This window comes from Podarcis raffonei, chromosome 6, assembly GCF_027172205.1.
Source record: "Podarcis raffonei isolate rPodRaf1 chromosome 6, rPodRaf1.pri, whole genome shotgun sequence".
Lineage (NCBI taxonomy): Eukaryota > Metazoa > Chordata > Lepidosauria > Squamata > Lacertidae > Podarcis > Podarcis raffonei.
The window spans coordinates 450,338-520,795 of NC_070607.1; the positions used below are offsets into that span (position 1 = coordinate 450,338).

Sequence of the window (70,458 nt, forward strand, 5' to 3'; positions counted from 1 at the left end):
ACTGGAAGCACATTCTCAAGGTGCTGGACGGCAAACCGAACTTATGGGTGATGTTGCACAAGTGCAGACTAGACAGCATCATTTTTAGTCTTGGGTGCCTTGGGTTAGCAAAGCCAACGTTGTCTAACATATTTCCATTCACTTAATTATCGTCTACATCTCTGTCAGTGCTGGAGTATGTGTTCCTACATATCAGGAATGAGAGAACACTTTTCCTCAAGGACAAGCTTCTGGGAGCCACATGTCTGCAATGGGTGGGGAGAGAGTGAAAAGTACACAGAGAAATGGAAGTGACATGACTCCAACATGTCACTTTCTCAATGCCCTCCAGCCTTCATGCTCCTTAATATTGTTGATAAAAGGTAAAGCTACCCCTGCCCGTACGGGCCAGTCTTGACAGACTCTAGGGTTGTGCGCCCATCTCACTCAAGAGGCTGGGGGCCAGCGCTGTCCGGAGACACTTCCGGGTCACGTGGCCAGCGAGACATCGCTGCTCTGGCGAGCCAGAGCCAGCGCACGGAAACGCCGTTTACCTTCCCGCTAGTAAGCGGTCCCTATTTATCTACTTGCACCCGGGGGTGCTTTCAAACTGCTAGGTTGGCAGGCGCTGGGATCGAGCAACGGGAGCGCACCCCGCCGCGGGGATTCGAACTGCCGACCTTTCGATCGGCAAGCCCTAGGCACTGAGGCTTTTACCCACAGCACCACCCGCGTCCCAATATTGTTGATAAGTCCTATTATTATTATTATTGTTGATAAGTCCTATTATTTAAAGCCAGCAGTATGATGGAAAGCTCTGAAAACATAGAAGGAACAGTTTTAACAGCACAATCCTAACCATGTCTACTCAGAATTTAATATTGTTGATAAGTCCTATTAAATTCTGAGTAGACATGGTTAGGATTGTGCTGTTAAAACTGTTCCTTCTATGTTTTCAGAGCTTTCCATCATACTGCTGGCTTTAAAAAATATCAAGAAATTTGTGAAGAGACAGGATTTTAAAATTCATGTTCTAGGCCCTTTACCTCAAAAGGAAACTTGAAATAATCACAGATCAATAATAGACAAATCTCTCAGATTATTTACTTGTATCCAATGGTACAAACTGCTCGCCTATTTAAAACTAGTGAGGGCCCTTATTTTACTACTACTGTAGCTGCACAAAACAATGTGTAAGCTTTCAATGAATATATTTTTATGCCTAGAAACAGAAACATTAAGGGAGCTTGATATATGGAGTTGTTTTTTTAAAAAATCAACAAATATTATGCTGTCTACATTTTTCAGTCCAACATGAAACAGATTTATTTCTTCATTCAACTGGATAGAAAATATATTTCAGTGAAGCACAAATCACTGCAGATTTGAAAAAACACGTGTCCATGCATAACTTTACAAAATATTTCAGAATGTTAAACACCCAATTATTGGTTCCAAGGCTGTATCCCAAGGGGTTTGTGCACTTATATAAAAATGGACACTAGCAATAAACTATGTCTGTGATACCAAAACTGCACATTTTCCATTTGGAGCCACAAAATTAAGTTTATATATATTAAAGCACTGATTATAGACTTTATATTAATTGAGGCAGTCTTTTGGGCAGAGGTAGAAGTTACTTCCTGGCTTTTAATCCAAACTTCTGGCTTTTAATCCAAACTTCTGGCTTTCCCCCAAAACCCATTTATTGACTTTGGAAACAGTAATCATGACTACTGTGGTATTTTTTTTCAAGCTAAGAATTTACTGCACTCTTAATATGTGTCCCTAAATATAGGCTGATTAGGTTCCTAAACTCTACACAAATAAAACGAAGGCATCAACTTCCTTCATTTTTCACTGCGAAGCAAAGGAAACTCACACTATGCCTAGAACACAATTTGCAAATTATGAAGATGATCCAAGGATGCTTCCAGATGCACAGCTCCTAGACCTACCCAATCACTGCTTTACATAGTGTTAGTTATGAGCAGACTTGCAATAGATTTTCCACACTGCAGGGATTATTGTGCCTTTTCCACATAAACATTCCACTAAGCTATGTTCACACTCACACCAGTGGAGAAGAGTACAATTCATATCCAGGCAACTGTTCATTAATAATTCCTCAATGGGATTTTTTAAAGCAGTTTCAATGCATTATAATGCTTTTTAAAGAGCAACTGTCTTATTACTTAGATGCCCTTTAAGGAACTTTTAAAAACAACCCTGCTTTTTTTTTTCAACAACCCTAGCAACGGGAGAACAAACAAACAGTAGCAGCAATGACCTTTCAAATATTTACTCAGAAGGAAATCCCACTGAGTTTAAATGGAGTTTATTCCCGTTGTTAGCATTGTTGGGATTCAGGGGCATATGTGTTGGGATAAATCTTTGTAAGTTTCTGCGGTGAAAGAAGAGTGGTCAGGTAACAAATGACCTTGAACTTGCCTAATTCAACCTATGCCTGATGTAAATCCCAAAGCAGTCACTTTAAATTTATTTGATTACTTCTTCAAATTGTTTCATTCTCTCTCATCAGGTGCTTCAGGAAATAGTTACTTATTGTTTATTTTTAATCTGTTAAATTTCACCACAGTGCATTAGCACCAATTTAAAAATAGCCACTACACATCTCAAAATGGAAGAGAAGTGCTAGGCCATCTGCACCTGTGGAACTAGCATTGTTCTTTCTTCTTTTAAAGTCAGACTTTATGCAGCATGGGGAAATATGAAATAACCACAGTGAAAGCACAGCAAAAACTTAATGATACTGTAAAGTGAGTAAATAAGAGTAACAGTTCTGGAGTATAAACAGCTAGTATGGAAACACCCCAGAAAAAGAAGTTCCACTTTTTGGTGACTCAACCAAAATGAACACAAAATCATTAAAAATAGAAGTGAACTACTTATTTACTTTGATTGTAAAACATTTGATTTACAGAGCTATGCTTAAAAAAAATTCAAGACAGAATAGCCACATATCAGTCTATTGTACAGTAGAGTGGGTAACATAATGCTTAATGATAAACCTCATTGTTAGTTCAAAAAGTTGCCTTTCTGAGCTAAATTGCATAAGGCTTTTCTGGTACCAAATTGTCAAAAGTTGTCTTTGTCAAAGTCATAGCAGTCACTTGCTTATTTTTTTCCGTGGTTGTTCTCCGAATCCAGAAGTGCTGAGCGAATTCCTAATTTCTTAAGCTCCTCCACTAGGTCCCCGCTTTGATGCATCTGAAGTAGTATATCACAGCCCCCTACAAATTCACCATTCAGGAACACCTGGGGAATAGTAGGCCAGTTGGAATAGTTTTTTATTCCTGAATCAAAACAGAAAGACAAATTAAACCAAATACATTAGACAACTTATAACAGTGTTTTTGAACTGGCAAGGCAGTTAAGACTATACGGGAGAAAAGAAAGGAAGCACACAACCCATAGCCTTTTAGCAAATCTTATTGGCTTTAAGTCTGTATCACCTTCTCTCTTCTCCTCCTTGACTTGCTACTGTGTAAAACACAATTTAAGCTGACAAAACTGACTAATTAAAGACCTGAGGTTTCCAAGCATGGAATTATGGAATAGAATCAGTTCATTCAAATTTAAAAAATGCTGCAGAGCCAATTATTTCAGATTAGAGACAGAAGTACCAAGGAGAAACACAAAACTATACAAGGGCATTTTGGAGCCAGGCAAGTGGAAAGCAGTAGTATATTGTTTAAGCTATATGGGGAACAGAGCAGCATTTCATTCCAACAACCCCATAGATTAAGCTTGTCCATTGCAATTTGAAATGGGGTTTCCCCACAATCAAATCCAGTACTGTACTTTAGCTACTTATAGAAAACTAGTGTGGTGCTGTAAACAGATAGAATCATAGAGTTGGAAGGGATCCTAAGGGTCATCTAGTACACACAGCAAGTTTCCAAGATTGGTGTTAGGGTATGGAGGATCCAGGATAATCTCATAACATTTGAGAAACACTGGCCTGAGGAATCATCAGTTCAGTTTGATTAATTCCCACAATTTTAAAAAATTGCTATCTAGATTTTTTTTAAAATATTACAATACAGGCAACAACCATTTTGTGTGTGGTTTATGTTCCTGACCCCTGCGCACATCAGTGGAGTGTGCATCAGCCCACTCTGCCCCCCCAGTCCACCCTCTTTTCTGCTGCATATTAATTAGGCGTGTATAAATCAATCATTGCCTGCAAAACACATGCTGCAGTTTATCCTTCCTCCAAAAAGTAGAGACCCTAGTTCCAGATTCTATCCAGCCACTTTCCCCCAAAGCAAAAGATTCTGCTCTCACTGCCCCATTTTTCCTTTCAATTGTCTCACTGCATTCTTATCTTTACTATTACATTTATATCCCACATTTCCTTTCAAGGAGCTCAAGGTAAAGCACATCATTCACCTCCACATTTTATTTTCACAACCAACCTGTGAGGAAGGTTCAGCCAAGCCTGATTCACACAAGGTCACCTTCATGAGTGAGTAGAAATGTTAAACCTGGTCTCCCAGGTCCTAGGCTAACACTCAAAACACTGCATTGGCTCTTGTTTCCTCCCTTAAGACTTTTCTTCTTGCAACTCATTCAAGATTCAAATTCTAGCCCTGATCCCTGGCCAACAGATTCACAGAAACTACATGAAGACTTTCCTAATGCATTAAACAGAAATTTTTGAACAAAGATATAGCACTTCTTGGACCTAACCTTAAATGTATTTGCATATTAAAAAAAAATATTAGGATATTAGGATATTTTACTGCTTTTCAACACCTATTTGCTCTGTTTGGCAAATACAAATTCTTTATCTCTGTCCAAATTCTTTATCTATTCCCGACAGACATTTGGAGTTGAGGGAGTGGTGCAAGCTCTTGTGTATATTCTAGAAGTGCTCTGAAAAATGACACAATCTCATAACTCTTTAGAAGCCAGGCAAAAACGTTCCTCTTCAACCAGGCCTTTGGGTGATTTATATTCTACAGCCTTTTTAAACTTTTTTAACCTCTGTTTTTTCTTCTTCTTTTCTTTTCTCTTTCTTTTTTCTTTTCTTTTTTGTCTTCTTTTGTACTCTTTTTTGAAAATTTTAATAAACATTTTAAAAAAATAAAAATATATTCTACAGCCTTTTAAATGTGTTTGTGGGAGGGGGTGTTATTGTTTTGCTTTGTTTTCAAGTATTTATTTTGTGCTTTTATCCTGTATTTTTATCTTCTGAACCACCCTGAGATCTTCGGATGAAGGGCAGTATATAAATTTAATAAATAATTAAGAACAACTTATGCAAACCCCAAACTGGAAATCTCAATTTGGTCGCAGGGCCCTCCTGAGTTGCAAAAAGAGACTGGCGATCCTACAAGGATCATCCGAGCACTTGCACGGACATCTCCATCCAGCTCCCAAGTTGCGGGGAAGGCAGGACCAAAGAGCAACCGCTTCCCCTCACATTACTCGAGAGCAGGAAAGGCCGGTGGAGAGAAGCGCTGGAGGCTACGGCAGCCTGGATGGGTCCGTGTCTACACGCAACACTTCACACGCAGCCTTTCGGGAAACATCAGATTGAAGGGGAGAGGGGAGGGTTGTGCACTTCTGCCGAAAGAGGCTCAGGGCGCCTGCAGGCAGTGGCACCCAGCAGCACCCACTTTCCCCGTTCTTCTCCTCGGGAAAGACTGGGCGAGGGGTGGCGGGGAGCGAGAACTGGACCCCACGCCCGGCCACACAGTCGTAACCCGCAGCCACGCTTCCCACCCGCCAGGCCACGGCACAGAAACTTAATGAGGAAGACTCTGTGGAACCACAGCAGGCCCTTCTAAGGAAAGAGGGGCGGGGGGGGGGACCCACTGCTCAGGCCTTGGCAAATGCAGGCGGGCAGCAGCAGCAACGAGGTTTCCCTGCCGCCCCGCAAGCCCGCCTCAGCCCGCCTTCCCCTCAGAGGGGCAGCCCAGGCAGCCTCGCAGGGTGTCGCGGGCGCAGAGGCCCCTCCGCCGAGCCCGCCTACCTTGGCGCAGGCCGGGGTCCTGCAGGACGTCGTAGGCGCGGTAGTCGCTGACGCCGTGCAGGCGCAGGATCTGCACCACCGCGTTGCTGAAGCCGCACTGGGGCTGCGCGGGGCTGCCCTTCATGAACACCACCACCGGGTGAGCGCGCACCAGGCGCCCCACCGCCTCCTTCGACCCGGCGGCCGAAGCGACGCCCTCGCCGCCCTCCGCTCCGCCGCCTCCGGGGCCGGCCTGGCTCAGCGGCCGCGCCAAGAGTGTCGTGGGCCGCGCGCCGCGCCACCGCCGCAGGGCTGCGGGCAGCCGGCAGAAGGACCCGCTCATGGCTGCGGGCTCGCCGGAGGCTCCCTCAGGCGACCTCGCGGCCTAGCCAAAGGGACGCAGGCCACGGTTCCGCTTCTGTCACTCACGCTCGGGCTACCAATAATGTTTAAGCGGGGCTGCCTGCGCTTCCTTAGCACCGCCCCGTACGCGCCGCGAAGGAAAGGCAGGCATTACTGTCAGTCGAACTCAAGCTACCAATGACTATTGAGGCCAGGCCGGCCGGCCGCTTCCTATTCGTCCCCAGTGGCCAATCGTACCGCACGGGGTCCTTTGAATAAAATCTCTCCTGCAGTAGAGGAGCTGTTGCTGCGTCCTATGACTGCGCAAAGGAAGTACTGCGACGCGCTGTGCTGTGATTGATGGGGCTTTCTGTCACTTTCCCATGGGAGGCGGGGAAAGTTGGAGTCTTGAAGAAACGAGATTTGCGGCGGCGGCACTTCCGCTTCCGGCGTGGTGGTGGTGTGTTTGTTTTCTGTTTTCCGGCCTCCGAAGCTAAAGGGCTTCAAGGCTAAGCGTCTAGCTGCCTCAGACCCGCCGCCGCCCGCCCGATCCGGCCCCTCGGCGGTTCTCGGGAAGAGCACAGCGAAGAGCAGCCCGGCCCGCGGATCCTTCGTGGGATCCGCCTCGCTTAGCCGTGCGCCGGGCGAAGAGGCCTGGGGTCCGTCCGAACCCCTCCGCCCCACCCATTGGAAGTCCGAGCAGCCCGAGGTCGGCCGAGATGGGGCCTGTGGGACCAAGGAAACAGCAAGAGATACCTTGTGCAGCGCTATCTGTTTAAGGTGCTTCCCGCCCGTCATCCAACCCCGTATTCGTCTACGGCAGCCCACAAGGTTCGTAGGGACATCAGGAGCTGCCTGCTACCGACTCAGACCTTTGGGCCTTTCACCTTCCTCAGTCTGCAAAAAATGTTAGGAATCAAAGGGTAGTAAATGTGCAGAAATAACTACGCTCATTTCCTACTTACTGGCGATCTGTATTCTAGACTTCAAAGGGGCAGCCTCAAGGAATTATAAGCTCCTTATCAATGTAACTATCGGCCCTGCATGAGCATTAAAATTTGGGGGTAAAGATGAATGACTATATAGTATGTGGGACTGCTTGGGGACTCGCCCTCCTTCAAAAACTCAGCGAAAATCCAAGAGGTGACATGGAAGGCAATTTTTGGGTGGTGGTGTGCCCATTAGACTTTATCAGAGTGACCCATCTTTGTCTCTGATATGATGGATGGGATGTGGGGAAAGATTTGTCTTTCATATGTGGTGGTGTTGCAGATAAATTGGACACTTCTAGATCCAGGTTTTCACCACTCTTGCTGACATCACAGGTTAATCTCTCCATCCAGAACCAGGTCTTGCTTTACTGTCATATGAACCCCTTGGTACAATTCAACAGCATGTGCTTAATTTGCTCTTTGTCAGAAGTGTGTAGTGCTTTCTGAACATCTAAGGTAAAGGGACCCCGACCATTAGGTTCAGTCATAACCGACTCTGGAGTTGCGGCGCTCATCTCGCTTTATTGGCCAAGGGAGCCGGCGTACAGCTTCCGGTCATGTGGCCAGCATGACTAAGCTGCCTCTGGCGAACCAGAGCAGCACACGGAAACGCTGTTTATCATCCCGCCGGAGCGGTACCTATTTATCTACTTGTACTTTTTGGTGTGCTTTCGAACTGCTAGGTTGGCAGGAGCAGGGACCGAGCGATGGGAACTCACCCCGTTGCGGGGATTCGAACCACCGACCTTCTGATCAGCAAGCCCTAGGCTCTGTGGTTGAACCCACAGCGCCACCCATTTGCCATGCTAGGGTTGTTCAAAGTACCTACAGTATGGTACTCATTCTTATGCTTTGTAAATAAGCAGATGTAAATTTGTCCTCTGGTCACTTAGGTTATCTCCCTGGAGAGGACTAATCTTCTCAAGAAATAACATGAGTTAAAACAGTTTGTTTACATATGTACGTACAGTGGTACCTCGGCCTACAGACGCTTCAGGTTACAGACTCCACTAACCCAGAAATAGTACCTTGGGTTAAGAACTTTGCTTCAGGATGAGAACAGAAATCGTGCGGCGGCGGGAGGCCCCGTTAGCTAAAGTGGTATCTCAGGTTAAGAACAGTTTGAGGTTAAGAACAGAATGAATTAAGTTCGTAACCTGAGGTACCACTGTATGGGGTATTTTTTATTTTCTGTGTGTATTTGACTGATAAACCAATAAAAATTACCTAACTGGTAATTAGTTTCAAACTGCCATTTTCCATTGAAGTTCCTTGCTCAAGAGATTACTACATCTAGGTCAATAATATAGTGATCTTGTCAGCTAAAAAGGTAAAGGTATCACTGACCGTTAGCTCCAGTCGCAGACGACTCTGGGGTTGCGCACTCATCTCGCTCTATAGGCCAAGGGAGCCGGCGTTTGTTCGCAGACAGCTTCTAGGTCATGTGGCCAGCATGACTATAAGCCACTTCTGGGGAACCAGAGCAGCGCATGGAAACGCCGTTTACCTTCCCACCAGAGCAGTACCTATTTATCTACTTGCACTTGACGTATTTTTGAACTGCTAGGTGGGCAGGAGCTGGGACCGAACAACAGGAGCTCACCCTGTCGTGGGGATTCAAACTGCCAACCTTCCGATCAGCAAGCCCTAGGCTCAGTGGCTGTTGACTATTATAGTTTGTCGTTGTCGTTGTTTGTGTTGCTCATGGATGCTCCATGACTGCTGGGAGGAGTACAGAGAGAAGAAATACCATGGTGTATCTGCAGCAGCGCAACGGACGCCTTCATCTGCCCCAACTGTAACAAAACTTGTCTCTGTCACATCTGACCTTTAAAGCCCTAAACGGCCTCGGTCCACTATACCTGAAGGAGCGTCTCCACCCCCATCATTCTGCCCGGACACTGAGGTCCTGTGCCAAGGGCCTTCTGGCTGTTCCCTCCCTGTGAGAAGTGAGGTTACAGGGAACTCAGGCAGAGGGCCTTCTCGGTTGTGGCGCCCTCCCTGTGGAACTCCCTCCCATCAGATGTCAAAGAGAAAAACAACTACCAGACTCTTAGAAGACATCTGAAGACAGCCCTGTTTAGGGAAGCTTTTAATGTTTAATAGACTATTGTATTTTAATATTCTGTTGGAAGCTGCCCAGAGGGGCTGGGGAAACCCAGCCAGATGGATGGGGTATAAATAATATTATTATTGTTGTTGTTGTTGTTGTTGTTGTCGTCGTCATCAGACCCTATAGTCACAGCAGACGCTGCAACCTTCCAACAGTTGACCTCACTCTCAAAGGCACACTCCTCCATTGTCTCCTGAGACTTATGGATGCCCACAACCTGTTGTTATTTGCATTGCGCATGCATAATGCCTTAAGTTCAAATTAATCTCAGGCGCTGATCAGTTTTGTAGAGCAATATTGGTCGCTAACATTCCACAGCCCCTTTGGTAAATGGAAACTCGAGAATTTGTTGCACCATGCACTCAGGTTATCTTTTCTCTTTGGCAGCCTGCAAGCCTTTTGGATTATATAATAAATCAGAGTTGGAAGGGACCCTAAGGATCATCTACTCCAACTCCCTGCAATGCAGGAATATGCAGCTATCCCACACAGAAATAAAACCTGCAAACCTTGGCATTATCAGCATCACACTTAAACCAACTGAGCTATCCAGGTGTTGCTTTTTTCTTTTGTTTTTTATTGGGTTTTATAAACAAGAATAAAAGGTAAAGGTAAAGGTACCCCTGCCTGTACGGGCCAGTCTTGACAGACTCTGGGGTTGTGCGCCCATCTCACTCAAGAGGCCGAGGGCCAGCGCTATCCGGAGACACTTCCGGGTCACGTGGCCAGCGTGACAAAGCTGCATCTGGCGAGCCAGCGCAGCACACGGAAACGCCGTTTACCTTCCCGCCAGTAAGCGGTCCCTATTTATCTACTTGCACCCGGGGGTGCTTTCAAACTGCTAGGTTGGCAGGCGCTGGGACCGAGCAACGGGAGCGCACCCTGCCGCGGGGATTCGAACCGCCGACCTTTCGATCGGCAAGCCCTAGGCGCTGAGGCTTTTACCCACAGCGCCACCCGCATCCCATAAACAAGAATATCGTTATACAAATAAGTATACCAAATTTCCTCATGTCATTTGTATATCACAAAAAATAGCATAATAAATATGGATAAATATCTACAACATAAGTTGCATTATTAGTGGTCAATGTATAAGTTCTTGGTTTATGAATTGGTTTAAACAATTAGGAAGGAGAAGAAAAGGGGGGAGGAGAGTGCCAAGTGGGATTGAGTTGGGTGATTATGCTTCTATTACTCAGTGTGTCTGGGGGGTTGTGTCAGCATTACTTGCTATTCAATTGTTGTATTTCCTTGGCAGTGAGAGATGTTGGGTGTGGCTTAGGGTGTGGTTGGTTGTCTTTGGTTGGCTGTAGTGATATTTGTTTCTGTGTGTGAGCTGTGAGTGAGTGTATTTTTTAATCAGGTTAGCCAGATTGATTTGTATGCTGTTGGGGGATTTTTGTTGTTGTCTTGTTGGGTTATGTATGTGATAAAGGGGAACTAAACAGGGGTGAAGGCATCTTCTTCTATTTGTCCCTGTGTCAGTTTCAGTTTATTGGTTAGTTTTTCTAAGAAGGCTGTTTCCCATACTATTTGATACCATTGGTCCATGCTTACTCTTGACAGGTCTCTCCAGTGTCTGGCTATCATGTTTCTGGCTGCTGAGAGTAGGTGGGTTATGAGCTCTTTGTGGTATGAGTGGGCATTGTTATATTGGAAGATTTTTAGTAGGGCCAGTTCTGGGGTGACTTCTAATACTTGTTTAGTTATTTTGTATATTTCTTGTGTGACTGCTGTCCAGAAGAGTTGGTTAATCTCATAGCCTATGTCATCCTCCCATTGTTTTTTGATTACGTCAAGGGGGTTTGTGGGGTTTTGGAGCAGTATTTTGTATATTGTGGATACCAGCCCTTTGCCATGTCCCTTTGTTGTTAGGAGGAGGTTTTTGAAGGTTGTCAAGGGCCTAGTTGCTGCTGATTTTACAATTGGGTTGCTTAGGAGGGCATGTAATTGGTGGTGTGTTAGCCAGGGCATCTGGGTATGCCCTAGTTTGTCTTTTATTTCTTGTGTTGATATGGATTTGTTGTTTTCGTAGAAGTCTGCTAGGAGGTATAAGCCTTTGGCCTGCCAGGTTTTTATCTGAAGATTTTGTTCTGCATGGTGGAATAGTGGGTGGTGTGCCAGGGGTATTAGTGGGGATGGGGTTGGGGACAATTTACCTACTTATTCTTTCCATGCTTTAAGCATGGTCTGTGTAAACCTGTTTAGTGTTGTGGGGATTTCCCTTATTTTGTTTGAGAGGAATGGGTATGCTGTGGTGGGGGTATTTTCAGTTGTGTCTCTCTCCAAGTGTACCCATTGTTTCATCTCGTCTTCTAGAATATATGGGATTATGTGGCATACTTGGTTGGTGGTGTAATATGATTCTATGTTGGGGATTCCCCATCTTCCTTCTGAGGAGGGGAAGTACAGGTATTTGGGGCTTATTCTTGGTTTATTATGTGAGAATATAAATACCGTATTTTTTGCTCTATAAGACTCACTTTTTTCCTCCTAAAAAGTAAGGGGAAATGTGTGTGCGTCTTATGGAGCGAATGCAGGCTGCGCAGCTATCACAGAAGCCAGAACAGCAAGAGGGATTGCTGCTTTCACTGCTTTCACTCTTACTGTTCTGGCTTCTGGGATTCAGAATATTTTTTTTCTTGTTTTCCTCCTCCAAAAACTAGGTGCATCTTGTGGTCTGGTGCGTCTTAGAGTGAAAAATAGGGCACGTGTATTTTTTTCTGCCATTTGTGAAGTTGGGCTGAGGGAATTCAGATTAGGAGAGTTTGGAACAGGTAGGTTGATTTGGGAGGGTGATCATTTTGATCATGACTTTTGTCTGAGAGAATGAAGCTGGTATTGTTCCATCTCTTCAGGTCTTAGTTGATTTGTCGCCACAAGGGGTTGTGGTTGTGGAGGTATAATTTGTTGAGGTTTCTGGTTATTTGTACCCCTAGGTATCTGAACTTGGTGTGGGAAAGTTTTATCTTGGTGATGTTTGTGAATTCTTTTTGGGTATGAGGGGGGGTGTTGAAGCACTTAGCCTCAAACTTTGCAAAGTTTACCTGTAGGCCTGACACTGTTGCAAATGTGTTGAGTTCCCTGATTACGGATGGGTAGGCAAACTAAGGCCCAGGGGCCATATCCGGCCCAATCACCTTCTAAATCCGGCCCGTGGACGGTCCAGGAATCAGCGTGTTTTTACGTGAGTAGAATGTGTCCTTTTATTTAAAATGCATCTCTGGGTTATTTGTGGGGTCTGCCTGGTGTTTTTACATGAGTAGAATGTGTGCTTTTATTTAAAATGCATCTCTGGGTTATTTCTGGGGCATAGAAATTTGTTAATTCCCCCCCCCCTTCAAAATATAGTCTTGCCCCCATAAGGTCTGAGGGACAATGGACCCTGCTGAAAAAGTTTTCTGACCCCTTGTTTAGGGGTCAGGGGGTCTGGTGTTGTGACCATTAGGTCTTCTGCAAAGAGCCCCAATTTATAGGTTCTACCTTTTATTTCAGGTGTTGCTTTTGTGATTGAACAAAATTACCTCTTCACTGAGCATATCAATGGCTACATTTGACACTGACCTAGGATTCCTGCCTGAAACGAACTGCAATAAGCTGTCAATGAGCTGACTCATTGGAATGGAAGTTAGTAAAGAACGGCCAAATTCTCAAAAAGGCAAGTACTTCCCATCTTAGTTAATATTAATGGAAATGTGTTCAGTTGAATTTAATAGAACTGGGACGTAATATGAAACTAGTCTGGGAAGATCAGTATTGCTGATCATTCCAATTGCTAAATGGAGCCTCCAGGACCAGAGGTGGTATTATTTGGCATGCTAATTGCTAGGAGTGGGGAACAAAATTTGGAGAATGGCTGGTTCATATTCACCTATGGGCTGTGCAGAAGCATATGGCTGTCTGCTGTTGAAAACCATCAGCACTGAACATTTACTAAGTGTTTTGAATAAATTGTAGAAAGGTACCCATGTTGGCTGACCACAGAGAAAGCAACACTATTGTGCTTCTTTAAAGACTAGTGCATGTGTAGTTTAAACTTGTAGGCACGGGCCTCCTTCAGTAGCATTTGTACGGGCTCCTACCAAAACACACCACAATCAATTTGTTGGTTTTGAAGGTATCACAAGACTCATTTGCACGGCATGCCAAGCTTATCCATTCATTGCAGTAAATCTGCAGCCTTGGAATTGCCCTTAGTTGCTCTTGTACTCTGGGCATATTGGCTTTGCAGAAAGAGTATCTGACTGAGGAAGCCGAGGCAGGACTGTAAAAAGTAGCATCCGCTCCATGTGCAATGTTCCTCTGACATATGCAGTACTGTTGCCACGGAGATAATGATTGTCCTAGTGTCATTATCCATCTATCAACAGTAAGAGTGAATTTGCTGTATGATATTGTTCAGCAAATGGAGCATTTCTGCTGAACACTAAAAACTGCTACATATTTGAGTAGGTTCTCTAAAAACCAATTGGAGCATTATATGTTTCATGTTCTGAAAATACCAAAATCACTAACAATTGCCCTTTGTACGTTTTGCTTTTTAGGTTAAGTGACTCAAATCTTTCACTTCCAATCCAGACCTGAAAATTGTATGCCACAAATGCAACTGGTCAGGAACACTGTTAAAATTCTTAAATGTACTACAGCTCATTGCCATTTCCTGCCTTGAAAATTCAGCACCACGGGGGCCGAGGTGTTCAATGGGGACTTATTCTAAAGTGTGCAGAGGATGGCAATCTTAATGTCTCTTGCTAGTGAGATGGTGTGTGGTAGCTTTACAAACTCAACTACTCATAGATGCTGCATAAACTACAAAGCAGATTTATAAATAACTATGACAGGAGACCACATGGTGAAATGTACTAAACACCAGCTTTTCTGTTTAGGCTGTGGGTGCCCAAGCTGTCTTCCCACCTGCCAAATTTATCTCCCCCTGCAAAGTTTGCTGAGAGGCAATAGGTTTTTTTGTTTGTTCTTGTTTTTATTATGTATTTTTATGCTGTGAACCACCCTGAGATCTTCACATGAAGGGTGGTATACAATCAATTTCGATGATGATGATGATGATGATGATGATGATGATGATGATGATAAGGACACATGTTGAAAGTCGCCATCCTGTGCCTTCCTCCTCATAAAGTCCACATGCCTCAAAGAGTTGTTTAGCAGGCTGAAAAGACTATGCTCTCCTGTGAGCACACTTGCACACACGTGAACTACACCATTGGCACATGGACCCCAACTGCCCCCCCCCCACTGGACTGGATGTAGCCATTGGATGCAAAAAGTTTGCCTACTCTTGCTTTAGCTACTGGTTTATGCATTGTTCCAATTATAAGTTGACCAGTAACCTGATGACTGTGAGTAGTATTATCAAATTGAAAATATAATTTTATTTGATCATAATTTGTATGCTACTTAATTGTAGAAACTGCTACATTGGGTTTACAGAGAATCTAAAATGTACACAAAAATGAACAATAAAAGTCAAGTTTAATGTAAGTTTACCTTAAACTCAAAATATAAATAAAATAAGCAGTTTAAAATATACATCATAAAATAAAACTGCACATTATAATACACACTAACTTTACATATTTGGATAGGTTCATCTAAACACATGTATTTAACTGGTGTTGAAAACAGTTATAGCAAAGGAACCTGATGAATGTAAATGGTATGAAAGTTCCAAATCGATTTCTATATTTCAGGTTCTGGCACCAGCTGTTTTATCCCCATCTACCATTTTAATTAGAGAACATATAGAAAACAGTGCTTTTATAATGCCTGTAACATGCACACTGTTATAGAATGCAAAGCAGGTCATTGCAGGGAGAGGGGGAGTGATGCCTCCTTCCACAAGTAGAGTTTTATGAAACGGCTGTACACAAAAATTATATAAAATCGACGCATCCACTGAAAATATATCTAAAGTAAGGTTGACTTCTTTTTAGAGTAGATTAAGTTTATACCCTGCTTTTCTGTTAAAATTGTCAAAGCAAGCTAACACAATATAATATATAATATGTAATATATAAGCACAATATAAAAGCATTAGAAGTACCGTATTTTTCGCCCTATAGGACGCACTTTTTCCCCTCCAAAAATGAAGGGGAAATGTGTGTGCGTCCTATGGGGCGAATGCAGGCTCCTTGGCTTCAGCAATAGCAACGCGAAGCCTAGGAAGCCTGCGCTCCGGAGGCTTCGCGTTGCTTTCGCTGAAGCCAGAAGAGTCTGCTCTTTGAGGCTGGCGGTGGGGGAAAGCAGTGCTTCCCCCCATCGCCAGCCCCAGAGGATCGGGGGCAGTGGGAAGGCACGCGACGCCTTCCCGCTACTCTCTGACCCGGCTTTGAGGCTGGCGGTGGGGGAAAGCAGCGCTTCCCCCCATCACCAGCCCCACAAGCTGGGTCGAAAAGCCCACAGGAGCCACGCAGCCTTTAAAGAGCGCTCCCAAGGAGGGAGAAGGGACTGACTGGCCGAGTCCGTCCCTTCTCCCTCCTGTGGGCTTTTGCCGCAAAAGCAGGCAAAAGCCGCACGCTCTTTAAAGGGGCTGTGCGGATTCTGCTGGCTTTTCTACGAGGTGGGAGAATTCCCCCACCACGTAGAAAAGCCCGCAGGAGCCGCACAGCCCCTTTAAAGAGCGCGCTGCTCTTGGGGGCTTTTCCCCAAGGAGGGAGAAGGGACTGGCTGGCCGTTTCAGTCCCTTCTCCCTCCTGGTCGAAAAGCCCGCAGGAGTCGCTCGCAAGCCCGCAGGAGTCGCTCGCGGCTGGCTCCTGTGGGCTTTTGCGGGAGGTGGGGGAATTCCGCCACCTCCCGCAAAAGCAGGAAGAGGGTCTTGGAATAGCAAACAGACTGCATGCAGCCTGTCCGCTGCTCCCAGAGCTGCGGGGGGGGGAATAATATTTTTTCCTTGATTTCCCCCCTGAAAACTAGGTGCGCCCTATGGGCCGGAAAATACGGTACATATTTAGCATGACAGTATAATGGATAATATTTTCCAGCTGCTGCTTCTCAATGTTGTTTCCAGAGCAGAATTTCTGGGGGTTGGACTTTGATCTCCAAAACACCATCCTCTTGGGAGCCATCAGAAAGCAATCTATGGTTTGTTTTTCTAATTTATATTATGATGCTTAGAACCGGATAATGCAAGACACTGCAAAATGCCAAAAAATTATTACTACTACTATCTGAATGAGAAAGTGAAATATGAATATGCAGTCACAACTTATTTAAAAGGCAGAAGATAGTGCAAATTGTACTTAAAATTTGTTTACATGCATTTTATATTTGGAAAACAAAAGCACATTTGCTACATTTGTTATCTTTTTATATGCAAACATTGTATATAATAGAAATGTAAGAATCATTGCATTGGAGGATTTGCATTGCCACATTGCAATCCTGGATTTGCATAAGGTCATGGCAGGAGAGGGTGGGAGCACTGAGACATGAAAAGGGGACATTTTAAACAATGGTAGAAGTCTAAGTAGAGTAAGCAGGGGTGACACTGAGGAGAGGAAGTGACTGTTTAAAATAAGGTTTGAGTACAACAAGAAGGAAGTTAGGAATGTTAGCTTTTTGGAGTTAGCGTCTGTGTTGAACCCATCTCTTTAATTTCTTGTTAGAACTTTTTAAAAATCCCTCAGTGTTCCACCACCCTTGCTTTACTCAAACCTTTACTGCTGTTTAAAACTGCCATTTCTCCTTTCAATGTTACTACATAATTTATGTGGAAATGGTTTAATTTGGTTGCATACTTTTTGATGTTTTATTTGTTTATGACCACTTTTGTTATGTTTGCAATTTATATTTTTTCATGTTGTAAGCCGCCTTAAACATGATTTGAACTAGGAAAAGGTGAAACAAATAAAATTATGTATGGCCATTACTGCTTTATTCAAACTTCTGCCATTGTTTAAAACAACCACTTTCCCTCTCTCACCGTACTACCCTTCTTGCTGTACTCAAACATCTCTCTCTGCCATTGCTCAACTGTCTTGTGTGAGAAAAAGGATGCAGAGCCCGCAAATATAACATAATACCTTCCCACAATGTATTTCACTTCTTGTACAATGTGGTGTGCTCAACATTAAGTGCAAGATTCAATGTAGTAATTTACAGCAGAAGAGATACATTTTGTGAGCAGGCAAACCACCCACATGTGTGCAACACCCCCCAACTGATCTTAACTGAAGAAGCTAACTGGGAGGCTTCCTCTTAAGATTCCATTCATCTTAAAGATGGAATAACATATCATGGGTGCATGCAAAGGGGGGGTGCAGAATAGGAGAGAAGCTAAGGTGTGGATATGGGGGTGATCTGTGCAAGTATTGTTGGCATCCGACTTGTCTCAAGACAATTGTTATGAAGTGCATCTCTGGGGGTGAAGTCAAACCACTGTGTTAGCAGCATTGAAGTGAGCTCTCTGTGACACAAACCTGGACTGTGTATGGAGGTTCGGTGCTGTCCAGACAAGACCCCACCCCTTGGCCTTGCTGATATGGTCCAAAGAAAAGCAGAGCAATACATTTGGCACCAGTTCAGCTGCAGGTGTTATCAGATGCGTACCATTTTCATCTAACCATTTTAGGGACTCCACTCCGGATTCGTGTAGGGTTTACTTCTGAGTCTTTACTTCTCCTGAAGCTACCCCACAAGGCAGCGGAGGTTTAGGATCAATTTCCTTCTAGATGGGCTACCTTCCCAGGTGGACAAGCCCCATCTGCCCCTCACATACCTCAACAACACCTGCAGAAACTGCCTTCTTGATCGTTGGACCCCCTCTTGCTCTCATCCACTCAATCTGCTTGAGCCTGCCTTTCCATGCAGGAGAAGTCCCTAACTCGCCAAAGGTTTGAGACCCATTGGCTCCCTCACCTGGTTTAGCTGGCCAGATAAATCCATTCGGGGGGGGGGCTGGCTGCTATCGCATACTGACAGCTTCTAGGAGCCAAAGGTGAGAGCTGAGTGCATGATGGGGACCGAAGGTGGGCAAACTACCCCTGGAGGAACATGACGTGTCCACCAGCAGAGGTGCTACCCCTCTCCAAATACCCCCATATATCTGTGTGAGTAAGAGGCATCAAAATAGGGGTGAAGCTTAAAGCAGGGGCGTAAAAGGGTCCACAGAGTAGAAGGGTATGGTGGCTTCATAATTAGCAGGAGAAAAGGATGCGGGAGGAGGAAGGTGCACGTTACCATGGGGTAGTTTTGTGTGCAAGGGGGTGTTTGGGCTATCAGGAAGGCAGGTTCATCCACAGGTCAGAAGGAAAACTTGAAGTGCGATCAGCTTTTTAATTCAAAAAAGTCAAGGTGAATACATTGCTTAGACTTGTCTGGCCCCTCCTTCCCTTTCTAGTCCGCTTCCTCTGGACTCCTCCTAAGCAGCCATAAACTACAAGGAGGAGGAGCCCCTCTGGGCTTCCTCTTCTGTGTCATCCGGGGAGGGGGGGACATTATTGGGTGGTTAATGCGCACAACTCTTCCTCATCCAGCGAGGCCCTGACATCGGGGTGCACAAAAGGAAGGGGAGGAGGTGGCATGGGCATAAATGTTAAAAAGGGTGTAAAGCAGGTATGCAGAACAGAAGAGAGAAGTGTCTTCAGAAGCGGGGTTAGGAAGATGAAAGAGAGCTTAGTAGTTGTAAAAGTGTAATGGTTGAGTGTTGATGTGGTTGGAGGATGGGTGGCAGCTAACAGATTGAGGTTGAATCCGGACAAGACAGAAGTACTGTTTTTGGGGGACAGAAAATGGGCAGGTGTGGAGGACTCCCTGATCCTGAATGGGATAACAGCCCCTGAAGGACCTGGCGCGCAGCCTGGGAGTCATTTTGGACTCGTAGCTGTCCATGGAGGCGCAGGTCAATTCTGTGTCCAGGGCAGCTGTCTACCATCTAGTACGCAGGCTGAGACCCTACCTGCCCGCAGTCTGTCTCACCAGAGTAGTGCATGCTCTAGTTATCTCTCGCTTGGGTTACTGCAATGCGCTCTATGTGGGGTTACCTTTGAAGGTGACCCGGAAACTACAACTAATCCAGAATGCGGCAGCTAGACTGGAGACTGGGAGAGACTGCCAGGACCACAACACCGGTCTTGAAAGACCTACATTGGCTCCCAGTATGTTTCCAAGCACAATTCAAAGTGTTGGTGCTGACTTTTAAAACCCTAAACGGCCTCTGTCCAGTATACCTACCCCCATCGTTCTGCCCGGACACTGAGGTCTAGCTCCAGGGGCCTTGTGGCGGTTCCCTCACTACAAGTAGCGAAGTTACAGGGAACCAAGCAGAGGGCCCTCTCAGTAGTGGCGCCAGCCCTGTGAAACACCCTCCCACCAAAGGAAAAAACAACTACCAGACTTTTAGAAGACATCTGAAGGCAGCCCTGTTTATTAAGCTTTTAATATCTGAAGGATAGTATTTTAATATTGTGTTGGAAGCCGCACAGAGTGGCTGGGGAAACCCAGCCAGATGGGCGGGGTATAAATAATAAATTGTTTATTCATTATTATTATTATTATTATTAATTTGTGGATCCTGCTGGCCCACATTCTTAACACTTCTGGATTCACCCACAACAGGGAAACTAGAGAGAAATGTCATGATTAAATCTGATATATGCAATTCTAGTGTTTCACTTTTACCTGCAAGATAAAAAATAGATGGGCGGGGTATAAATAATAAATTATTATTATTATTATTATTATTATTGTTATTATTATTGTTATTATGGGGGAGCCCATGGGGGTTAACGTGGGGGGAATGGCAAGGTGCTGGTGAGTGGAGTAAGGGGGTGCAGCCTCCCATAAACCTAAACCTAAAGAATTGTTCTAAGAGCTCATTGGTTCCCACATCAGTCCACTCTGGAGGAAAATACAGTGGCACCTCAGGTTACATACGCTTCAGGTTACAGACTCTGCTAACCCAGAAATATTACCTCGGGTTAAGAACTTTAAGACCTTAGATCATGGCCACTGGGCCCATCACCTCCTGGCAAATAGAAGGGGAAGAAATGGAGGCAGTGAGAGATTTTACTTTCTTGGGCTCCATGATCACTACAGATGGTGACAGCAGTCACGAAATTAAAAGACGCCTGCTTCTTGGGAGAAGGGCAATGACAGGCCTAGACAGCATCTTGAGAAGTAGAGACATCACCTTGCCAACAAAGGTTCGTATAGTTAAAGCTATGGTTTTCCCAGTAGTGATGTATGGAAGTGAGAGCTGAACCATAAAGAAGGCTGATCGCCGAAGAATTGATGCTTTTGAATTATGGTGCTGGAGGAGACGCTTGAGAGTCCCATGGACTGCAAGAAGATCAAACCTCTCCATTCTGAAGGAAATCAGCCCTGAGTGCTCACTGGAAGGACAGATTGTGAAGCTGAGGCTCCAGTACTTTGGCCACCTCATGAGAAGAGAAGACTCCCTGGAGAAGACCCTGATGTTGGGAAAGATGGAGGGCACAAGGAGAAGGGGGTGACAGAGGACGAGATGGTTGGATAGTGTTTTCGAGGTTACCAGCATGAGTTTGACCAAACTGCGGGAGGCAGTGGAGGACAGAGGTGCCTGGCGTTCTCTGGTCCATGGAGTCACGAAGAGTCGGACACGACTAAACAACAACAACAACAAATGAAAAAAAAACTTTTTTTTAAATATTTATTGAAATTTTCAAAAAATAAAAAAACCATAAAAAATAAAAGAAAAACAACAATTAAAAACACTTAAAATTCACATCTTACTTTCAATGACCAATTTCCTTGACTTCCCCACACCTCCCCTTCTTGTATTCCAATTCCAATTTTAGCTCAGCAAGTTCTTGTCCCCAAACTTTACCATATTTTCTCTATTCATTTTAGTTATCCAATTTTAACTTATAAACCTCAGTCTTTGTACATCAATACTTATTCTTAAAAATCTTTTTTCTAAGTTCACCCCATCAATTTAATTAACCAACTTTAACTTAAGAACCTCAATCTTTATACGTCAATACTTATTCTTAAAAGTCTTTTTCTAAGGTCGGCCCCAATTCCCTTCCCTAAAATCCCCATTTTTATGTTAATGGCAAAACCAAATTAATTAAAACAATATATAGTTATACACCCTTTGGATTCCCAGGACCCCACCACCCCCTTTTCCCGGTTTCGAACCCCAACAAAAAATCCATCAGTCCATCTGCAGTCAGCCTGGCGACCTCACATCCGAGGCTCTCAATTCTCTCTCAGTTCCTCTCTGCCAGTTTTTTTGATAGTCCTTTATATTAAACACCAAATCTCGAAGAAGCTCTGTCCCAATAATGTCCATGTTTCTTCCAGCCAGGCCTCCATATTTAAATGTGGAGCCAAAATCTTGTTTCTTGCTTCTCTTAAGTCCAAATGTCCCAAAAGCTCCAGTTTCCACTTTAGCCAGGTTTTTATTCCATATATCTTCAGATCTCCACATAGGGAGATCTCTCCATTTCCCATTCTTCAATTCAAACCAAATTTCCATCATCCTGATCTTATTTTCCTTTATATCCATCTTGGCCGGCCTCTGGCTCTCCTCAACCATCTGTGGCATTATAGCTCCTCCTTCTTTTTCCTTCAAATCATCATGTTCCTCTTCCATCACATTCTCAGATTTCTCAAATTTCTTTTCTTGTTCGGCTGCTGAAATTTTAAGGTCAACTGCAAGACTTTCTTGTTCATCTGCAAAAACTTGAGTCAAGTCCCTCCCAGGCTCAGCAACTTTGTTTACTGTTCCCTTCAGTATTGTGACGTTATTAGTCAAAACATCACTCTGTTTCTGTAACTCTCCCAAGAGAAAAAAAGACCTCTCCAGTTTAGCCAGTATTTTTCCACTTACAGCCATTTTTGTAATGTCCTAAATCCCCTCTAGAGGGATTCTAGTTTGTTGTTATCTTCCAGTTCCAACCCAAAAGTCAAATTAGTCTTTTCTCTTTATTTTTAACAATTTGTTACCAAATTGTAGCAAAAATAACCAGCAAAGATAGCAAAAACAAAGTTCTCTTTTTTCCCCAACTTTGACAGCTAGTTTGACAGCTGTCAAAGTCTTTATTTCTCTTCCGCAGGCTCTCCCATCGATCGCTCCCGGGTCTTGGGGGGGGGGGTGAATTCCATTTTCAATGTTAGCTCTTATCCTCCAGCACAATCACTTAAATTGCCCCAACGTAGAGTTAATTGCTTTTCTCCACAAAGAAGAGAGGTATTCTCACAACCTTAGTAATAAAATCCTTGCTTTATGATGTTTACAAGGCGGGTGGGCGGACCTCCTTTTTACACCTCACCCGATCGTGCCTAATTCCCAAAGACAATTTCCCTTTTAAGTCCAATTTCCGTATTACTCACGGGTTGTTACTTTTAGTCCAAATGTTCAAAGAAAGAAGTCAGCGCTCTCCGTCCATGGCATGCGGCTTCACTCAGCAGGAGAAGCAGTCGACTCAAAGCACCACGCCACTCTCCGTCCCCCGTTCCGGAGCCTTTAAAAAGGCTCCTTTGCGGGTCGGGGGGGCGCAAATGGTGCCCGCCGAGTCACCAGGTCCACAGGCTTCAACGCTTGTGGTTTATGAGGGTCCCCGCGTCGCCGCTGCGGCAGGACCCAACCCCTGCTGAGCCAATTCCCTCCGGAGCTCGGAGGGAATCCGCCATTAGGCGATGGCGCTAACCCGGAAGTCCTCAAAAAAAAAACTTTTAAAACTACAAAAAATATCGAAGTACATGACACAGAACATAAGCAACTATGGGAAAGATAAAAGAAAAGAAAAAAAAGAAAAAGGAAAAAAAAAGGATGAGCCAAAGCAGGAAAGCTCATCTATTGTACACTTCCGTCAAGCTCACAACAGATCATTATTCTTATCAATTAACTCTATCTGCATTCCAAGGGAATCCCTCATCTTGGTATCAGGGAACATTTCTCTTATCACCCTTCTTCCTAGGAGTAAGAGCTGTTCTGAGGGTTACTTTATGCCCTAGCCCTCCAGGGTCATGGTGCTTGACCATCAGCCATAGCCATTCAGATGGCCAGGTCTTGTAGAGGTCTGCAGTTTGTTAAGCATTGCCACCAATAGGGTCTCCTACCTGTTGAGGAGGTGACCCTATGCTATCATCATCCTGGAGCTCATCCTGATTTCTAAAACACGGGTCCATCTACCCATGTGAATGCACAAGGCAAGGACCATTTCAGCTGCCACTGCTAATCTCATCATCCTTTTCCCTACACTACAGCTTTCTTTTTAATACCCACTTTAATGGAATATTCCTTTTCATTCAACCACAGTAAAGAAGGGAGAGGCCACACAGCTTCTGCAGCACCCCATGACGGGTGCAAGAGGTGTTCCAGGACCTTATAAGAAACAAAAGGAGAAAAGAGGATTGGGGTCATTCCCAGGTCATGCCAGTAAACCTAGCCGGGACCTCTGATCCACTGTGAGACCAAGCCAGCCTAGGGAAGGCCAGCAGCCCCTCCTGACAGCAGCTGCCACCATTTGGGAAAGGAGTGGGGTGCTAATGCTGGCAGTAAGAAGGCTTTTTCCTGGATATAAAATCTGCAGAGAGGATGGGAAAGGTTGTACTGATGCTTTCCATTCTCTTGCTAAATTAGAGATCTGCCCGAAGACTTCTAATTCATTGTGCTCAACGTCCTCTATGACACTCTGTTATGATAAAGGGAAATATTCATAAACCAGAAAAGAACTTGTAGCGTCTTTTGACACTCTCCTGTGGACTTGTAAGGGGCCAGTCTTTAACAAAGAAACCTTTTTTTTTAAAAAAGGGTGACATCAGCATGAAGCCACAGAATCTCATCTATAATTTCTGGCTTGAATAGTAATTTTGGGATGTTTGAGTTATCAAATCCTACTGTTGCAAATTACTGTGTTTATTTTGCAATCATGTAAATTTTAATAAATTTGCCCAACTGTATTTTTTCCCCATTTCATCTCTAATCCTGTATCAGGAAGTTTTTTATGTATTTTATTGTATTGTATTGAACTTTATTACGGCCATTGGCCCATCACACGACAGTTTCCCATACCAACATAATGTACTTAAACCTCCAAATTTAAAACCGCCAAAACTTACAAAAAACAGACAAGAACCAAAGCAAAACAAAAACAAAAGACCAACATCATACATTACAATAAATTTGAAGGAAGTTTTTTATGTTTGATGTTTTATTATGTTTTATATATGCTGTAAGCCGCCCAGAGTAGCTGGGGAAACCCAGCCAGCTGGGTAGGGTATAAATAAATATTATTATTATTATTATTATTATTATTATTATTATTATTATTCCATTTGACCTCATTGTTTACATTCCCCCCTCCACAAACATGTATACAGACACCTACCAATTGAATATAACACTTCATGGAACTGATGAAATAGCTTCTAGTCAGTGAGTTAGGTCAGTAAGGCAGAAAAACTTTTCCCAGAAGGAGCATCTGAGGAATAAATTCAAGCATGTGCATTGGTGGTTCAGTGGTAGAATTCTCGCCTGCCACGCGGGAGACCCGGGTTCGATTCCCGGCCAATGCAACTTACTTTTTTTACATTACAAATTCATAATATATTGTAACAAGTGTTTTCTTACAATCTAGAAAATCCGCAAGAACTGTGTTACTTAAAATGAGGAAGAAAACTCACGTATAAGCCTGTATTTTCAATGTTCTAAGTAATGAATTTCAAACCGTCTTAGAAACACATAAACTCAATAGACAAAAGTATACATGTTTTATATGTATTGGCAGACAGAGGGGATTGAAATTGGAAAATTTGCACAAGAGAATAAAAAACACTGGAGATGCCGGGGATTGAACCCGGGACCTCACACATGCGAAGCGCGCGCTCTACCACTGAGCTACATCCCCCAGCTCCCAGTGTCTGCTCAGTGAAGTATATGCATTCTACACTTATCCTTCAGAAAAATGTTAACCCTTTAATGATGGTTGTGTACTTGTCTCAGCATGAAAGGACAAGCAAAAGAGCAGAGCCAAGCCACTACAACCACAATGCTACACAAAAGGATACAAAAGATCGCTCGCTGAAAGTTCCCTTAAGTGTCAAATTGCATTTTGCACAACTCCTCCTCTGACAAGCTGGCAGGCTAGTCTGAGAGGATTATCATCTCATTGTGCTGATATGAAGCTAGAGACCTTGACCCCTGCCTATCTTGTCAGAAAAACACACAAAGGAAAAAGCTACCCAAGGTGCTTAGGTAGAGATTTACAATTGCCGTTTTCCTTTACTATTTTATCAGTTGACATATTGAACAATACCGAGTTTACCTTTCAGACCCATGTGAAAGCCATAAATGAGCAGCAGACCTTGGAAGCTCCCCAGTTCCTCACACCCGCCTGACCAATTGTCCTAACTGGGCTCTGCTTCCTCTTTGTGGGGCGAGAGGCCCGCGGAGGTGATGCGCAAGCAACGTCCTCACGCTGGCGGGCTTCCCGGGGGCGGCGGGGGGCCTTCGTCGCGGCGAGGCCGAGAGGGAGGCTGGCCTCGAGGGGCCCCTCTGGCAGCGCGCGCGCGCGCGCGCGCCCGCCCATCCCGCCCGGCAGACGTGGAGGCGCCTCAGCGGCTCCCGCCTTCCCGGCGACCCGTCCCAGCTCGCGGGCCTCCCTCGTGACGTCGCCACCCTCGGGCCAATCGCGGCGTGAGAAGTGGCTCCTCGTTGCCACGCCACGCCCTTCAGGATTTGCCGGCGCTTCCCCCCGAGTGGCAGGCCGCGATTGGTGGTCTTCCAGGCTTGTCCAATCCGAGAGAGGCACCTCAGGGCATGCTGGCAGTGTGCGTGCGCCTGTCAAAGGGGAAGGCCTCGCCCGCTGCGCGCGCACCCGCCCCGCCCCCTCTCGGCGGAGCGGCGGCTGCGCGTGAGGCGAGCGCGCCTGGCGGCTATAAGGGCTGCGCTGCTCCTGCCGAGTCCGTGGAGCGCCTGGTCCGAGGCCGCCTGGCGGGGAGCCGGAGCCGGGGAGAGAGCGAGATGGGCGCGGCCAAGGTGCTCGTGCTGGCGCTGCTGCTGGCCGTGGCGAGCCTCGCCTCGCCCGCCAGCGCCCAGGCGGAGCGCGAGGGCCCCGCGGACGGTGAGCGCGGAGCGGGGTCGCGGGGAAGGGCGGGCGGGCGGACGGGCGCCTTCAGAGCCTCTTTCCCGGCCAGGCGCCCCTCTCGCCTGCCTCTTACAAGACTTGCGGAAGCGAGCAGCCGCTTTCAGAATGCGAGTTCCCGGGGCTGACTGGAGAACGGCCCCAATGTCCGTCCAGTGGTTGCCTCTTCCTCTGCCTCGGGCTGCAGGGCAGCTGCAGCAACAGGCCAGAGCTGCAACTTCTGGCGTCGGAGGAAGGGGTCTGCCCTCTAGGGAAGCTCATGCGTGGTAAATTGGTTAGTCTCTTAAGGTGCCACAAATACTCTGTCTGGGGTGGTGGTTCTTCCTGCAGGAAGATGTAGAAAAGAGTGCTGAACCCCTTTGTCTCATCTGGAAAGATGATTCTTGCCTCCTTATGTACGTAAATCTAGGCACAAGGAGCACCAAAAGGCAGTAAATGAAATATTTGAACGCAAGTTTCTATTAATTGCCAGATCTGTTTCTGACTTGAGTGACCTTAGGGGAGGGAGGTCTTTAAACACAGTGGCAGAGCACATGCTTCAAATGCAAATGGTCCCAGGTTCCCTTCATGGCATCTCCTGGTAGGACTGGGAAGATGCCTTCCAGAAACCCTGGAAAGCTGCAGCTGCTATTTAGTATTGAAGACAAAACAAAAACTATGGTCTGACATTGTGAGACAGCTTCCTGTGCACACAACTTTGTCTGTTTGTTTTTTTTACTTGCATCCTCTTTTGCAGAAAATGGAACCAGAGTTGTGTTGTGTACTGCTCCAAGGCACTGTGTTTCCACAGTAGATTTTCATACTGGATTGTGCCAGTTGTTTGCGTTGTTATACAAATGAGTTCTCTGGAGACACTTGTTTGCAATTTTAACCACACTGATTTAAACACATGTAATTAAATCTGCCTAAACCCTATTATCAGTTCAGCTTGCATGTGTAAATTGGGGTTAATGGCAACATTCAGGATAAAAGCTCTTCATTTATATACTGGGCATGAAACAATCATTTCTCCCTCACACAATTTGCTTTTATCCCAGCATTCTTTTTCATTTCATCTTGTTGGAAGAAACTTACGAGTTGTTCCAAGGTCAGTGTTTTAGGGACCTTTAGAATTAAATACTCTAATTTTGGAAAAGGTACTTAACAGTTTTTAATGACTGGTGTTTTAATGTATTTTTAATCTTTTGTTGGAAGCCGCCCAGAGTGGCTGGGGAAACCCAGCCAGATGGGCAGGGTATAAATAATAAATTATTATTATCTAAGTACCTTTCAACATGGGTTCTGTTGTAAGAATCTTCTATAAATGATTGTAGATCAGGGCTGCGAAAGCTAGAAAATAAATGTCCTTCATGGCTTACCTTCTTTTCTCTCAGTTTATTAGCCACTGAGACCTTTCTATTCTAACACAAGCTGTATAGCAAGCTTGAATTTAGGTTTGTTGATGTTGGAGAAGCTGTACAGGTGGCATGATAATAGTAGTGAATGTTATGCCTATTTTTTTGTGACCAAATATTATAGCAGCATGTTTCTTGTTCAGAGAATGACTTATCTTTTCCACATTGATGTTTGTTCCTTGATGAACTGGGCTTGTTTGATTCCCAACGCGCCACACTAACAGCATACTCCACTGTAAAGCCTGTTCATTAACAATTGTTACTTTTGTTTCTTTCTAAAGCTAGCCTACCAAGCCAAATGAAACCCACTATTCTTTGGGAGGTTGGTGGGATTAGGGTGGGCCTGTAATAAAAGCCCAATAAATGGAAGAGAGAGGGACTGTCCTGATTCTGGGTAAAAGACACTGGGCTGCGAAGGCCCAAGAACCAATAGGCAGGGCAGCTGAATTGTCTGTTCTGGTTTCTTTTATTTATCTCTTTTGCTACCGCTCTACCCCACCAAACACCTGATTGGCGCAGCAGCAATAAAAGGTGCATCGTTTGCTGCCACGCTGCTGGGGGGATAGCGCTTCAAAAAAAGACATGTATTGATAGATTTAATGTGGCTTGCAGTGACAAACCAAGTGCAATGTGCTATGCATCAGGCTGCCTTTTGAACAACTTGGGAACTGTGGCTGATGCAGAATTCAGTGGCCAGGATTGCTTACTAGATTGCTGACTGGAGCACAATGGTCTGAGTATAAATCTTGGCATGACTGCATTGGCTACAAACTAGGTTTGGGGCTCAGTTCAAAGTGGTGCTTTGGACTTATAAAGCCTTGCGCAGCTCAAGGATGCAGGTGGCGCTGTGGTCTAAACCACTAAGCCTCTTGGGCTTGCCAATCAGAAGGTTGGCAGTTCGAATCTGCACAATGGAGTGAGCTCCTGTTGCTCTGTCCCAGCTCCTGCCTACATAGCAGTTCAAAAGCATGCCAGTGCAAGTAGATAAATAGGTACCACTGTGGCAGGAAGGTAAACGACGTTTCCGTGCGCTCTGGTTTCCGTCACAGTGTTCCGTTGCATCAGAAGCTGTTTAGTCATGCTGGCCACATGACCTGGAAAGCTGTCTGTCGACAAACGCCAGCTCCCTCGGCCTGAAAACAGACGAGTGCCGCAGCCCATAGTCGCCTTTGACTGGACTTAGCCACCCAGGGGTCCTTTGCCTTTTTTACCTACGCAGCTCAGCACCCCAACATCTCAAGGGCTGCCTCTTCCCAAGTGAACCAACCCGAACCCCATGCTCTTCATTTGAAGGCCTCAGTGGTGGCTCCCCATTTGCCCAGGGAGGGGCAGCTGACACCACCTCTGTTTTTAGACACCAGATTTTGGGTCATGAATTAAGAGGGTACTTGGGTACGTTTGTGGTCTCTTGCTGTGCTCATCTTTTTGGGGGTGGTTTAGATCTGTCATTTAATATATTTCTGTTATGTGCATTTTAGGTTCTTATTTTATTCTTGTTCTTATAGCTGATTTTAATGTTATGGGGTTTTTTTACATTATGAAAAAAGTGACAATAATAGTATATTTTCCCCTCCCCCTTAATTAGACTTTGTTGCCCCAGGGGAGACCAGTGTTGATGATGATGACGAGGACATTGATGATTATGATGAAGATGATAGTTCAGAAATCAAAGAGGAAAATGGTGTTGTCGTATTGAATGATGCAAACTTTGATACTTTTGTTGAAGGAAAGGACACTGTGCTTCTGGAGTTCTATGCCCCTTGGTAAGTCTGGTTCCAGTGTTTCCATCCTCCTCCTTGAAGTTAATTCATATTTCATGTCTGCCATGCTGCAGTAGGATGTTTCTTCTTCCCGCTGTGAGTTCCTATAAAACAGGACGAAAGCTACTTAGTGCTCTTTGTATTTATTTTAAATCAGTGTGCTATATATTAAGCACCCTTTTCTGTACTTAAGCACAATTGTTGATGGAGGGGATTTAAGGTGTTCAGAAGAAAAAAATATGGTTGGTGCTGTTGAAATGTGCATGCTGGAGTGGGAGTGCACAATCTTGTGGCGCACTTGCACCCAATTGCAAAAAGTGTGTGTGTTATGTCTGCACTGATGATGGTGATGATAATGATAATAATAATAATTTATATGCTGCCCATCTGACTGGGTTCCCCCAGCCACTCTGGGCAGCTCCCAACAAATTAAAACAATATCACATCAAACATCAAAAACTTCATTGAACATGGCTGCCCTTAGTTGTCTTCCAAAAGTCATATAATTGTTTATTTCCTTGACATCTGATGGGAGGGTGTTCCACAGTGGGGGCTCAACTACCAAGAAGGCCCTCTGCCTGGTTCCCTGTAACCTCACTTCTTCCAGTGAGGGAACCAGCAGAAGACGCTTGGAGGAAGACCTCACTGTCTGGACTGGATGATGGGGGTGGAGACACTCCTTCAGGTATATTGGGCTGAGGCCATTTAGGGCTTTAAAAGACAGCACCAGCAGTGAATTGTGTGTGGAAACATCCCGGGAGCCAATATAGGTCCTTTAAGACCACTGTTCTATGATCCTGGCAGCTGCTCCCTTCCACTGAGCCCTCACAGGAACATCTGACAAGTAAGGAGCTTTCACATCTGTTGTCGGAAGTGGCAGAGTCTTGGGAATTCTGCACCCTATGACTTTTCTGAACGTGTGGGTCAATTCTAAATCTTCTGTGCTCAGGCTTGACTTACTCGGTACTGCTTTTAAAAAAGTAATGGAGAGTTTCCATGATTACGCTGTGCTGTTTCCTACAGCCACAGGGATGGCTTACAGCTCTGCGCTTGCACAGTGTAGTCCATAGTCATTTTGAAGAACACCTAAAATCTGCTAGTCAAAACTGCTTTCTTAACACGACTGTGCGGCTGCATACATGGCTGTATGGAGCAGTGTGAGTAGACCAGAAGCACTTGGCTGGACACAGCTTCAGTAATGCCTGCAGCCAGCAAAGCCCCAGTGTTTAAGTGACCCTGGAATTTATTTCCTGGTGGGCTTTGGCCTTCTGGGCAGTAATAATAATAATAATAATAATAAATAATAATAAATAATTAATAATAATTAATAATAATTAATAATAATTAATAATAATTTATTATTTATACCCCGCCCATCTGGCTGGGCTTCCCCAGCCACTCTGGGCGGCTTCCAAAAGAATATTAAAATACATCAAACATTAAAAGCTTCCCTGAACAGGGCTGCCTTCAGATGTCTTCTAAAAGCCTGGTAGTTGTTGTTCTCTTTGACATCTGGTGGGAGGGTGTTCCACAGGGAAGGCGCCACTACCGAGAAGGCCCTCTGCCTGGTTCCCTGTAACTTGGCTTCTCGCAGTGAGGGAACCGCCAGAAGGCCCTCGGTGCTGGACCTCAGTGTCCGGGTAGAACGATGGGGGTGGAGACGCTCCTTCAGATATACTGGACCAAGGCCGTTTAGGGCTTTAAAGGTCAGCACCAACACTTTGAATTGTGCTCAGAAACGTACTGGGAGCCAGTGTAGGTCTTTCAAGACCGGTGTTATGTGGTCTCTGCGGCCGCTCCCAGTCACCAGTCTAGCTGCCGCGTTCTGGATTAGTTGTAGTTTCCGGGTCACCTTTAAAGGTAGCCCTACGTAGAGCTCATTGCAGTAATCCAAGCGGGAGATAACCAGAGCATGCACCACTCTGGCGAGGCAGTCCGCAGGCAGATAGGGTCTCAGCCTGCGTACCAGATGGAGCTGGTAAACAGCTGCCCTGGACACAGATTTGACCTGTGCCTCTATGGAAAGCTGTGAGTCCAAAATGACTCCCAGGCTGCGCACCTGGTCCTTCAGGGGCACAGTTACCCCATTCAGGACCAGGGAATCCTCCACACCTGCCCGCCTCCTGTCCCCCCAAAACAGTACTTCTGTCTTGTCAGGATTCAACCTCAATCTGTTAGCCGCCATCCAACCTCCAACCGCCTCCAGGCACTCACACAGGACCTTCACCGCCTTCACTGGTTCTGATTTGAAAGAGAGGTAGAGCTGGGTATCATCCGCATACTGATGAACACCCAGCCCAAATCCCCTGATGATCTCTCCCAGCGGCTTCATGTAGATGTTGAAAAGCATGGGGGAGAGGACAGAACCCTGAGGCACCCCACAAGTGAGAGCCCAGGGGTCTGAACACTCATCCCCCACCACCACTTTCTGAACACGGCCCAGGAGGAAGGAGCAGAACCACTGTATGACAGTGCCTCCAGCTCCCAGCCCCTCAAGACGGTCCAGAAGGATGTTATGGTTGATGGTATCAAACGCCGCTGAGAGATCCAGCAGAACTAGGAAACAGCTCTCACCTTTGTCCCTAGCCCGCCGGAGATCATCAACCAGTGTGACCAAGGCAGTTTCAGTCCCATGATGAGGCCTGAATCCCGACTGGAAGGGATCCAAATGGTCTGCTTCTTCCAGGCGTGCCTGGAGTTGTTCAGCAACCACTCGCTCGATCACCTTGCCCAAGAATGGAAGATTTGAGACTGGGCGATAGTTGGCCATCGTGGCCGCATCTAAAGATGGTTTTTTAAGAAGCAGTTTAATAACCGCCTCTTTCAGCGGGTCTGGGAAGGCTCCCTCACGGAGGGAAGCATTCACCACCCCACGAAGCCCATCGCCCAATCCTTCCCGGCTAGCTTTTATAAGCCAGGATGGGCAAGGATCAAGGAGACCAGTGGTTGGTTTCACTCGTCCAAGCAGCCTGTCCACATCCTCGTGGGTAACAGATTGGAATTGATCCCACACAACTTGACTAGACAGGACTCTAGCACTCTCCCGCCCCGGCCCTGCTCCCACGGTGGAGTCTATCTCTTCTCGAATCTGAGCAACTTTATCTGCAAAAAAACTTTGCAAAGTCATTGCAGGAGATCATGTGGCCCGTACCGGGCCCTGATGGAGCAGGTGGTTCCGCTAAATTGCGAACCACCTGAAAGAGTCTCCTGCTGCTGTTTTCCGCAGATGCAATAGAGGCGGTGAAGAAAGTCGTCTTCGCCGTCGCTATCGCCACTTGATAGGCTCGACATTGAGCTCTAACCCGTGTCCGGTCAGATTCAGAATGGGTTATCCTCCACCGGCGCTCTAGCCGTCTCAATGATTGTTTCATTGCCCTCAGATCCGTGTAAAACCACAGGGCTCTCCGGGCTCTATGCAATCGGAGAGGGCGCTTTGGAGCCACACAGTCGATAGCCCTGGTTAACTCTGTATTCCAGCGGGTCACCAGGGAATCAGCTGAAAGGCCATCAACATGGGATAAAACATCCCCTACCACGCTCTGGAAACCATTTGGATCCATTAAGTGGCGGGGGCGAACCATCTGAATCGGTCCCACCTCCCTGCAGAAGGGAAGGGTCGTGGAGAAGTCCAGTTGCACCAGGAAGTGATCTGACCATGGCACTTCTTTGGTTTCGCTTTTACTTAGTGTCAGATCACCAACATCCATAGAGGTGAACACCAGGTCTAAGGCATGTCTGTGGCTATGAGTTGGGCCAGACTTATTCAGGGACAGCCCCATGGAGGCCATGCTTTCCATGAAGTCCCGAGCGGCCCCTTGTAAGGTCGTGTCGGCATGGATGTTAAAATCCCCTAGGACAACCAAACTAGGTGTCTCCAGGAGAACATCTGCCACGACCTGAAGCAGCTCAGGCAGGGAACCCTTGGTGCAGCGGGGAGGTCGGTACACCAATAGGAATCCTGTACTGCCCCTATTGCCCAACTTCCAGAACATGCACTCAGAGAACTGGGTCTTTCCAATAGGACGCCTGGTGCAAACTAATGACTTCCTTTCTTTCCAGAATTTGAGCCAACCTGTTCAAGCTACCCAGACATGTGACATACCTGACTGCTGTGTTGTAAAATCAGCCCTATCGTTTCTCAAAAGTTGTGCTGTAGAAATTGAGTGCTGAAGTTAAACTCTTGCAGAATTAATTTGTTTTTCTTCAGGTGTGGGCATTGCAAGCAGTTTGCACCAGAATATGAAAAAATAGCCCAAGCATTGAAAGAAAATGACCCTCCCATCCCAGTTGCCAAAATAGATGCTACAGCAGCCTCCACGGTGTCAGGGCGTTTTGACGTGAGTGGCTACCCAACCATCAAAATTCTGAAGAAGGGGCAGCCTGTGGATTATGAGGGCTCAAGAACAGAAGCAGGTGAGCAGCAGCACACTTCTGATCCTGCAGGCTTTTCTTAGGCTGTTTAATACACCCTTTCATTCACTCAAAATCTGAGTGGTGTCTTCTAAAATACAGGAAGGCTTAAGGCGGGTAAGGATCCTTTTTCCGCCCGGGGCCCCCATGCCTGTGGTAGCAGAAGGGCCAGAGGGAAAAGTGAGCAGAACAAGGCCTATACCTTTTGTCTTTGTGCAGTAAACTAGCTTCTACACCCACACCTAGACACCCCTCTGTCCTCCATCCAGGCAAGGCAGCAGCATTTTCAGAGGTCAGGGACACCACCCAAGTTGTGAAGTAGAGCCATTGAGGTCTGAGGGTCCTATCTGTGGTTCTAAGGGCATGTTACAAGCTTGCATTGATGGAGGATGTACAATTGACTTCCCATAATACTCGTGTATACCGTAATTGACATCCATGTTTCTGGATATCATGCAAAGGAATTGTGTAATTCCCTCCACAGGGAGTTGTGCTAGCTGTCCCCACACCAGGGGCCTCTTCATCTTCATCTCCACTTGGGGCAGAAGCTCCGGAAAAGGGATGCATGTAACACAGCACTGTAATATGAAAATAATCCTAATGCAGAGTATTTTGCATTAAAAGCTTTTAAAATGGCTTAAACACATTGCAGTATCACCAGAAAAATAAGCTGTGTTAACTGAAGGATTTTCTAGGAACCATGCCTCCTGCCCCCAGCTCCAAGCTAGGTGAGCTAGCAGCAAATCTGTAGGCGATTTTTTTAATCAGCAGTACTGTGGTAGCAAATTCCTTTTTCTGTGCAATTGTAGAACTGCAACATAGAATTTCAGAGCAAAGTCAGTTAAGAAGGGCTTGTTTTTGTGCATTTTAACTCCTGTGGGATGTGAAGTAGAATCAGAGCTGGAAGGGACCATGAGGGTAATCTAGTCCAACCCCCTGCAGTGCAGGAATCTTTTGCCAAATGTGGGGCTCAAAGCCACAACCCTGAGATTAAGGGTCTTGAGCTTTTTGGATAGCTCAGCCGGAAGAGCCTAGGACCAACCTGCCAGTTCTCCATCATTCTAAATGGGTGGCTGGAAGACCTATAGTGCCGTGTACAAACAGATTAGGTTTCTATGTGATTAACATTTAGTATAATGGATTAAAAAAAAATTATCTGTGTGCTGGCATGCTGTAACATGACTTTGAATTCAAGGTGAGTGTATGTAGATAAGAATAGGCAGGTAATAGAATTAGTCGGCAGGCAGTATTCTGCCAAGGTTCTTTCCGCATAAAGGGATAGTTGTTGTCAAGGCGAAGGCGACCTGGTTCCCTCTCCACATGCAAGGTCTTTGCAGTAGACAAGCTGCCCCTTCCACCTGTCATTGCTCATTTTTCTCTTCATATTCTTTTTGTAGACATTTTGGCTAAAGTGAAAGAAGTTTCGCAGCCTGATTGGGTCCCACCACCTGAAGTCACATTAGTGTTGACCAGCGAAAACTTTGATTTAGTCGTGAACGAGGCTGACATAATCCTGGTTGAATTCTATGCTCCATGGTAAAGGGAAAGAGAGTTTTTTGCCTTTTAGCTTTCACAGTGTTTATATATTCCTTCATTTGATATAGGAACCGCAAGCAGACTTTGTGTGCCCTGCCCCTGGTACAAAATTATAGGGCATGTTCAGTTTGGCTTTATGGAGTCAATATTCCTGCTGCATTTAGAGCTTTGGAAAAATTTGGAGCTAGTGGGAGGGGACTGACTGTATCTCCGTAATCTCCAGTGCACACTTTTATCTGGTATGTGCAAAAACATTACACCGTGGTTTATCTTTTCAAAGAGTTTGATTTGTTTAAAAGGCTGGGTAACAAAAATTATAGCTGTATGTATGGTGTATTCAGTTTTTGATGTAGGTTGCTTCTAGGTAGTACTTGGAATAGACCTGTAATCTTATTAGTTTTGTGGCATGCCTTCAGATGAAATGAAAACGTGTAATGTCTTGAGATGAGGATTGGCAAGATCATTTTCTATTTCTGCCTTCCTGTTTGCTGCATTTGAATACAGAGGTACCTCGGTTTACAAACTTAATCTGTTCCTGAAGTCCATTCTTAGAATCATAGAATCATAGAGTTGGAATAGACCACAAGGGCCATCAAGTCCAACCCCCTGCCAAGCAGGAAACACCATCAGAGCACTCCTGACATATGGTTGTCAAGCCTCTGCTTAAAGACCTCCAAAGAAGGACATTCCACCACACTCCTTGGCAGCAAATTCCACTGTCGAACAGCTCTTACTGTCAGGAAGTTCTTCCTAATGTTTAGGTGGAATCTCCTTTCTTAAACCGAATTCTTTCTTAAACTGAGGCGCGCTTTCCCTAATGAGGGCTCCCGCCACTGGTGCCCTTCCACCGTTTGGATTCCATTCTTAGACCAAGGTAAAGTTTGCAAACCGGGATACTGTTTCCAGTTTTGCGGAGTTCATGAACCGAATTGTTCTTAAACAGGACTGTTCTTAAACCGAGGTACCACTGTATTGACAAGTATTCAGTCTGTTGAACCTCTATGCAAATGTGCAATTTTCACTGCTTATGTACGTTATTAAGCAGCCACTGGATAACCAAGGTCCTGTGTGTGTATTCCTGTTATCTGCAATTTGCATAGGAACTTGAGGATCCAGCTCAAAACATTGACAGTATTTTCAAACCAGCTGCATCTCTGGGGCACTTGCCTACAAAATGGATACAGATGTATGCTGTGATATTTTATCTTACCCAATCAAAGTATTGGCACTTCAGAAAAGACAGGAAGTTTAAGTACTAGGGGAAGGGGAACAGAACTATCTTTTCAAGCAGTGAGAATAGATTTCTCTCCATTATCTTTGAGAGCTTTTGGCTACCAAGTTACCCATTCTTGTTCCCTATTGAGGTGTGGGCACTGCAAGCGGTTGGCTCCAGAATATGAGAAAGCAGCCAAGGAGTTGAGCAAGAGAACGCCTCCAATTCCCCTTGCTAAAGTTGATGCTACTGCTGAAACCGATCTTGCTAAGAGATTTGACATTTCTGGATATCCATTACTCAAGATCTTCCGCAAAGGCAAACCTTTTGATTACAATGGTCCAAGAGAAAAATACGGTATGGTTTGTAAAGCACCTTCTTTTTCTTCACAGTAAATACATGAGTTTGGACCTGTTTGTGTTTCATAGACACTGAGCTAAGAATTACATTTTATATGTATGTAAGATGATGTTGAAACTGCCCTGGACTTAGGCAGCATTTCTTGTTTCTATTAATGCTATTTGTATAATTGGTCTGTGATTGGTAATTGCCTGCACCTTATTTTGAAATGTTATAGAAAGTTTTTGTTAATGTATAAGGGTTTATGCATGCAGAGAAAAAGGACAAAATGGTTAATTTCAGTGTTTTGTTTAATTTCGGTGTGTTTTGTCTTGCACCTGCAGCTAGTCAAGCAAGTGGGAATGACTCGCCACAATCTATAGTATAAATACTGTTGTGTTTAAGGCAAGTTTGCTCTTGGCCAGAGCCTAGTCAGTCTGTGCTGGATCTACATTTGTATGTAACTGAAAATGCATTATGCTGTCAGTAAAGCAACTGACTTTTCCTAGATCTGCTTGGTGTTTCTCTGTTGCTTTGGCACACTCCATGGGCATTAGGATGGGACGTGCCCAACATTTTTCATGCCTAAGGCATAAACGTATCAATGGAGGGAGAGAGTGGAATCTTGTTTCTTCTGTGGATTTAAGCTTCCAGCCTGAGAGCTCATTCCACACCAACTGAGGAACTCCTGAAGATGTGACACAAAACCTCAATGTATTCTGAAGATTGCTAGGATTTTTGAGCTTCACTATTTTCTCACTGGCATTAGCAAAGCACCAGGGAACCATAATCAGACAAGCAGTAACTATAGCACAAGGATATCATTTTGAACCAGGATAAACTCCGTACTGTATGATGACAGCACTTTTAAAATTGTTTTGAATCTTGGCACTGCTTGTTGTGTTTGGTCATATATAAACTTTATTTATTTTTTAATATGTATTAAAAAATACTGCTTTCAGTTTGAAAACTTGCAACATGGTTCATCTGATGTTTTATTTGCTACTGTAATTTAACACTAATAAGGCAATAGTTAGCAGCTACATAATAGAATAAAATTACTAGCAATAATAAAACTATCAACAGGGTTTTTTTATTTAAAAAAAGCCCTGGGGAAAACAAGTCTTTGGAACATGTTAATTTTTAGTGGTCACCTAGTGCCTCTTTCAGAGAATAGAGCACTTGCAAAACATAACCAGTTTTCACTTTAAAAAATAAAATGCTTTTTGTCAAGCGATAACACAAGTTTGTGTTTTTCTTTTTGTTAACCAGGCATCATTGATTACATGATAGAACAGGCTGGCCCTCCATCCAAACAGATACAGGCTGTCAAACAGGTACAAGAATTTGTGAAAGATGGAGACGATGTCATTATTATTGGGGTTTTCAAAGGAGACCAGGACCCAGCCTACCAACTGTATCAAGATGCTGGTAAGCCCTTCCTCTCTTGTCCATAGTATGTCAACATTTGCTCAATTCCTACACTTGGAAAGTGCTTTGTAGACATTTCTGATAGTGCAGACTAGGAGACAAACTTGCATCTTAGAAATATTAGTCTATTTTCTTGTGGCTTATCAGTTCTCAAAATGTTGCCCACATCCATTTTCTGGCTTTTACCCTTGATGTTTTCTGGGGTGACTGCCTCAAGAATGGAGGCAAAAAAATTGAAATTTATAGGGAACATGAAACATAGGTATAAAAACACAAACACATGAACACATGAAAATGAAATTTAAGCAAGTGGAAGCAGCGTCTGTGTCTCTTGATGTAATTGAGCATGTGCAGAGCAACAGAAAAGAGCTAAAGCAGGAAAGAATGGTTTTATTATCTGGGACTTGAAGACTTCAGTCCTGTTCTAGTCATCCCAACTCAGAAAGGGCACTCTCCAAACAGAGTACTAGAAAGAACTACTAAATTGTTTAGGTGTTTAGCACTCTTTCCCTATAAAGAGAGGCAAATGCAATTGAGACTGTTTGAGAGGGGGGTGACTACGGGGAATACATGAAAGGTTCTTAAAATTATGAATAATATGGAGAAATTAACAAGTGTAACTTTCTTGGTCATCCACTGAAATAGATTTGTAGTAGCTTCAGGACAGAAAATATTAGGTTCTACTGTACACATTGGTTTGGTTCCGATGTAATGTTACAAGAACAAACCCAGCAAGACTCCATCCTTCATGCAAGACAGAAGGAGATTTGAAAACTCCCACACCCAGTTTTGAATTAGTTGCAGTTCACCATCCCTTGGAAGAGCAAGGGAGCCCATGAGCCTCATATTTTCCCCAACTAGGTCTCATGATGGCAAATACTGATGTCCAAACCATGCCAATGTGTAATTAATTTACAGAATGCAAAACCACAAGAATGGGGGTGAGGCCACTAGTAAACAGGCCTTTTTTAAAAAAAGGATTAGACACGTTCACAGAAGAGGTCTGACAACAGTCATTAGCCTTCATAGCTACATGGAAGCATTTGATCAAGAGAGAGTGTGCCTCTTAATTCTCATTGCTGGGGACAAACTAGAGATGAGCATTGCCTTCATGCCCTTTTGTGAGCTTCCAGATCCATGTGGAGGTTGGTAGTGGTTCATTATTGGATTTGTGTGTACTGTTTGAAGCTTTGTCATGTAAATTGTTCCAAAACTAAAGGATAGTAATGCTATGCAAAATAATTCAGATCGTTCTGCATTTATTTGAGTTTTCAATCTCAACATAAAATGCATAAAACAAATACAGAAGGAAAAAAGGAAAAACAACTTTAGACCAGAGTTGTCTGGGCAGTAAATCCTTCCAAGAGGAGATCTGGGAACTCAGCAGTACCATAGACCCAGATGGTTTGTTTACAAACCCTCACTCCAGGTGTCAATACTTTTGCATTTCTGACCCAGCAATTTCCTTTCTCCTCTTTGGTATCCCTCCAAACCTATATATATAATATTATTTTTATTTTTCAGCTAATAACCTAAGAGAAGAATTCAAGTTCCATCATACCTTCAGCAATGAAATTTCAACCTTTTTGAAAGTGGACCCAGGAAAACTGGTGGTGATGCAACCTGAAAAATTTCACTCAAAATATGAACCTAAAATGCATGTTTTAGACATTAAAGTGAGTACTTCTATCAAGGCTATACTGGGTACAAACAAGTTGGTTTTCTTTCATTCAATTTATTTATTGGTGCTCCAGCTTGCATCTTAAATATAATGCTCAAGACCCAATATAGCTAGAGCTGTGGCTACTGAAATGAACATATGAGAATTCTGAGTGTGCCCAGTTGAAGCAAACCATAGCAAGTTCCAAAGTGATAGATGTGCAAAATCTGAACAGTCACTTGCAGGAGAGACTAAGCTAAGAGAAAATGGAAACAGGCTCTTAGGGAGACTTCAGAAATGAAAAATCTTGGTGGAGAGTAGAGCACAAAAATCTAGGCTTGGTGGGGGCGTGTATAGTGGTGGCAGGGGTGGAGAGAAAGAAATCTACCCAGCCAACATGGGATGGAATAAGCTGTTTCACTTAACAGACACTTGGAAGTAAGCTACACATCGCCAGAGCCTGTCACCCAACCTGTCTTGTAATCATGGTAGCCAGGCTTTCTGTGAGATAGCAGGAAATCCTGAATTCTGTAGCTAATCCTATTTTCTGAGTCTGAAAACTGAAATATTTTCAACACACCTGTTGTTTCTTCTGGGTGGTGGTGGTGGTTTTTTAAGAAAAGGTTTTTTAAGAAGAGGCCTTCTGTAATGTAAACTCCTCCAATGGTCACATCCCACTGATTTTTGTTTCTGTAAACAGGATTCCACTGATGCCACTGAAGTGAAAGACCACGTGGTGAAGCATGCCTTGCCTCTTGTGGGTCATCGCAAATCTGCCAATGATGCTAAGAGATACACCAAGAAGCCTCTGGTAGTTGTTTATTATACAGTGGACTTCAGCTTTGATTATCGTGTTGGTAGGTATTGCTTTTAGTTAGTGTTGTACCCAATGTCATACTTGGAGTGGCCCCAATGAAGTCATACAAACATAGAAATGTAGAGTTGGAAGGGACCCCGAGGGTCTTCCAGTCCAACTGCCTGCGATGCAGTGATCTCAGCTAAAGCATCCATGTGAGAGAGCCATCCAATATCTGCTTAAAAGCCTCCAAGGAAGGAGAGGCCGCAACCTCCCAAGGGAGACTGTTCCACTGTAACAGCTCTTACTATCAAAGTTAACTGGAGGAGAGCTCAGTCAGTAGAGCATGAGATTCTTAATTTTAGGTTTGTGGGTTCAAGCTCCATGTTGGGCAAAGGATCCCTGCATTGCAAGGAGGTTGGACTAGATGACCCTTGTGGTCCATTCCAATTCTATTATTCTGAATCCATTGGTTTGAGTCCTACTCTCTAGAGCAGGAGAAAACAAGCTTGCTCCATCTTCCATGTGACACCCCTTGAAATATTTTTAAATGGCTATCATATTTCCTCTTAGTCTCTTCTCCAGGCTAAACATATTCAACTCTCTTAACTGTTCCTCATACAGCTTGGCTTCCAGACCCTTGATTATCTTGGTTGCCCTTCTCTGCACACGTTCCAGCTTGTCAATATCCTTCTTAAATTGTGGCATCCAGAATTGGACAGAGTATTCCAGTTGTGGTCTGACCAAGGCAGAATAGAGTGGTAATATTACTTCCCTTAATCTGGGCACTCGGCTTCTGTGGATGCAGCCTAGAAGAGCATTAGCTTTTTTGCTGCAGCATCACACTGTGGACTCATGTGACGCTTGTAGTCCACCAAGACCAAGGTCCTTTTCACATGTGCTACTGGCAAGCCAGGTGTCCCCCATCTTATATTGGTGCAGCTGGTTATTCCTGCCTAAATGCAGAACCTTACATTTGTCCCTATTGAACCCTATTGGGCCCAGTTTTCTGATCAAACAGTTCAGACAAGCAACCAGTCTTAATCCAAAAGAGACACGCTCACCCGCTTTCAGTCTCCTCCACCAATCTCTCACAAATGCCCCTATTTCCAAGTCCTGGTCATGAGCTCCCAGAATCGGCAACCAGGTAAGTATAACTGGGTTGAATATAACCTGCTCCAGAATAAACCAGATGTCTCTAACTTCATTGTGTGTTTGTTGTCTTCAGCTACTCAGTACTGGCGAAACAAAGTCTTGGAAGTGGCTAAGGACTTCCCAGAATATACTTTTGCAATTGCGGATGAAGACGACTATTCTTCTGAGATAAAGGATCTGGGACTTGTTGACAGTGGAGAGGATGTCAATGCTGCTATATTTGATGAAGGTGGTAAAAAGTATGCCATGGAACCAGAAGAGTTTGATTCTGATGTGCTGAGGGAATTTGTTGTCTCATTCAAAAAAGGTAAACTGTAGTTGGATTGTGGACAATCCATGCTTCCTGAAGGCAGCCCTGTTTAGGGAAGTTTTTAATGTTTAAAGTTTTATTCTGTTTAATATTTTGTTGGGAGCCACCCAGAGTGGCTGGGGAAACCCAGCCAGATGGGCGGGCTATAAATATTATTATTAATTATTATTTACAGTATTATGCTTCCTTAAATTTGCGTGTAGGTTCACTAGCCCCCTGTGTAATTCATGAGCTTAGTTCTCTCTCTCACTTTCCCAGAAGCTGGATAAACCTGGATGTAGCACCATTTAAAGAGAATACTGAGCCTTTTCCCCTTCAAATGCCAGCAAAAATAGTTTGAAATATCTAGTCCTACCCTCTGCATACTTGATATTACTATTTTATCATAGGGAAATTGTCTTAAGATGAACCACCCAAAATGTCACAAATAGTGAGCCAGCTTTTCAGCTCTTCACCAGGTTATTATTATTATTTATTAAATTGGTTAGTGGCTTTAGCTTGCGCAGGGCAACACTAGGGAACAAAAAACCCCACATAGATACAGTAAAACCAGAGGTGTGTGGGGGGGGATACATTAAAATCATCCCACACACTTCTAAAAGGCCACAGACTGCTTAATTAGCCAAATGCCTGGTTATAGAGGAAAGGATTTGCCTTGCCTCTAAAGAGATGTAACAAAGGTGCCAGGCAAGCCTCCCTGGCGGGCAGCCACTTCAAAAAAGCCCATTCTCATGTTGCCACCCTCTGGACCTCCCTTGGAGGGAAGGGAGCACACAAAGGGCCTAAGATGATGACTGCAGAGAGGGTCCGTTCATATGCAGAGAGGTATTTTGGTCCTTCGCCGTTTAAGGCTTTATAGGTAAAAACCCAGCACTTTAAATTGGGCCCTGAAACTGATTTGCAGTCAGGCCCCTCTTTCCTCAGTGAGCAACCTGGCTGCTGAATTCTGTATCTTAAATTGCAAAAAAGGAAATATTTTAGTTTTGTTCTTCCCTATGGGCCAATATGCCGTATGTCCCAAATGCTGTCAAACTGTACTTTGTGATCTAAACTTTTCACAAGTGATCATTCAAGGAGCTATTTACAGAAAAATTGGAGCTGTGGATTGGGGGGGGGGGACGGATTGGTAGTAACTCATCTATGTTAGTAGTGTTGTTGCCAACTTCTGTGAACTAACTGCAAGGGACATGGTCTTTTATGACAGTTTTCCTGTTTCCTTTCCTAGGTAAACTGAAACCCATTGTGAAGTCCCAACCAGTACCAAAAAATAACAAGGGTCCTGTGAAGATTGTAGTTGGCAAAACGTTTGAATCTATAGTGATGGATCCAAAGACTGATGTTCTTATAGAGTTCTATGCTCCCTGGTGTGGACACTATAAGAAGCTTGAGCCCATTTATACTGAGCTGGGTAAAAAATACAAAACTCAGAAAAACCTGGTCATTGCCAAAATGGATGCTACTGCCAATGATGTCACCAATGAAAATTACAAAGTAGAAGGATTCCCCACTATCTATTTTGCTCCTAGCAATAAGAAAAAGGATCCTATTAAATTTGGAAGTGGAGAAAGAGATCTGGAAAGCTTGAGCAAATTTGTAGAAGAATATGCCACCAAACTAAGTAGGACAAAAGAAGAACTTTAGGTGGAACAACAATCATTGGTGAAGAGTTAATGCAAACTTACTGAAATATTGATTGGGGAAAACAACTTAGCACCTGGAGCAAAGAGAATTTGGGGGTGGCAAAACAATGCTGTATGAGATTTTTGTATTACAAAAGAAATCTGAACACTGAACTTTTTGATGTAAATGGTTTTTATTAGTTTCAACAGTTTTGATCTAAGAAAAATACATTATTTTTTGTTACTAACTTGAGCTCTCCCCCACCCCCGAAAGCAAAGCTATAATACTTTTTCCAGACCCTTGTAATAAAATCACTTCTAGAGCTGTTGTCCCTTCAATATTGCCTCTTTCTCCTTCTTCCCCCTCAACAAGAGAAGCACACACACCAGGCCTGGGACTCAGAGCACCAACTGGGTGCTGAAGTTGGGAGCTTGAATCTCACCGCCAGCTGCTGCGTAATCCTGGTCATGTGGTTGCACTTGCCTTTCCCCGCAAGACATCCTGCTTTTCCTGTGTGCTCAAATTATGCAATGTCCAAAATAATAAAAGGAAACCTCCAAAGGAACAAAAGGTTCCAAAGCTTGGCAGAGGAGCAGCCATAGTGAGTGCGAAGCAGGTGGGGAGGGAGGCATGCTATGAGCGTCACCAGAATTTGTTGCGGGTACAGGACATCCTTTCGTCATCCTCTATCTGGCTCAGTCTAGCAGATTTGGAATGAAATGCCTCAACAACTGTTGTTTTAAATTGCTTTTGACCTCAGCAAGCAGTTCAATTCCAAATTTTCTGATTATTTCTACCTTTAAGTATTTTTATTTATTTACGTGTTTTAGGGGATCAGCTGTCCCCTGCCTACACCCATGGATGCTGCTGCTACAAGCCCCCCGGAATAGCATGCTGCAAGGTTGCTGGTACTCTGTGAAAGGCAGCCCCATGGCTCATGGGTGAGGTTAGAGGCCACAGGCAGGAGGGCTGGCTCAGTTGGCCTCGCAGGGAGGATGGAGACTGAGCAAGTGCCTTCACTGTTGGCTTTCATGCATGCCCAAATGTTGCATAGGGCCACAGAAAACGCCTCAAGGGCCGTGTGATCACCAACCCTGACCTAAGGCCACAGGGGATGCTGCTGCTGGAGAGTGCCAGGGGGGTGTTATGCCAGGCAGTCTGTCCTGCACTGCCTAAGAGAGGCCACTGCGCCCAAGTTCAGGGCAGAATGCTTGTCCCTCATCCTTGTTGGAAGTAAAATTCAGCTGCCCATCCAATCGGCTTTTTGTACTTTGAATGGTAATACAACTTAGGTACTGTACTCTGAACTGCACCATTATATTGTAAACTGCCCCGTCGTCTTTGGATGAAGGACAGTATATAAATTTAATAAATAAATAAAATTAAATCTTGTCCTTCGCCTTAGGTAGGAGGATGTTAGGCTGGGCCTTACTAAGAAGCTACTTAAATGTTAGGAGAAAGCATGTGATAAGGTGCAAATAACGGGGGAGAGGAAGCCAACCTCCTGAAGCAGATTCCAAAGCCAGCGCACGAGAACTGGAAGCCCCCCTTGTAGAAAGGACTCTACAAACAGAAAGAGGTGCTGCATGTACTTTTGTTACCCAAGAAAATCTTAATAAAAACATTTTTAAAACCAAAAAACCCCCTCCTTATTTCCCCCAACAGGCAGACAGGAGTCGGTGATGCTATTTTTTTTTTTTTTTTGCTAATCTCCAACAGTCTTTAATGAGAAGAAAAACATCATAAATCAGCCCGGCGAGAGAGCAGGCATCCTTTCGTCTCTCAGCCAAAAACGAAAGGGAACTCACACACAAAGAAAGATTCCCGTATGTGAACATAACCACGCCTCAGAATGTGAGACGTCACACAGAACTGTTTAACCCTGTAAGTTCTGATTCTCCTCACAGAAGCAGGACCACTTGGAGGAATTTTACCCTTATGCTTTTCATATAATCAGTTAGCCATATAACCATATATCCTTATAATGATTTTTATATAATCCATGTTTGAATCATGACGGCTTCTGCAAAAGCTTATAGCAAATTGCTTAGATCGGAAGAATCCGAAATGAACTCTGCCCCAGTTCCCTTCCCTTGTTCTTCTCAATGTCTCGCTAACATAAGGGGGAAGCAATAAATCTGATGTGCTGGCACTTTCCCCCCTGTCCAGACAGGGTCCCGAGTAGCTCAAACAGGAAGATGCTAACCGCAGAATGTCCCGGTATAGCAGATGGCCGCGTAGGAGCGTAAGGGCCGAAGTTCCTTTTTCTTCCTTCTTACCATAAATCAGGGGAAAGGTTATACTGCATGTTCAGACTGAAAAAGCAGAAGTTGGGAGGGAACTCTTTACATGATCAGGGGGCAAGGCTTGAATGCGCCCATTGGTCTTATTTTTGCTGCCGTGTACGATTGTATCTGATTATGTCATGAACTATGATGTATGTACTCAGGTATAAAGCCTCTGGGCGCTAGAGCCTGGGGCCCAGTCTTTTGGAAAGGATTCCACTGGGTCACTTATTGCTCAGCAATAAATATCACTTTCTTTTTCTCTACTGCTGCGTCTGTCAATTCTGGGACACAATTTGAGTGGGTCACTGGTACCTTAAAAATCCTTGCAACAAGGGGAATTATTTTACTTAGTAAGGCGTGGGGAGGGGTGCTGAGAGTGAGTTGTAGATTGTTGGGTAATAGGGAGTGTCTTTTTATGTCACCTGGACTGGTGTTGGGTGGGGATCTTTGTGGAGGTGTGAGGCTGGGGGGAATATTGATCGTGTTAGCTGTATTGATGGCTTGGGGGGAGAGGAAAAGGAGGAGGGGCTCACCAGTCCATCAGGTTGAGGTGGATTCTGGTTGCTTCATTCTGCCTTCTGCCACATTGGCCTCCGCTCCCCATTTGGTGTCCTCTGCAAATGGGATGAGCACCCGCTCAGTTCCTTCATCCAAGTCATTCATAAAGATGTTGAACAACAACGGGCCCAGGACAGAACCCTGCAGCACCCCTCTTGTCACTTTTCCCCAGGATGATGAGGAACCATGGAGGAGGACTGTTTGGGTTCAGTTAGTCAAGTCCACCTAACAGTTTCCTCATTCAGCCCACATTTTAGAAGCTTAAAGGCAAAAATATTATGGGGGACTTCGTCAAAAGCCTTACTGAAATCAAGATGCACTATTTCCACAGCTGTTCCCTGATCAACAAAGTTTGTAACTCCATCCATAAAAAGGGGAGGAGAGATTTCTCTGGCTTTTCTTGTTTTTGAGAAAGCCATGCTTTTATCCTGTATGTTTCTGTTGTGAAATCTTCAGATGAAAGGCACATAAATATTAAAAATGATAAAAAATAAGGATATTGACAGGCTGAAACATGTGCAAAGGAAGGTGATTTATGTATTTAATTTGTCTACCACCCGACCCAGTGGTGCCAACTTGAATAAAATATTGGAGGAAGGGGCCAGGTAAGGCCTGCCTTGCACAATCAAACAAACATATGATGCATGCAGGCCATTGGAATGGCAATGCCTATCAACTGGGGGGGTGGCCCCCTCAAATATACTATTGGGGGTCAAAAACCCCTTGGCCTCTAGGTGTTGACTCCTGTTCCCACATGTCTCAGGACGGTTACAACATAAAAACACAACATACACATCAGTAACTCAACTCCCCACCACATTTTAAAAGGGCCTTAGATGTCAATCAGCCAAAGGCCTGGTTAACAAGGTGTGGATTTGCCTGGCTCCTAAAGCTATAGAATGAAGGGTTTCTCCCCTGTATTAATTCCTTGATGGGAATTGAGATTGGAGCTCTGACTGAAGCTCTTTCCACATTCCATGCACTGATAGGGTTTCTCCCCTGTATGAATTCTTTGATGAGAAGTCAGATGGGAGCTATTCCTGAAGCTCTTTCCACATTCCCCACACTGATAGTGTTTCTTTCTTGTATGAATTCTCTGATGCTTAGTGACAGCAGAGCTGTGACTGAAGCTCTTTCCACATTCCATGCACTGATAGGGTTTCTCTCCTGTATGAATTCTCTGATGGGAAGTGAGAGAGGAGCTCTGATTGAAGCTCTTTCCACATTCCATGCACTGATAGGGTTTCTCTCCTGTATGAATTCTCTGATGGGAAGTGAGAGAGGAGCTCTGATTGAAGCTCTTTCCACATTCCCCACACTGATAGGGTTTCTCCCCTGTATGAATTCTCTGATGGGAAGTGAGATTGGAGCTGCTACTGAAGCTCTTCCCACATTCCATGCACTGATAGGGTTTCTCCCCTGTATGAAGTTTCTGATGCTTAGTGAGATCAGAGCTCACCCAGAAGCTCTTTTCACATTCCCCACACTGATAGAGTTTCTCTCCTGTATGAATTCTCTGATGGGAAGTGAGACTGGAGCTTGTAATGAATTTCTTTCCACATTCCCCACACTGATAGGGTTTCTCTCCTGTATGAATTCTCTGATGGGAAGTGAGACTGGAGCTTGTAATGAATTTCTTTCCACATTCCATGCACTGATAGGGTTTCTCCCCTGTGTGAATTCTTTGATGGGAAGTGAGATCATGGCTGTGACTGAAGCTCTTTCCACATTCCACACACTTATAGGATTTCTCACCTGTATGAATTCTCTGATGGTAAGTGAGATGGGAGCTCCAACTAAAGCTTTTCCCACATTCCATGCACTGATAGGGTTTGTCTCCTGTATGAATTCTCTGATGCTTAGTGAGATTGGAGCTCTGAGGGTAGCTGTCTCCACACTCCAAATTTTTGCATGGCTTCTCCTCTCTGGGGATTTTGTCGTGTTCACCTTTGTTCTCGATTTCCAATTCATCACAATCAAGAGAGGCCACGATCCCACGATTCTCCTCCATGACGTCCTTATGCAGAGCTCTCTGGTCAGGATCCAGCAATGCCCACTCCTCGTCCGTGAAACAAACAGCGACATCTTCAAAGCACACTGGGCCCTGATCTGGTTCCACAGCCGCTGCTTCCCTTCTGCCCCCATGAAAAGATGGACCAGGAGGTTTTGCCGGCATCATTCTGTCTCCCAGTGGCCTCTCTCTGCTGTCCAATGGAGGCCTCTCTGCCTCACAGGAATCCAGGTCCATTTCCTCAAAACGATCCTTTTCCTGCTTTCTCTCTGCCTGCTTCCTCTCCTCTGCCTGACTCAGGAGGAAACCTTCGGCCAGGGCCACCGCCTGAGAACTGGTCTCCGCTTCACAGTCCCTCACCCAGCTCTCCACCTCCGGAGGAAGGACAGCCAGGAACTGCTCCAAGATCACCAGGTCCAGCATCTCAGCTTTCGTGTGCCTTTCTGGCTTCAGCCACTGAAGGTCAAGGTGGTAGAATTGGCTGCAAACCTCTCGGGGTCCTTTGGCCTCCTGGCAGCAGAACTGCCTCAACTGCTGGCTCTGCACCTCTGAGCGGAGGGTGTCCTCCTGACCCAGGATCTTCTGCCCAGAGTTTTCCCAGAATCCCCCACTGCGCCCAGTTTGGTTGGCATGGCCTCTTCCTGCTTCAGGGCCAGCTGGGTCTTGCTCATCCATCTGTGCTCTCAGGAAGCCTCTGAGAGATCAGAAGGTACCCTTTGGTCTTATGCCAAGTTCTGTCCGTCTTAATGAGAAGCTCTAGCAAATCCAGATCCCGGGAGAGACAGCGATGCAACCCTTGCAGGAGAGACGCCAAAGCAGGAAACTCGGTGATGCTATTGACCTCATTCAAACCATTTAGGCCAGGCCAAGGGGAACTATCTGACCTTCCAGCCAATGGTCGGGGGGATGGACATCTTCTTGAGCAATTGCCTTTATAGTGGGCCTATAGATCTCTATTTTGGCCACCTCATGAGAAGAGAAGACTCCCTGGAAAAGACCCTGATGCTGGGAAAGATTGAGGGCACAAGGAGAAGGGGACGACAGACGGCAAGATGGTTTGACAGTGTTCTCGAAGCTACAAACATGAGTCTGACCAAACTGCGGGAGGCAGTGGAAGACAGAAGTGCCTGGCGTGCTCTGGTCCATGGGGTCACGAAGAGTCGGACACGACTAAACAACAACAACAATAGATCTCTTATAACTTTTTATTATTTTACTGCATGGTTTTAATGTTTTGTAAATGACTGTGATGTGTGGCATATCACAGTGGCATATAAATAACCCAATAACACCCCCCTCCAAGAAAACCCCCCACATTTTAAAAGGGCATAGGATGTCAATCAAATCAACCAAAGGTCTGGTTAAAAAGGAACATTTTTGCCTGGCGCCTGAAGGTGTATAATGAAGGTACCAGCTGAAACTCCCTGGGGAGAACATTCCACAGATGGGGAGCCGCTGCAGAGAAGGCCCGTTCTCGTGTTGCCACCTTCCGGACCTCTCGAGGAGGCACACAAAGAAAGGCCTCAGAAGATTATCTCTGAGTCCAGTTAGATTGATATGGAAAGAGGCGGTCCTGAGCAACTTAAAGCTTTATAGGTCAAAACCAGCACTTTGAATTGGGCCTGGAAACTAACTGGTAGCCAGTGCAGTCGGACCAGGATCAGTGTAATATGCTCAAACTGTCTTGCTCCGGTGAGCTACCTGGCCGCTCAATTCTGCACTAGCTGAAGTTTCCGAACCATCTTCAGAGGCAGCCCTATGAATAGCACATTGCAGTAAACTAACCTTGAGGTTACCAGAGCATAGACAACAGTAGTTAGGTTATTCCTGTCCAGAGAGGGGCGTAGCTAGGTCACCAGCCAAAGCGGATGGAAGGCGCTCCAGGCCACTGAGGCAAAGGATCCAGGAGTAGCCCCAAACTATGAACCTGCTCCTTCAGGGGAAGTGTAACCCCATCAAGAGCAGGAGACCTCCCACCCATCTGGTCTAGGGAACCACCCACTAACAGTCTTATCTGGATTGAGCTTCAGTCTGTTGGCTGTCATCCAGTCCATTACTGAGGCAAGACACTGGTCCGGCACTTCCACTGCCTCACCTGCAGATGTAAAGGAGAAATAGAGCTGAGTGTCATCAGCATACTGCTGACAACATACTCCGAACCTCCGGATAACCCCACCCAGCAGTTTCATGTAGATGTTAAACAACATGGGTGATAGGACTGAGCCCTGTGGAACCCCATACTGAAGGTTCCACAGGGCAGAAAAGCATTCCCCAAGGAACACTCTCTGGGAACAACCATCCAAGTAGGACTGGAAGCACTGCAAAGCAGTGCCACCCACTCCTAGTTTGGAGAGTCGCTCCAGAAGGATACCATGGTCGATGGTATTGAAAGCCACTGAGAGGTTGTGAAGAATTAACAGGGACATGTTTCCCTTGTCTCTCTCTCAACAGATGTCATCATACAGTGCGACCAAAGCAGTTTCTGTGCCAAAACCCCGATTGAAATGGTTCCATAAAATCAGTTTCTTCCCAAAGCGCCTGGATCTGGTCTATTTATTTTTATAAATAAGGTGAATAAATATATAATATTACTAACGGACTCTCAGACATGTTGCTGTTCCTTTGGACCATTTTTTCCAGGACTGCTGCATGCAAATGGAGGAGCGAGCAGGGAGCAAAAGCCTTTGCTGAAGCCTGTGTGTGCATGACCATGGAGCTGTTGGTTCTGCCTTGCATTTGCCCTGTGGCAGACTTTGGGTTCTCAAATTTCAGTGGTGCCATGTGCAATGCTAAAATTCAGCACCGCTCTCCTCTCATGCTCCACTCTGCAGCATTGTTTTGGCGCCCCCTGAAATGACCATCCATCCTATGCACTATATGTGGGAGATTTTGCAGTCAGTCTAACAATGCATATTCTTGCTTGTTAGCACATGAAAGTGTTAAGACCATAAAGCTTTATAGCTGATTGGTAGAGAAGGCTCTGTTCAACATAATTTCCCCTCCTCTCCTAAGAGGAAAGGAGCATGCAGTGGAACCTCAAGTTGCAGACATAATCCGTCCTGGAGGCACGTCTGCAACTCAAAGCTTTCACATCCAGAAGCGCCACCTCTGCACATGCACGCAGCGCAATTTAGCGCTTCTGCGCATACGCAAGCGGCGAAACCCAGAAACAACCCATTCCAGTACTTCCTGGTTGCCACGGGACGTAATGCGAAAAGACGCAACATGAAGCGGACGCAACACAAGGTATGACACTATAGTATTTCCTGTTCCTTTTCTCTTTCTCTCTTTCTTCAGCCAACAATGGAGGAAGACAGGCTTCCTCTTGTTCCATCTTGAGTCACATGCCTGAAGCTGTTTTGCTGCAAATACAAGTATTTTCCCTGCAATTATTTTAATGCTATTGCTGCTAAGGATTAATGCTTGGCTGTGATTAAACTATGTTTTTCAGTTTACTTTTCAATCTCTAGTTTGTTTCTTTGAAAAATAGGTAACAAAGGGGGAGATCAGCCTAATGGCTAATTCCTATGCTTTCAATTAAACTGCCTAAAATGAGGTTGAAACTCTGCCTTAGCCCTATTATTTAAAACACAAGCGATAAGCTGATTTTGTCTGTTAACTCACACATGTCTGTCTAGATGGATAAAATACAGTTAATCTATTCCCTTGTCACCTACCTAATAAAACATTTCACTTTACACCAGTGTTTCCCAAACTTGGTGTTAAGTTGTGGGTGAACATAACAGACGACACAGCGATTCTTCAAACAGCTCTTGTTTATTCACAGGCCACATGACATAACTGAATACTGTAACAACTTTCTAAAACTATCCAATCACTGAACGTCACTTTCGATCCTTCATTTGCATAACTATCTACAGTATCCCCCTGCTGGCCCAGGGTGAGAACTTCAGTACATAACACCCCTCCCCACCGAGATAAGGCGTTAGTTACAATCGTAATGGTTTCCTTGTATACAGCACTACACGTAATGGTTCAATTAGGCACAAAATCATATCGGTTACATTTCACATACTTCCACATACTTAGACCAACAGTGTTACATGTCCAACAACATAGTCCTTTAAATAAGTTGAGCGCTTGGAAACTCTGCCAGACTACCGGGGAGCGGTACCCAGGTCCGGTGGGCTGCCCAATTCTTGCTGAGGCTGTGGCGCGACCCTAGGTGGCGTTGAAACCAAGTCCCCTGAATCCGCTGCTGTGGGTGGAACATCCGCAAGTGGAGTTGGCGGAATGTCAGGGATGGCAATGGTTCGGCTCCATGCCAGCAGTTTGTGAGAGAGGTGTAGGTGGAGCCTCACCATCTGTAAGTGTCTGTTCCGGAGCCACGAGCGCAGTTGGGGGCACCACGGTAGTGTCCAAGTCCCCAACCCTGCGCCTAAGCTGGTCTATGTGCCGGCGCCACAAGCGTCCGTCTTCGAGTGCCACCTGGTACGAGCGAGGTCCAGTGACTACCACTACTGTGGCTGGCACCCAAGGAATGTCCCCCACAAAGTTCCGGGCAAATACCTGGTTTCCTGGAACAAATGACCGTGGTGCTTTGGCACAGCCTGGGGGTTTCGGCCACGGCAAAGTCCGGGTGCAGCCAGTTGAGCAGGGACCTGAGGCGGCGGCCCATAAGCAGTTCGGCAGGACTCCACCCTGTGGCCGCATGAGGGGTGATGTGTTCCACGAACAAGTATTCGGCGACCCGCTTATGCCAATCTCCCCGGTCCAAGCGTCCCAGTGCCTCTTTTGCCGAGCGCACCATTCTCTCCGCTTGCCCGTTGCTGGATGGATGAAATGGTGCCGTTCGGGCATGGCAGATGCCCAGTCCCAAAAGGTACCATTCAAAAGTGCCTGACATGAACTGCAGTCCGTTGTTGGAGACAAGGACATCAGGACACCTATGCATTGCAAAGAGGCCTCGCAGCACCCGGATGATGGCCTCGGTAGTGGTGGAGGGCATCAGGGCCACCACCAGCCATTTGGAATAGGCATCCACCACTACCATAAAGGTCCGGCCGCGAAAGGGGCTGGCCAGATCGATGTGCACCCTCAACTAGGGTGTCTTGGGCATCTCCCAGGTGTTTCCCTTAGCTGTCGGTGGCCTCGATACTTGGCACGCTTGACAGGTGGAAACCCAGGCAGTGATGGCATCGTCCATGTTAGGCCACCAGACGTAACACCGAGCCAACGCCTTCATTTTGACGATTCCTGGGTGGCCAATGTGCAGAGCCTCAAGGATGCATTGACAGAGTCTTTGGGGAATCACGACACGGTCTCCCCACAGCAGACAGCCGCGATGAGCCGAGAGTTCATGTTGTCTGGTTGCGAAGGGCTGGAACTCTGATGCAAAAGGCCCTTGTGGCCACCCCCTCCACACCCAGTTGAGCACACGGCTGATGGTGCAATCCTGGGCAGATGCAGAGGCCACAGTGGCAGCCGATACAGGCGCTGCAGGAAGATCCTCAATGAGGCGGAGCGATGAAGCAGGAGCAGGGTCTTCCACAAACGCTGGAAGAGGGCAACAGCTGAGGGCGTCGGCATGGCCCATCGATTTCCCCGGGCGATGGACGAGCCGGTAGTGGTAGGCACCCAGGAAAACAGTCCATCACAGCATACGCGGCGAGAGGACCGGTGGAGTTGGTCGATCACCGGCGAGAAGGCCCAGGAGCAGCTTGTGGTCGGTGATGAGGTCGAAAGTCCTGCCGTAGAGGTATTCATGGAACCTCTTCACTCCAGCCACAAGCGCCGGTGCCTCCTTGTCGAGCTGGCTGAAATTCCGTTCCGTCAGAGATAGTGTCCTGGAAAAGTAGGCGAGCGGTGCTTCTCTTCCATCTGGAAAACGGTGACTAAGGACAGCGCCGATGCCAAAAGGTGAGGTGTCGCAGGCAAGGACCAGCAGCCTGGCTTCACTGTACTGTACCAGCACACTGTCCAATGAAAGGAGAGCCTTGACCACGTTGAAGGCGGCCGTCTCCCGATGACCCCAGGACCAAGGTGTCTTCGTGCTGAGGAGTCGGTGAAGAGGCTCAGCCACCGTGGCTTTGTGGGGCAGGAACATGTTATAAAAGTTCAGCAGTGCCAGGAATGCCTGCAACTCGGTCTTGTTCTTTGGGGTGGGGGCCTGCTGGATAGCGCGGATCTTGGATGTGGTCGGGTGAAGGCCGGAGGCGTCGATAAGATAGCCCAGGAACTGCACCTGTGGAACAGTGATCTGGCACTTCTCCCTCTTTACCTTGAGCCCAGCCTCCTGGAACCTGGTCAGCACGGTGCGGAGGTGTTTGAACAGCTGCTGGTGTGAGCCTGCAGACACCAAGACGTCATCAAAATATGGTACCACGCCTTGAAGCCCTTGCAGGAAACGCTTCATAAGGCTTTGGAAGATGCCAGGAGCTACACTCACCCCGAACTGCAATCGGCGGCAACGGAATGCCCCTCGGTGGGTGACAATCGTCTGGGCTTCAGCAGTGGCATCATCAACGGGCAGTTGTTGATAGGCTTGGGCAAGGTCCAGCTTAGCAAAGACATTACCCTCACCCAAGGAATGCAGCAGGTGTTGAACCACAGGAACCGGATAAGCATGCTGCTGAAGTGCCTTGTTGATTGTGCACTTGTAGTCGGCTCGGATTCTCACCGACCCATCCGGCTTGACAGGCGTGACGATGGGGGTTTCCCACTTGCCGTGATCAACTGGCTCCAAAACTCCTTGGGCTATCAGCTTGTCCAGTTGTTCGTCCACCTTAGCCTTGAGAGCAAAGGGAACCTGGCGTGGCTTTAGCTTGATGGGGGCAACTTGTGGACTTCCGGGTTAGCGCCATCACCTAATGGCGGATTCCCTCCGAGGGAATCGGCTTAGTAGGGGTCGGGTCCTGGCGCGGCGGTGACGCGGGGACCCTCAGAAACCACAGGCGCTGAAGCCTGTGGACCTGGTGACTCGGCGGGCACCATTTGCGCCCCCCGACCCACGAAGGAGCCTTTTTAAAGGCTCCGGAACGGGGAACGGAGAGCGTTGCGGTGCTGTGAGTCGACTGCTTCCCCTACTGAGTGAAGCCGCATGCCATGGATGGAGAGCGCTGACTTATTTCTCTGAACATTTGGACTAAAAGTAACAACCCGTGAGTAATACGGAAATTGGACTTAAAAGGGAAATTTTTTTGGGAATTAGGCACGACCGGGTAAGGTGTAAAGAGGAAGTCCGCCTACCCGCCTTGTAAACATCTTAAAGCAAGGATTTTACAACTAAGGTTGAGAGAATACCTTTCTTTTTTGTGGATAAAAGCCATTAACTCGACGTTTTGGCAATATAAGTGATTGTGCTGGAGGATAAGAGCTAACATTGAGAGCGGAATTCACCCCTCCCCCAAAACCCGGGAGCGATCGGTGAGAGAGCCTGCGGAAGAGACATAAAGACTTTGACAGCTGTCAAACTAGCTGTCAAAGTTGGGAAAAAAGGAGAACTTTGTTTCTGTTGTCTTTGCTGGTTATATTCGTTATAATTTGGTAACAAATTGTTAAAAATAAAGAAGAAAAGGCTAACTTGACTTTTGGGTTGGAACTGGAAGATACTAAGAAACCAGAATCCCTCTAGAGGGGGTTTAGGACATTACAAAAATGGCTGTAAGTGGAAAAACACTGGCTGAACTGGAGAGGACTTTTTTTCTCTTGGGAAAGTTGCAGGAACAGAGTGATGTTTTGGCTACAAATGTTACAATACTGAATGGAACAGTAAATAAAGTTACTGAGCCTGGGAGGGACTTGACTCAAGTCTTTGCAGCTGAACAGGAAAGTTTTGCAGTTGAATTAAAAAATTTTGCAGCTGAACAAGAAAAGAAATTTGAGAAATCTGAGAATGTGATGAAAGAGGAACATGATGATTTGAAGGAAAAAGAAGGAGGAGCTATAATGCCACAGATGATTGAGGAGAGCCAGAGGCTGGTTAAGATGGATATAAAGGAAAATAAGATCAGGATGATGAAAATCTGGTTTGAATTGAAGAATGGAGAATGGAGAGATCTCCCTATGTGGAGATCTGAAGACCTATGGAATACAAACCTGGCTAAAGTGGAAACTGGAGCCTTTGGGACATTTGGACTTAAGAGAAGTAAGAAACAAGATTTTGGCTCCACTTTTAAATATGGAGGCCTGGCTGGAAGAAACATGGACCTTACTGGGACAGAGCTTCTTCGAGATTTGGAGTTCAATATAAAGGACTATAAAAAAAACCAGCAGAGAGGAATTGAGAGAGAATTAAGAGCCTCGGACGTGAGGTCGCCAGGCTGACTGCAGATGGACTGATGGACTTTTGTTGGGGTTCGAAACCGGGAAAGGGGGTGGTGGGGCTTTGGGAATCCAAAGGGTGTACAATTATATTCTGTTTCATTTAATTTTGTTTTGCCAATAACATAAAAATGGGGAATTCGGGGAAGGGAATTGGGGCCGACCTTAGAAAAAGATTTTTAAGAATAAGTATTGATGTATAAAGATTGAGGTTTATAAGTTAAAATTGGTTAACTAAAATGAATTAGAGAAAATAAGGTAAAGTTTGAGGACAAGAACTTGCTGAGCTAAAAATTGGAACTGGAATACAAGAAGGGGAGGTGTGGGGAAGTCAAGGAAATTGGTCATTGACAGTAAGAAATGTAAATTTTATGTGTTTTTAAGTGTGTGTTTTTTGTTTTTTCTTTATTTTTTGAAAATTCCAATAAATATTTATAAAAAAAAACACACACTTGTGGATCAAGGCTAAAGGAGATGGGTGTTCCTGTATATTGCCCCAAAGTGCTGTCAAAAACCTCGGCAAAGTTTTTGACCAGACCCTCAGTCTCTGCGTTAGAGATGCAGTTGATGCCGGTGACTTCCAGGCCGAGGGCATCAAACCAGTTGAGCCCTAGGAGGCTTGGCCGCTGACCTTCGACCACCACCGGTCAGAGCAGGCCCAAAAAATCCTTGAAGGCGATCTGGAACCGGCCAACGCCTACAACAGGAATGTCGTTTCCCTGGTAGTCTCTCAGGTGTACGCGGTGAGAGTCGAGTTGCCTTTTGGACACTCTGGGTACCAGTCTTTTGATGGTGCTCCAAGACATGATGGACAGGGAAGACCCGGTGTTGATCTCCATGTCACATGGAGCTCCTTCAATGAGCACAGTGACGTTCAGCTTGCGTCGCATAGGCGAGTCAGTTTGGCCAATCGTGGTTCCAGACGGGCAGCAGCAGTTGATGAGAGCGAAACAGCTTTCCTTGGTGGACTGGAGTGACGACTTGGACTTGCGAGTCAGTGAAGGGGGGGTGTCAGACGGAGCCAATCAGCAGACCTTAGCGATGTGGCCCTTTCTGGAACACTTCCGACAGATGGCATCTCTGAATCAACACTTGGCACGGGAATGCTTGCCTCCACAGCCGGCACATTCTGATTGGCCCTTGGACTTCTGTTGGACCTTCCTGCGCTCCCGCTTTGTCTGCTGCACGTCATCGTCTTAACTGGAGGATGCCTCATCATTGCTGGCCTCTTCGTGATGCACTGGAACTAGCTTCCTAGCAAGAGGCGGGCTGCTGGCCTTGCAGATCTCCTGGGTGGAGAGTTCAGCAGCTTCCAAGGCCGCGGCCTCCTCAGTGGCTTTCTGTAGTGTGAGGTCTGGCTTGGCAAGGAGACAGATGTCCCATACCCCGCAGACGATTCAATCCATCAGGGCATCATCTAAGTCTCGGAACTCGCAGTGCATTGCAGCCTGTTGGAGGGTGGTGGTGTAGTTGTTGATTGACTCCCCCTCTGCCTGGTTCCGGTGGTAGAACCCATGGCGGGCAGCAATCTTGGACGGCTTCGGCGCATAGTGGTTGCGGAGCTTCTCTTGGATCATGTCCTACGATGTTGCCTGGACTGCTACAGGCGCAACCAATGCTCGGGCCGTCTCAAACACCTCGGGCCCACAGAGGCTGAGGAATAAGCCCCGCTTACACTCCTCTAACACTTCCGTCAGCTCATTTGCTTGGAGGTAGCAGTCGAACCGAGCAAGGTAGGAGTCCCATGATTCAGAGGCTGGCACATACGGCGGTAGAGGCACAAGCGAAGCCAGGATTCCGATGCCGGCGTAGAGGGCGATGGATGGAACACTGTTCTCTAGCCAGAACAGTCAGCTCTGAATTGGTTCTTTTGAGTGATTTCGCTCAGTGATTCAGCTCAGTGATTCAGCTCAGTTCAGAGGGTGGCTGCATCTGGTTGTGCTCTGATGTCCATCGATCCCACCTTTGTCGCCAGAGTTAAGTTGTGGGTGAACATATCAGACGACACAGCGATTCTTCAAACAACTCTTGTTTATTCACAGGCCAGGACATAACTGAACTGTGAAGGGCTCAGTTAGCCTGCTTATATAGAGCTCCAGTACCATTTTACTGTAACAACTTTCTAAAACTATCCAATCACTGAACGTCACTTTCGATCCTTCATTTGCATAACTATCTACAGTATCCCCCTGCTGGCCCAGGGTGAGAACTTCAGTACATAACACTTGGGTCTCCAGCTGTTTGGGGGCTACAACTCCCATTCTCCCTGCTCCTCAGGTACCCACTTACCCAGAGACACACAGAGATAGGCTGATAAGGATTACAGATAAGGACATGGAAGGATAATGTCCAACTCCTCATGCCCTGTCTCTAGGCAGAACCTAATGTATCTATCTGGAACACAACCTCCAAGCAAAGCAGTTCTTGTCTCTAAGCAGAATCTATAGTATCTATTGGAGTATGTGTAATGCTGTAACTTTTGATTGGATAAAGACCTGATTCAAGAATGTATAAAGGGACTTTGGAACTTCTTCCTCTGTGCCACTGCTTGTTGCCGGCAAACAATTAAAACTTTCTTGCTGCATGGTCATTTGACTGGCCTAACCTATTGCTACAATGGGAGTTGTAGTGCAGCAAAAGGTGGGTGCCCAAGTTTGGGAAACTATGCTTTACACTGTGATCAGAAACCAGGCATGTTGATCAGGGTTTTAAAATGCAGAAGTTATACCTCCTGCACCTGGTCGCTTTCTGATAATAGCTGTTTGGGGTATACAGCAAAAAGTATCCCACGCTAAAAAAACCTACAAAATCCATAAGTTTTGCAACAAGGATAAATCTATCTATATTTATAATCTATTTCTGCTTGCCCGTCACCTGTCGCATGTTACTACCCCACCACAGTGCCCCTAGAATCATAGAATCATAGAATCATAGAGTTGGAAGAGACCACAAGGGCCATCGAGTCCAACCCCCTGCCAAGCAGGAAACACCATCAGAGCACTCCTGACATATGGTTGTCAAGCCTCTGCTTAAAGACCTCCAAAGAAGGAGACTCCACCACACTCCTTGGTAGCAAATTCCACTGTCGAACAGCTCTTACTGTCAGGAAGTTCTTCCTAATGTTTAGGTGGAATCATCTTTCCTGCAGTTTGGATCCATTGCTCCGTGTCCGCTTCTCTGGAGCAGCAGAAAACAACCTTTCTCCCTCCTCTATGTGACATCCTTTTATATATTTGTTTTTTTTTAAAAAAAAAATATTTATTAAAGTTTTATAAAAAGAAGAAGATTACAAAATAAAAAGAATACAGAAAAACAAAAAAGAAAATACAAAAATGCAAAAATACATAAAACACAATAAAAAATACAAGAAAAATAGATAGACAAAGAAACAATTAAAAACAAATCAATTTTTCGAATTAGCTTATTTCCCTGACCTCCTCACACCTCCCTTTTTTGTATTCCCATTCACATAATTAAATCAGCAAGTCCTTGCCCTCTTTCTTTTAACTTAACTCAATATCTCAACATGTTATAACTTTATATTTTCATCCATTATCAATCCATTTTTACATATTCTTGTTAACCTTGTTGCTAAGGCCACTTGATTTCAAACCAACATCATTTTAACATTCATTAATTTTACAATGTTTCTGCAAATAGTCTTTAAATTTCTTCCAGTCTTCTTCCACCAACTCTTCTCCCTGGTCTCGGATTCTGCCAGTCATTTCCGCCAACTCCATATAGTCCATCACTTTCATTTGCCATTCTTCCAGAGTGGGTAAATCTTGTGTCTTCCAATACCTTGCGATGAGTATTCTTGCTGCTGTTGTAGCGTACATAAAGAAAGTTCTATCCTTCTTTGACAATTGGCCGACCATGCCCAGGAGAAAGGCCTCTGGTTTCTTCAAGAAGGTATATTTAAATACCTTTTTCATTTCATTATATATCATCTCCCAGAAAGCCTTTATCCTTGGGCACGTCCACCAAAGGTGAAAGAATGTACCTTCGTTTTCTTTACATTTCCAACATTTATTATCGGGCAAATGGTAGATTTTTGCTAGCTTGACTGGTGTCATGTACCACCTGTATATCATTTTCATAATATTCTCTCTTAAGGCATTACATGCCGTAAATTTCATACCAGTGGTCCACAACTGTTCCCAGTCAGCAAACATAATGTTATGTCCAACGTCCTGTGCCCATTTAATCATAGCAGATTTAACCGTTTCATCTTGAGTATTCCATTTCAACAGCAAGTTATACATTCTTGAAAGTATCTTTGTTTTAGGATCTAACAATTCTGATTCCAATTTTGATTTTTCCACCTGGAAGCCAATTTTTTTGTCCAAATTATAAGCCTCCCTTGTTTGATAATAATGAAGCCAGTCTCGCACTTTATCTTTTAATTTCTCAAAACTCTGCAATTTCAATTTGTCTCCTTCCTGTTCCAAAATTTCCCAATATTTCGGCCATTTGGCCTCCATACCTTGGGGTTTTATTTTCAAGTAAGTCCTTATATCTTATCCAGACATTAAACAATGCTTTCCTGACAATATGATTTTTAAATGTTTTATGAGCTTTAACCTTGTCATACCACAAATATGCATGCCACCCAAAAACATTATTGAAACCTTCTAAATCCAAAATGTCTGTGTTCTCAAGAAGCAGCCATTCTTTCAACCAGCAAAATGCTGCTGATTCATAATAGAGTTTAAGGTCTGGCAGGGCAAATCCACCTCTTTCCTTTACGTGAGTTAGTATTTTGAACTTTATTCTGGGCTTCTTGCCCTGCCAGACAAATCTAGAAATATCTCTCTGCCACTTCTTGAAACAGTCCATTTTGTCCAAAATTTGCAATGATTGGAACAAAAATAACATTCTTGGCAATACATTCATCTTTATAACAGCAATTCGGCCTAACAAGGAAAGCTCCAAATTTGACCATATTTCTAGATCCTTTTTCACTTCTGACCAACATTTCTCATAATTGTCTTTAAATAGGTTTAAATTCTTAGCGGTCATGTTAACCCCCAGGTATTTTACTTTCTTAACCAATGTTAACCCTGTCTCCTTCTGAAACCTTTCTTTCTCTATCGGTGTTAAGTTTTTCTCAAGGACTTTAGTTTTTGACTTGTTCAACTTAAATCTTGCCACATGACCAAATTCTTGAATCAATTCTAATACTCTTTTAGTACTAGATTCTGGCTCCTGTAACGTCAATACCAAATCATCTGCAAATGCTTTCAATTTGTATTGTTTGGCTCCGACCTGTATACCTTTAATCAAACAGTCCCTTCTGATCATATTTAAAAAACCTCCAGGACCAAAATAAAAAGCAAAGGGGAAATTGGGCAGCCTTGTCGTGTCCCTTTCTCTATCTTAAATTCCTCTGTCACCACGTTGTTAACTATTAGTTTAGCTTTTTGTTCTGAATAAATTGCACTTATACCATTTTCAAACCCTTGACTGACCCCCATTCCCTGAATATTTTTCTTCATAAAACTCCAGGAAATATTGTCAAAGGCTTTCTCCGCATCAACAAAGATTAAAACTGCTTTAGTATTAATGTTCACTTGCAACTTCTCCAAAATATTAATGATATTCCTCGTATTGTCAGACAAGTGTCTACCCAGGAGAAAGCCAGCTTGGTCTTTATGTATCTCTTCCACTAATACTTTTTTTAGCCTTTTAGCCAAAATATCTGCAAAAATTTTGTAATCCACATTAAGCAGGGATATGGGGTTCTTAAGTTGTGTCTTTTCAGACTCATTTTTCGGTATAAGTGTAATATAAGCTTCCTTCCACGACTCTGGCACTTTTTTCCCCTCCAAAATTTCGTTGCAAACCTCCTTTAGTGGTTGAATTATCCAATCTTTCAAAGATCTATAGTATTTTGCAGTTAAACCATCCGGCCCTGGAGATTTGCCCAACTGCATATTCTGTATAGCATCTTCCACCTCCTGTTCTGTTATCTTATAGTTCAACAGTAACTTATTTTCTTGTGAGATTTTCTGTAATCCATTTGTTTTCAAGAACTGATCTATATCAAACTCTTTCTGTGGCCCTTGTGTATATAACTGTTTAAAGTACCTCTGGAAGCATTTTCTAATTTCCACTGGATTCTGAATATTATTTCCTTCTACTTCCAAATTAGTAATAGTGTTAAGTTTTTGTCTTTTTTTTCATTTGCCAGGCTAACAATTTTCCACATTTATTAGCCGATTCAAATGTCCTTTGTCTCATCTGTTTAATTTTCCATTCTATTTCCTGATTCATCATTTTCATGTCTTGAACTTGATATAACTTTATTTCTCTCAGAGTCTCTTGTGACTTTGGTTTCGCTCTCAATTTCTTCTCACCCTCTTTTATTTTTTCCAAAATTTTATCTTTTTTCTCATTTTGGGTTCTCTTCTTTATTACATTCTGTTGAATTAGGAACCCCCTCATAACTGCTTTACTTGCATCCCAGATTACTCTTTTTTCAATTGTGGTATTCATGTTTATCTCAAAATAATCTCTCAAAGTTTTTTAGGCCTTTTTGATAACCTCTTGATCTCTAAACAAGGTGTCATTCATCCTCCATCTGAAGGAACCGGTTGGTGTTAATTTCATCTCCATTTTCACAGCATTATGGTCGGAGCAAGTTTTAGGGCAAATTTCCACTTTTCGAGTCTTAGGTGCCAGTCCTCTAGTTATCCAGATTTGGTCAATTCTTGTCCATGTCATTTTGGCTTCAGAGAAGAAAGTTCCCTCTCTACCCAAGGGATTCTTTATTCTCCAAATATCAGTCAAGTCCATATTGTCAGTCATTTCAAAGAAAGTTTTTGGTAGTCTGCCATCTTTAGTAACTACCTGTCTCTGTGACTTGTCCATGTTTGTAGATACCACTCCATTCATATCTCCCATCATGATAATGTTGTAATCCATATAGTCCAACAATGTCTCATGCAACTTCTTAAAAAATTCAGATTTCCCCTTATTTGGTGCACAAACTCCTACTATCAAAATTTTTTCTCCTTGTGTTTGAATTTCAATTGCCACAAATCTTCCTTGGTCATCTTTAAAAATAAATTTCGGTGATAGGCTCTCTTTTGCATAAATTATGACTCCTCTCTTTTTAACCTTGTCTGATGAAATAAACTCTTGACCCAATCTTTTATTAGTCAATACTTTCCTATGTAGCCTTATCACATGTGTTTCCTGTAGACAGATCAAGTCCAATTGTTCCTTTTTCAATATATGAAAAACTTTTTTCCTTTTCTCCGGGGAATTAAGACCATGAATATTCCAGCTTAATAGTTGCAGAGACATGGTGTGTTTATTTTGCTTTTCCTCCGACTGCTCCCAATAGTTGTTCTTGTTCTGATGGTGGTATCACTTTCTCTAACTTGTCCAGTCCCAACGGTAGTGGTGCTATGTCTTGAATTCCTGGTCTTAATGCTCTTGGCTCTTTTTCAACTTCTTTTTGCAGGTCTTCTCCATGCTCTCTCAAAAAATTTTCTTTATCTTCCACTGATCTTACTTTAACCTTTCTCCCTTTGAAGGTGAAGGTTAGGCCTTGGGGGAATTCCCACCTGAAAATGATTCTGTTTCCTCTCAGCAGGGCCACCAAGTCTCCGTAATTAGACCTAAGATCCAAAAGATATTTTGGGATGTCCTTGAATATCTCCACACTTGCTTCACCTATTTCCAAGGTCTTCTGGAAGTGCAAACTCAGTATTTTATCTCTCTCCTCTTTTGTTCAGAGGGAAATCAAACAGTCTCTCGCCCTGTTCTTTCTCCCCCCTCTTCCAAGACTAAAAGCACTTACTTCTTAAAATCTGGCTTGTCTGGATCAAAGTTCCAAAATTCTGCAAATTCCTGTGTAAGAAAGTCGCTCAAGCTTTCTTTCTCAAGTTCAGGTACAGCCCTGATCCTTAAATTGGTCTGTTTTTCTTTTAATTCAATCATAGACAGCAATGACTTATGATCCTCAAGCTGCCTACATATCGGTGGTATCTTCTCCTCTACAGCCAGTACTTTTTCCTTTGCTTCCTCAGCTGTCTTTCGATTCAAGGTAGATTCCTGCAGCAGTTTCTCAATAGATTCTGTATTTGAGTTCACCTTCTGCCCCAAATTATTGATGCTTGAAGTGTTTTGATCAATTTTTGTTGTCACTTCAGCAACTTGTTTACTTAATTTTTCCAAAGATCCAAATATTTTCTCTAATGCTGAAGCTATACCCTCTTCAGATGCCATTCCTTTAAGCCCAACTTGAGCAGGATCTTCCCCTGGTGGAGCAGAAGGGCCAGATGCTGATGCTCTTCGCTGCTGCAGTCTAGTTTTAACCAATCTTGTTGTTCTTTCCTGAGGCAAATTTGCCATAACACTTTATCTAAGGATCAAGGTCAGTCCCACGGTCAGAGCTTGTTTAGTAGTGGAAAATTCCCCTGGCCAGTTTAGAGTGGAAAATTCCCTGGCCAATTGTAGCAATCTCAAAGTTCCTCTAGGGGGACACAGTAACAATCAAAACTTGTAACCATAAAGTAACTTTTCCAGCTTTCACGAGTCCCCCCTTTAATGAATTAAACAACAGTTTCAAGTCCAGAGAAACCCTTCAAAGTCAAAGTATCTTTCTTGCAGAGTTAACTGTCAAAAAGTTACATTGTCTGTAAACAGCGCGATTCGCAGTACTGCAATTCTATTATCCCCTGGCAGTCCGTTCCCAGGCATTAAGTGGTGGTCTTTGTTCCCTTTCACTCTTTTTTGCAGGCAAAAGGTATTTCCTCTTCTCCCTCCCCTCTCCTGCGCCTCAGGGAGGGAGTTCTCTTATGTTGATGTTAGGATTTGGATCTTTTTTAACGCTGTTTTCAAGATCTTAGCCGAAACAGTCTTTGCTCTGATCTGTTTACAAAGAACGGAAGGTGGACTTCCTGTTTACACCTTCCCGCTTCGGTGCCAAATTAGTAATTTATTTCCTTTGTTCCCCGGTCTTTAAGCTTGACCTACTCACGGGTACTTGTTTGATGGCCAAATTGTCACAGGAAAAAGGTCGGCGCTCTCCAGCAACAGCTGTGCGGCTTCACTCCAAGGAAGAAGCAGTTGACTCTCAGCACCGGGCCAAACACCCCGTTACGCTCCGGAGCTCGTAACCGGGCTCCTTTGCAGATTGGGGGAGCGCTGAAGGTGCCCGCCGAGTCCCACGGTCACAGGCTTCACCCGCCTGTGGTTTTCAGAAGGGTCCCCGCTTCGCCGTAGCGGCAAGACCCGATTTCCGTGGAGCTGTGTCCCTCAAAGCTAGAGGGATTCCGCCATTGCCGATGGCGCCGCCTCCGGAAGCTCATGACATCCTTTTATATATTTGAACATGGCTATCATACCACCCCTTAACCTCCTCTTCTCCAGGCTAAACATGCACAGCTCCCTTAGCCGTTCCTCATAAGGCATCGTTTCCAGGCCTTTGACCATTTTGGTTGCCCTCCTCTGGACACGTTCCAATTTGTCAGTGTCCTTCTTGAACTGTGGTGCCCAGAACTGGACACAGTACTCCAGGTGAGGTCTGACCAGAGCAGAATACAGTGGCACTATTACTTCCCTTGATCTAGATGCTATACTCCTATTGATGCAGCCCAGAATTGCATTGGCTTTTTTAGCTGCCGCGTCACACTGTTGGCTCATGTCAAGTTTGTGGTCAACCAAGACTCCTAGATCCTTTTCCCATGTACTACTCTCAAGCCAGGTGTCACCCATCTTGTATTTGTGCCTCTCATTTTTTTTTGCCCAAGTGCAATACTTTACATTTCTCCCTGTTAAAATTCATCTTGTTTGTTTTGGCCCAGTTCTCCAATCTGTCAAGGTCGTTTTGAAGTGTGATCCTGTCCTCTGGGGTGTTAGCCACCCCTCCCAGTTTGGTGTCATCTGCAAATTTGATCAGGATGCCCTTGAGTCCATCATCCAAGTCGTTGATAAAGATGTTGAATAAGACCGGGCCCAAGACAGAACCCTGTGGCACCCCACTAGTCACTCTTCTCCAGGATGAAGAGGAACCATTGATGAGCACCCTTTGGGTTCGGTCAGTCAGCCAGTTACAAATCCACTGAGTGGTAGCATAGTCAAGACCGCATTTTACCAGCTCCTTTACAAGAATATCATGGGGCACCTTGTCAAATGCCTTCATCCACTGCATTCCCTTCATCTACCAGGCTTGTAATTCTGTCAAAAAACGAGATCAGGTTAGTCTGACATGACTTATTTTTCAGAAATCCATGCTGACTATTGGTGATCACAGCATTCCTTTCTAGGTGCTCACAGACTGTTTGCTTAATGATCTGCTCCAGAATCTTCCCTGGTATTGATGTCAGACTGACTGGGCGGTAATTATTTGGGTCCTCTCTTTCCCCCTGAAAGTTTCTCTTTCCCCCCACCGCCATGAATGGGCTGTTAATTGTCAGGCAGCAGAGGAACCAGTCCCCACGGCAGGTTGCCAGGAACAGATAAGACAAGGAAAAGTCCTTACCATTTGCTTTTTATTCAATATTTACAGAGAGGCTTGGGAATGCAGCCTCTTGGAATAATGGCCTTATCCCAAGTAAATCTCCTCTACCCTTCTCTCCCACCTCATTTGTCAACAGCACCACCCCCTCAATGGTTGCCACTAAGTGCCCTCTGTCTTTGAGCTCTTTGCTCTCCTATTTTTAAGGCTCAGTGGGTCTGGGATGCTTTCTAGTGATAACTGTCAGCCAGCTGCTCCGGCTCTGCCTGCTCCTCCTCTCCCATTATTTCCCAGCTTTTTACCTCATCTGCTTCTGAGCTGTGGCCTCCCTCAAACCCCTGTTGTAATTCTCAACTGTCATCTTCTTCTCTGGAAGGGTCAGGCTGGGGAAGCCATCTCCACCATTTCTCCTCTGCCCAGTCCCTGACATCCACTGATGTGGATAAACTGTCCAAGTCACTCCTTCTGAGCCTCCTTATACAAGCATCAAAATGTCAGACTACTTAATAAAAAGTTTCAGCAAGAAAATATTAACATCAGCTAATATCCATGAGACTTCTGCACAAGTAACTCTAGTTGGGATGTAGCAAGATATATATTCACAGCAAATTTCAAGAGGAAGAGTATGCTTTGTTTTTGGGAAAGTGAGAATGGATTAATTACTCAACAGTGGAGGAAAGACAAGGCACATGAGTAGGAATGAGAAAGCAGACTTTGGTTCTTAAAGGCATGGAAGCCACATTTGCCACTTTAATCCTCTGTGCTCCTTTAGGACCTGATGCTCCTTTTTCTTAACATAAAACAGAAGAGGTGCAGTTCAACAAGACAAGGTTGTCCCTTTTCCCTGTTCTTGTTCATATTAACATTAGAAATACTAAATTCGGTACAGTGGTGCCTCGCAAGACGAAATTTATTCGTTCCGCAAGTTTTTTCTTCTTGCGAGTTTTTCGTCTTGCGAAGCACGGTTTCCCATAGGAATGCATTGAAAATCAATTAATGCGTTCCTATGGAGACCGCCTTCAGACCAGGTCCGGGGACAGTCTGTCCCAGGACCTCTTCTGAAGGCTGGCGGGGGGAGAAGGACTTTTCTCCCCACCGCCAGCCTTCAGAACAGCCTTCTGAAGGCTGGAGGTGGGAAGAAAAGCCCTTCTCCCGCCGCCAGCCTTCAGAAGAGTTCCCGCAGGGCTGCCTAGGCTGCGGATAGCAGCCTGCTGCCCAGCGTGAGGGGCGCTCTGAAGCAGAGCGCCCCTCGCGCGGGGCAGACATCTGCAACTTGGGGAGCCCTGCAGGAGTTCCCCGCAGGGCTCTCCAAGCTGCGGATAGCAGCCTGCTGCCCAGCGTGAGGGGCGCTCTGAAGCAGAGCGCCCCTCGCGCGGGGCAGACATCTGCAGCTTGGGGAGCCCTGCAGGACTTCCCCGCAGGGCTCTCCAAGCTGTGGATAGCAGCCTGCTGCCCCACACGAGGGGCGCTCTTAAGCAGAGCGCCCCTCGCGCGGGGCAGACACCTGCAGCTTGGGGAGCCCTGCAGGACTTCCCCGCAGGGCTCTCCAACCTGCGGATAGCAGGCCTGCTGCCCCGCGTGAGGGGCGCTCTTAAGCAGAGCGCCCCTCGCGCGGGGCAGACATTCGCAGCTTGGGGAGCCCTGCAGGACTTCCCCGCAGGGCTCTCCAAGCTGCGGATAGGAGTAGCTGCGCGCCTTCTCCTCTGTTCCCGGACCTGTCCTGAAGGCTTGCGGTGGGAGGAGGGCTTTCCTCCCCACCGCCAACATTCAGAATGCTGTTCTGAATGTTGGCGGTGGGGAGGAAAAAGCTTCCTCCCACCGCGAGCCCCAGGAACAGAGGAGAAGCGCTGCGCACCTTCTCCTCTGTTCCCGGACCTCCCACCGCAAGCCTTCAGGACAGGTCCGGGAACAGAGAAGAAGGTGCGCTGCGCTTCCCCGCTGTCCCCGGAGATTTCCCTATGGGCTTTCGTCTTGCGAAGCAAGCCCATAAGGAAATTCGTCTTGCGAAGCCGCTAAAAATCGGAAAACCCTTTCGTCTTGCGGGTTTTTCGTTTAGCGAGGCATTCGTCTTGCGGGGCACCACTGTAATGAGGTAGGAGGAAGAAATCAAAGGGATTGCATTAGGGAAAAGGTCCTTTAAACTAAAAGCTTTTGCCAATGATTTAAGTATTCCCAAAGCTTTAGAAAAAATAACAGAATTTGGCGAAGTGTCGGGATTCAGACTCAACAGAGCAAAAACAAAACTAATGGTTAAAAATATGCAGGAAGAAGAATAAAAAGGATCTGAGGGAAATAACAGGATTGGAAAGAGTTAAAAAAGCACAGTATTTGGGCATCCAAATCACAATGAAAAGCATTAATTTGTATGATGACAACTACAAAAAGACCTGGAAAGAAATTAGTAAAGATCTAGAAATATGGTCAAGATTGAAATTATCATTTTGGCGAAGAATCTCGGTAATAAAAATGAATATATTGCCCAAGTTACTTTTTCTTTTTCAGATGATTCCAATCATAACAACAACAAAAAAAAAGATTGGAGGAAAGTGCTGACAAAATTTATCTGGCAAGGAAAGAAACCTCGCATCAAATATAAATTATTGACTGATAGGAAAGAGAGAGGAGGATTTGTGTTGCCAAATTTCAAATTTTATTATAAAGCTGAGTGTTTAATCTGGATAAAATATTGGATTCTATTGGAAAAATTAGATATATTAGATC

At 45.0% G+C, this 70,458-nt stretch overlaps 4 protein-coding genes and 3 non-coding genes across 9 annotated transcripts in view; 4 read left to right on the top strand and 3 right to left on the bottom strand.

Moving 5' to 3' along the window:
• Positions 1–490, top strand: part of LOC128415152 (uncharacterized) — a 1,800-nt gene extending 1,310 nt beyond the window's left edge. Inside the window, exon 2 of the mRNA XM_053391012.1 lies at positions 1–490. This exon is cut by the window's left edge and continues 209 nt beyond it. Within this exon, the coding sequence (XP_053246987.1) occupies positions 1–146 (146 nt within the window). The 3' untranslated portion in view covers positions 147–490.
• Positions 491–2,874: 2,384 nt separating this feature from the next.
• On the bottom strand, positions 2,875–6,475 carry GLRX5 (glutaredoxin 5). The gene is made up of 2 exons (XM_053391016.1): positions 5,984–6,475; positions 2,875–3,296 (listed from the first exon to the last, which is right to left on the bottom strand). Exons 1-2 carry the CDS (start codon positions 6,303–6,305, stop codon positions 3,118–3,120), a joined length of 501 nt encoding a protein of 166 aa, XP_053246991.1. The 5' UTR covers positions 6,306–6,475; the 3' UTR covers positions 2,875–3,117.
• Positions 6,476–13,582: 7,107 nt separating this feature from the next.
• On the top strand, positions 13,583–13,856 carry LOC128416797 (small Cajal body-specific RNA 13). Its single transcript, XR_008331311.1, has one exon. It is a non-coding gene; the product is annotated as a small Cajal body-specific RNA 13 (non-coding RNA).
• Positions 13,857–24,863: 11,007 nt separating this feature from the next.
• TRNAG-GCC (transfer RNA glycine (anticodon GCC)) lies at positions 24,864–24,934 on the top strand. Its single transcript has one exon. It is a non-coding gene; the product is annotated as a tRNA-Gly (tRNA).
• Positions 24,935–25,194: 260 nt separating this feature from the next.
• Positions 25,195–25,266, bottom strand: TRNAA-CGC (transfer RNA alanine (anticodon CGC)). Its single transcript has one exon. It is a non-coding gene; the product is annotated as a tRNA-Ala (tRNA).
• A 1,099-nt stretch (positions 25,267–26,365) lies between these two features.
• On the top strand, positions 26,366–44,464 carry PDIA4 (protein disulfide isomerase family A member 4). 3 transcript variants are annotated; one of them, XM_053391018.1, is made up of 11 exons: positions 26,380–26,481; positions 27,239–27,275; positions 29,482–29,659; positions 33,864–34,069; positions 35,464–35,602; positions 36,967–37,172; positions 38,427–38,585; positions 40,110–40,261; positions 40,946–41,102; positions 42,270–42,503; positions 43,732–44,464. In XM_053391018.1, exons 2-11 carry the CDS (start codon positions 27,242–27,244, stop codon positions 44,145–44,147), a joined length of 1,881 nt encoding a protein of 626 aa, XP_053246993.1. In that variant the 5' UTR covers positions 26,380–26,481; positions 27,239–27,241; the 3' UTR covers positions 44,148–44,464. The 3 variants fall into 3 exon arrangements, with proteins under 3 accessions (XP_053246992.1, XP_053246993.1, XP_053246994.1); XM_053391017.1 differs by lacking the exon at positions 27,239–27,275 and having other exon boundaries at positions 26,366–26,481; XM_053391019.1 differs by lacking the exons at positions 26,380–26,481; positions 27,239–27,275 and adding an exon at positions 26,655–26,768.
• Positions 44,465–46,100: 1,636 nt separating this feature from the next.
• On the bottom strand, positions 46,101–48,719 carry LOC128415156 (zinc finger protein 135-like; the record flags this gene model as incomplete). The annotated part of the gene is made up of 2 exons (XM_053391020.1): positions 46,101–46,397; positions 46,572–48,719. A coding segment is annotated over one exon (855 nt), but the record flags the coding sequence as incomplete, so codon positions are not given.
• Positions 48,720–70,458: the final 21,739 nt, after the last annotated feature.

Excerpts from the sequence above, each read along its gene's own strand:
- GLRX5 (XM_053391016.1), bottom strand. The coding sequence starts at position 6,305 with ATGAGCGGGTCCTTCTGCCGGCTGCCCGCAGCCCTGCGGCGGTGGCGC. Across the intron at positions 3,297-5,983 it reads GGACCCCGGCCTGCGCCAAG|GAATAAAAAACTATTCCAAC; the intron begins GTAGGCGGGCTC and ends GTTTTGATTCAG.
- PDIA4 (XM_053391017.1), top strand. The coding sequence starts at position 26,382 with ATGGGCGCGGCCAAGGTGCTCGTGCTGGCGCTGCTGCTGGCCGTGGCG. Across the intron at positions 38,586-40,109 it reads CCAACTGTATCAAGATGCTG|CTAATAACCTAAGAGAAGAA; the intron begins GTAAGCCCTTCC and ends TTTATTTTTCAG. Across the intron at positions 41,103-42,269 it reads CAGCTTTGATTATCGTGTTG|CTACTCAGTACTGGCGAAAC; the intron begins GTAGGTATTGCT and ends TGTTGTCTTCAG.